The 60,948-nt window shown below is 37.9% G+C and overlaps 2 protein-coding genes and 2 non-coding genes across 4 annotated transcripts; all 4 read left to right on the forward strand.

The window, feature by feature from the left end:
* Nucleotides 1-2,311: 2,311 nt before the first annotated feature.
* LOC149847470 (putative pectinesterase/pectinesterase inhibitor 51) lies at nt 2,312-4,931 on the forward strand. The gene is made up of 2 exons (XM_089998433.1): nt 2,312-3,500; nt 3,956-4,931. Exons 1-2 carry the CDS (start codon nt 2,417-2,419, stop codon nt 4,636-4,638), a joined length of 1,767 nt encoding a protein of 588 aa, XP_089854559.1. The 5' UTR covers nt 2,312-2,416; the 3' UTR covers nt 4,639-4,931.
* A 29,699-nt stretch (nt 4,932-34,630) lies between these two features.
* Nucleotides 34,631-37,072, forward strand: LOC149847471 (zinc finger CCCH domain-containing protein 38-like). Its single transcript, XM_089998434.1, has 2 exons — nt 34,631-36,234; nt 36,672-37,072. Exons 1-2 carry the CDS (start codon nt 35,959-35,961, stop codon nt 36,708-36,710), a joined length of 315 nt encoding a protein of 104 aa, XP_089854560.1. The 5' UTR covers nt 34,631-35,958; the 3' UTR covers nt 36,711-37,072.
* A 2,692-nt stretch (nt 37,073-39,764) lies between these two features.
* TRNAA-UGC (transfer RNA alanine (anticodon UGC)) lies at nt 39,765-39,837 on the forward strand. The gene has a single exon. It is a non-coding gene; the product is annotated as a tRNA-Ala (tRNA).
* Nucleotides 39,838-58,797: 18,960 nt separating this feature from the next.
* On the forward strand, nt 58,798-58,870 carry TRNAA-UGC (transfer RNA alanine (anticodon UGC)). Its single transcript has one exon. It is a non-coding gene; the product is annotated as a tRNA-Ala (tRNA).
* Nucleotides 58,871-60,948: the final 2,078 nt, after the last annotated feature.

The raw sequence follows: 60,948 nt of genomic DNA on the forward strand, positions 1-60,948 counted from the left end.
AAAAATGAAAGCCTTCACGGGAAGAGACTGGAGTAGGTCCTCAGATATCGGCCTGGAGAAGTTTAAGTGGGAATGATGTAGAAGAAAAAGAGTGACCAAAAGAAAGTTTATGAGCTTTGCTAACAAGACAACTCTTACACACTTTTAGTTTGTTATTTTTATTAACAGAGATAGCATGACTAGAGTTTAAGTAAGAAATAATATTCTTATTTGCATGTCCGAGATGTTGATGCCATATATCAAAAGATGTCACTTTGCCTGCATATGTCACCACTTGCATATAATCATCAGATTTGATTGGGTAGAGTCTTGCATTGGATTTTGGTTTCCTGAGATGAATCTTGCCTGTTTGACGATTCTTGATAAGGAATTAAAAGAGAGTGAATTCAAAATTATAATCATTATCTTTAGTAAACTGACTCACGGATAAAAGGTTCTTCGTGATAGCAGAAACATAAAGAATATTTTTTAAATCAAAGGAAGCGCTATAAGATTTCATAATGAGATTACCAGTGTGGGATATGAGAAGCATCTTACCATTGCTAACCATGATTTGCTCACCCTCTTGATATTGTGATTTATTGGAGAATTGTTAGTCATCCATAGTTAGATGATTCGTAGCACCAATGTCAGAGTACCAATAGTCATCAGTGGATTGCTGAAGAGACATGATAGAGAAGGTTTTACGGATATTCTAATACGTTTTGACAATATATCCTCATTTTTCATAATATTGACAGGTGATTGTCCCATGACCACTTTGAGTTTGGGACATTGGGTTACTATTAGAGGTGTTTGGAGAGGAATTTCTTCCTTGTTCCCTATCACAATCGCGATAAAAGCTGCAGCCACAACCTCGACCCATGAAGGCAGTGAAGACAGTTTGTTGGGGTTCGGGCATTTCAGAAGGCTTGACATGAATTAGAAGCACACATTTTTTCTAGTTAAGAAGCAGATCATATAGATTTGTGAAGGTATACAGGGTCAAATTGGTGGTGATGGAGGTCACAAAACTTTCATACTCGAGAAGAAGACCATTCAAAATTATTTGAACTAGTTCTTCATCTTCTAAAAGGTGATTGACGATGGCAATAGAATTGGCTAAGAACTTTATACAGTCTAGATATGATAGCATATTCAAATTTTCTTTTTTAATGAAAATTAAATCTTTCTTTAAAATCATGAGTCTTAAATGAGATTGAGATCTATATGCTTTTTTCAGAACAAGCCAGGCTTCACGGGCTGTTTTTGTTCTCATGATTTAACCGAAAATAGTTTCAGAAATAGTAGCTTTGATCTAGTTGAGCGTCAGCTGATCAAAATAAACCCAAATAAAATAATCCAGTTTCTTTATTTTACCTCCATCAATCGCGATAATGAAGAGATTTGGTTGAGGAGAAGAGCTATTAACAAACTTGAGAAGATCCTGACTGATCATAATTGATTCGAGCTGAGATCTCCACGAGTAGTTGTTTCGATTTAATTTTATCGAAACAAGGTTGGCGATAGCATTTCACTGGGCCATAGGAGAGGGAAGAGATGACGATAGAGTTATTGAATATTCGTTTGAGATTGATAGCTCTGATACCATGCTAAAACAATGAACAAGATGATAAACTCGATTTTCACTCTCTTGTTCATCGAGATGATCAAGTATTCTATTTATAAACATAACATAGTTTACAATGTTTAGAATATACACTTCTAGAATATCAACTTACACGGTTAGATATGATAACAAAACAACTAACAAATGATATCAAATGATAGCAATTATGGTTTTTGATAACTATAAAAAATGATAATATCAGGTACATATCCAAAACTTATTTAGCGTATTTGGTTTGTGAGAAACCATTATCGTCAAGATATGTAACCTTAAGTGCATTATCCTTATCAGTAACCACCATCTCACAAGCCGACAGGGAAGTAGGAATGAAGTGGTTGAGAGACCATCATCTCTATTGTTTCCTCTGATTCTGAAGTTATTTTGGAATCAGGTAGACGATATTTGGTGGCAAGGTTAAAGAACTTTTTGGAAGGGAAAGACTTAGGGCGCTACGCAGGGCTCTCTATCCCTCACAATTTGTTTTTTTTTTTTTACAATTTTTATAGTTTAGTTATACAAAAGCCAATTCAATTCAAATTACATATCACCACCAGAAAAGGAGCTTACTAAATTAATGAATATGGTAGGGTCTGCCTTACAAAACAAAAGAGGAGGGGGGGCAAGAGAGGCTTTGCCTTAAGCCCCAGAAAGTAACGGTACTTTTTTTGACGTTGAGAAAGGTCGAAGTACGTTTTTTTCGACCGTATTTTTTTTACCTCCACTTTTCCTAGACGTTTTTCACACAAACATGCCTATGGAGAGAGAGAGAGAGACATTGATCAGAAGCCCAAGATCCGTCCAGAAGAGATGCCAAGGAAGCACCTCAGAAGCCCAAGATCCATCCTCCCTTTCCCCTCCTCCCTCTCCATCGTCTCCCTCTCCTCCCTCCTCCTCCTCATCCTCCTCCTCTTCCTCCTCTGCTCCATCTCCTTCCCGTCCTTCTCATCTCGACCCCCACAAGCACCACCATCGTCCCCAACTCTCCGCCGGACCGGCCACCCCCAAGACACCACCACCACCCTCCCTTCGTCCGCCATTCGGCAGGCGTGCTCCGCCACCCGGTTCCCCTCCACGTGCGAAGCGGCCCTCTCCCGCGCCGCTCTGAACCCTAACCCTACGGCGGCCGACCTCGTCCGTTCCGCCATCGCCGCCTCTGCCGCCTCCCTGACGACCTCCCGATCGACGGCCGAATCGATCCTCGCCTCTGCCGGCGGCGATCCCGACCTGACGAACGCCGCCAGCAACTGCATCGAGCTCCTCGCCCTCTCAGCGTACCGTCTCGGGATCTCCTCCGATGCCGAGACGATCGAGTCCCGGGTCGAGGACGCCCGCGCGTGGCTCAGCGCGGGCTTGACCTTCCAGTACGACTGCTGGTCATCTCTCAAGTACGTCAACAACACGGCACAGATCGGCTCGGCCATGGCCTTCCTCGACTCGCTGATGGCCCTCACCAGCAACGCCCTCTCCATGATCTTCGCGCTCGATCGGTTCGGCGACGACACCGGCTCGTGGTCTCCGCCGTGGACCGAGCGAGACGGACTCCTCGTCGTCGTCGGCGGTGGCGATCGGCATACCCGGAAGGGCGGAGTCTCCTCCCTCCCGCCTCGGCTCCGGCGCGGGTTCGACGGGTTGGAGCCCGACGTGGTGGTCTGCAAGGACCGAACAGGAGGGTGTCTCGGGTCGGTGCAGCAGGCAGTCGACTCGGCTCCGGAAAACGGTTCGGGGAATTTCGTCATTAGGATAAAGGAAGGGGTGTATGAGGAGATCGTGAGAGTGCCGGCGAGCAAACGGAACGTGGTCTTTTTGGGAGACGGCATGGGCAAAACGGTAATTACGGGCTCGGTGAACGCAAAGATGGTCGGCGTCTCGACTTACAACACCGCCACGGTTGGTACGTGTCCTCTCGCTTCCTTGAAAGAATTGGTACGAGTTTCTTTCAAAAGAAGAGTTTCTAAAATGTTGATATGAAGTATATGTTTTTATAAAGTCACCTATAAATTAAAATACTCAAACATAATATGCAAATAAATCATTATTGTATAATAAATTTCCATAATTTATAATATTTAAAATATTGACTACGTTATTGATAAATTTATTTATGTTCTTTTTCGGATGTATCGGCCCCTTTCCGAGATTTTCTCAGAATTGTTAGGATTCTGAGAAAAATATGAAAATTCTGAACAAAATGGTGAAAACATAATCTTCCAATGCACTTCCAAAGGGTTTTTGAAAACACAACCAATAAAAGTTAGGCGTGCTTTTGGAAATTTTCTCCGCCGAATGAGGTGGAGAAATAATTGTGGAAACTTTTTCCTGTGTAAATGAACTCTCCTTGTTTGGCAGGAGTTAGTGGTGATGGCTTCATGGCTAAGGAAATCACATTTCAGAACTCTGCCGGACCAGATAACCACCAAGCCGTGGCTTTCCGTTCAGACAGCGACCTCTCTTTGATTGAGAATTGCGAATTCCTTGGTAATCAAGACACACTCTACACCCACACTCTTCGACAGTTCTACAGATCATGCCGGATTCAGGGTACCGTCGACTTCATCTTTGGAAACTCGGCTGCAGTTTTCCACAACTGCACCATCCTCGTCGCCCCTCGACGGCTGTCTCGTGTCAAGGGCGAGAGCAATGCCGTCACTGCCCAGGGACGGACCGATCCGGCGCAGTCCACCGGGTTCGTATTCGAGAATTGCGTGGTAAATGGCACGGATGAATATATGGGCTACTTCTATTCAAAACCAGCGGTTCATCGGAACTATCTTGGTCGGCCATGGAAGGAGTATTCGCGAACGGTGTTCCTGCATTGTTGCCTGGAGGCACTTATACGGCCAGAAGGGTGGATGCCGTGGAGAGGTGATTTTGCACTGAAGACGCTGTACTATGGGGAGTTTGAAAATTTCGGGCGTGGAGCGAACATTTCGAGCAGGGTGCCTTGGAGCAGTCAGATTCCGACGCAAAATGTTCATATGTATTCTGTTGAGAGCTTCATACAAGGGAACGAATGGATTACAAGTTATTAGCTGTAATTTCCTGTGTTTGCATTTATAGTGTGTGAGTGTGTGGGGGAGAGGCGGGGACCACTTTCAATAGCTTGCAAGAAACAGCTTTATGGAGTGGCTTTTGAGAGGTATGTTGTGTAAGGAAGAGAAAGTGTCTCAAAATTTTCCTCATATCTGTTGTAACTAGGTAAAAAATAATTATTATCTTGGCATTAAAGATTCAATAGACAACTGGATTCATTTCATTGTTTCCTGTTAGAAAATATTCATTGTTATCTTGGTATTAAAGATTCAATTGATCAACTGGAGTTCATTCTGTTTTTGCTGTTCCTTGTTTATCCTCTTTGGTTTAAGGCAAGCAGCGCTGGGGATAGGAGGGAATCCCTTTTATTGTGCAAAAGCTACTTTTTAACTTTCTGTTATCTTCAATTGATATCTTTTTCAGGGCTATATTCAAATGCCTTGGACCTTATATATACATCTGCAGAGCTCAATATTAGAGGATTATTAGCCCAACCCTCTCTTCTGAGGCTGAAAAACTTTTTACTTTAGAAATATATATCTCTAGTAGCTGCCAACATATGATCTATATAACAAATATTGGCAATATTTCAAAAATATTGTGATTTTATCGTGATTTCAAAAGTTGATATCATGTTAAAAGCATGATGTTTTCAAAATATTTTTATTTTCTGAAAATATCATGTTTTTAACATGATATTTATGCAAAAACACTTCTTAATATTAGTGTTATTTATTTGTGACATTACATACAATTTGTTCAATCTAACACAATCTGGGCGACCCTGGCTGAGATTGGTGTAGTCTACTCGTATAGACCCTGACCAAACCTGTGACCAAGTTATGAGCCTAGGTCCAACACCTTAGTCTACTCGTATAGACCCTGACCAAACCTGTGACCAAGTTATGAGCCTAGGTCCAACACCTTATTCAAGTTTTGCACTTCAAAAGTTGATCCCCAGACTTGACTACAAAGTAGAGACCCACCAAACCAAACTCAAAACTCTGCTATAATCAAGTTGTTATCTTGAGCCTTCAATTGATGCGCAAAGAAGAGAGAGAGAGAGAGAGAGAGAGAGAGAGAGAGAGAGAGAGAGAGATTTTCTTGCGGTTCGAATTGGAAACCCTTTGTGTTGCTTCATCCTCTTCAATTCTTGAACACCCACTTTGATAGTCCCCTTTCCATTGCTATATCTTCAATTCACCTCTTTTAGATGTTTATTGCCTTACAAGTGAAAACCCTTTTTCTAATTTTATCATAATGATCTCCTGAAGATGTGTTTCTTGTGAGTTTAGTTGAGCTCTCATCTACACCATTCATTTTTGTTCTTTTTTCAATGGATATTTCCTTTCACTTTTGTGGGTTTGTTGTGCTTTATGGAAGATGGTTTTGTGTTCTACGTATGCTTCAGCTGTTTGTGTTGGATGTCAATTATTTTAAACTTGTTGATTGATTTTTGTTCTTGCTTAAAAACCATTGGTGTTCATTTTTATGTTTTTGAAGTAGCTCTCTTTTTTCTGTCAGTCTTCGTTTTGGGATTTTTATTATGTTGGTGGTGTTCAATTGAACAAAGATTGTTAGTAAAATTAAACATTGTGGATGGGTCGTGTATGTTTAAAGTTTAAACTCAAAACATATGCAAATCTATCTCCATGTTGTATTTAAAGTTGAAACTATAGAACTTAATTTTGGTGGCTTAGCTAGTCCAAGGCAATTAAAAAGCAATGTCACAGATCTCCTTCTTGGGAAAATCTTAGCATATATTAAAGTATAAAAACAAAAGAAATATATAGACATATAAAGTAAAATACAAATAATACAAAAATATTAAAATGTGTTTTATTGCATTGCTACCATGATAAAAATGTAATATTTTTAAGTGGAAAATGTTCAGAAAATGTTGCATTTCAACATTAAATTGGCTTTTGGAAACATCACCAATATTCCTTGCATAGATTAAATGCATTGTTGCTATTACTAAAATTGGCACTTAAGGGTAAGGTATTTGAGTACCTGAGGCTATTCTACTTATGATATTTTCAACATGGAAACCATTCTATACCCCATGATTCACATGCATCATCGCTCCCTCTCCACTGAATCTTTTAGCTTAACCTCCTCTAATTCAAAATTTTAAGCTTCTTCCAAGCTCTATTATGTTACATTTATATAATTTTCTCTTTGTTTACTAATAACTGAGATAAGATCGGCTGTATATTGTATTTGATCCATTACATTTTCCTAAATGTACATAATTTAAAATATTAATTTTCCTTTTCTACTAAACTAATCATTACTTGCTCAACTACAGTCCTTAATAGTGACTCCAAGGGGTTCCAACACTTGGAGTTGACACAATTTGGTTTGGATTTAAGCTTCACATAATTCCAAGAACTTGATTGGCCATTGGATCATAGATTAAGTTGATGTTGTATTCAACTCTCTCTCTCTCTCAGTATTATACATATATATATTAGTCAATCACTGAAACAACATAACGAACTGAGAGACAACTATTTAGATCCGTTGGTCGACAAGGCCTGTTACTAGCTTGTGTTCTCAGAACACATAGAACTGCAAAGGATGATGCCTCATCTTGGGCTATTTCAGTTCTCAGATCAGTGAATAAGCTTCCCCTTCAAGGAGAGGTCAATGCCTTTTGGAGATAACCTCTAATTCTAGACAAAGGCCAACCTTCTCCCTTTTTGGAGTACGAGGGGTCGGCTCAGCTTAAGCGAGGGAGATGATTATCAAGTAGGATTCGACCAGACTCCAAACCGAGCGAGAAAATAAAACCTTTTTGTTGCCACCTCGGGGTTTTATATATATATATATAAATATAAAGATCCGGGCGTAGAATATTCTATTGATTCGATACGGAATGCCTGGACCGAGTAGATTCTCTCTTCTCTTTTCCTTGTACCAGATTCATAATTAATTGATTCAATCTGTTGAATTTTGAGGAACCCTTACATTTACATATAACATAAGAAAACAACTCATTATAGGCTTGGGATCTGCCATATGACTATTGCCGGTAGCTCTGCCCAACCTCTTTTTTTTGCCAGCGTTCTTTCAAGGAGACTAATTGTTGTTCCAAAGACTTCACTGCTGGATTGAAAAAGTCTCTTTTACTGGATTTCAGAGTTATTGCCCCTTATACAAGAGAGGCTTACCTCTTTTATCCAACTAGATCGCTGGTAAGGGCTTATGCAATTGGATGGCCTGGAAAAGGATTATATATATATATATATATATATATATATATATATATATAGGGCTACTAGAATATGAGAGCTACAGTGTGAACTAGTCATTTCCAATGTTTTTTTTTTGCAAATCCAACCCTCCAGATGTGTTCAGCATGGTCCATTTGCTAGGAATCAACTCTTTGAACATGCTTTTTTGACAAAAAAATGTGATTTTTGAATGCTTGAATATTTACAAAAATCATGAGCCATTGATTTTCAAGCCTTAAAAAATCATGCTTATGCATCACAATCGGATGATTCAAGAGCCAGACCAAGCATGTAGATCACATATGTATGGTCAGATTTAAGGAAACAAAAAACAAAAACCCATAAAAAACTCGGTTCACACTCTAATTCTCATATTTTAGTGGCCCTATATTTATTCAATGAACCGGATTTGGGTCAAAGACTCACGTCAATCTAAAAAAAGAAAATAACTTTTGAAAGTTCTTTGACTTTGATTTTTATACATAGAACTATTTTGATAACCCATCTTAGATGGGATTTGGTATGACACTTATGAGATAGATGGGTGTATATAAATAAAATAATTGCAATCAACAAAAAATCAGCTTTTATGCCAGTTCATTATTGAGGAATCTGTGGATCTAGACAACTTTTTTCATTCCCTTTCAATGGGAAGCCTACTGAAGGAACCACAACATATATATTTGGGGCAGATTCCCATTTGAGAGATTTGAAAAGACACTATCTCATTGACACAATACTACATATGTACCTATATATATATAAATAAATATAAATTTGTAGCTTCCAGACCATTTATCTCACAGACCGTCTTAGATCCCTTTAAAAAGCATACTTGCATGTATGTTTTGCTTAATCTAAACCCAAAGATGTCATCTCTATGCTTTATTTAATAAAAAAACATGTGTTTCTTTAAACATTTTTCATGTTTAGATGTGTTTTTATCTCAACAAAAAAATCAACTGTTCATATTACACCAAAAACTTGATTAACTAAAAATCAAGAATTCTTGTTAAATTGATTTGATACAAAGCATGGCTTTTTAGTGAATAAGTAGTGATAAACACATCTACAGGTTTGGATTAAGCAAAAGATGCATGCAAGAACGTTTTTTAAAGGGGTTTGAGATGGTGTGGGAGATAAATGGTTTGAAATCTACACATTTCACTATATTTACATATATACACACATATAACTACAAATAAATTATATATATATATATATATATATATATGCAAGGGTGATATACAAGATTGCACAAACTATCGTGGTATAAAACTCATGAGTCATACTATGAAACTTTGGGAGAGGGTGATTGAGTCTAGGTTGAGGAAGGTTGTCATGATATCGGAGAATCAATTTGGTTTTATGCCTGGAAGATCAACTATGGAAGCTATACATCTTCTTAGACAACTTATTGAAAGATATAGAGAGAGGAACAAAGATTTGCATATGGTTTTTATTGATTTAGAGAAGGCATACGATAGAGTACCTAGGGACGTTCTCTGGTGGACAATGATGAAGAAAGGTGTTTCTCTCAAGTACATTAGTATAATTAAAGATATGTATGAAGGAGTAGTAACCAATGTCCGCACCTGTGGAGGGGTGACAACCAATTTTCCGATAACGGTTGGGTTACATCAAGGATCTGCTTTAAGCCCTTTCCTATTTGCGATAGTGATGGATGAGCTTACGAGATCAATTCAAGAAAATGTCCCGTGGTGTATGTTGTTTGCTGATGATATTGTTTTGATTGATGAGTCTAGAGCTGGGGTTAATGCTAAGTTAGAATTATGGAGACATACATTGGAAGCTAGAGGTTTTAAGTTGAGTAAGAGTAAGACTGAATATATGGAATGTCGGTTTAGTAAGCAACGAAGTAGTGATGGGAGTGTAGTGAAGCTTGGTGAGCAAGATATACCGGTGAATGATTATTTCAAATATTTGGGATCCATCATTCAAAAGTATGGAGAAATTGATGGAGATGTAAATCATAGGATAAAGGTTGGGTGGATGAAATGGAAAAGTGCTACTGGAGTGCTGTGCGATCGTAGAATGCCATTGCGGTTGAAGAGAAAGTTTTATAGGACGACTATTAGACCCGCTTTACTATATGGTACGGAATGTTGGGCTGCCAAGAGACATCATATTCAAAAAATGAGTGTAGCTGAGATGCGGATGCTTAGATAGATGTGTGGAAATACAATAAAAGATAAGATTCGGAACGAAGAGATACGTAAGAAGGTAGGTGTTGCACCCATTGAAAATAAGATGCGAGAGAATCGTTTACGGTGGTTTGGACATATTCGGCGAAGGCCTAATGATGCTCCAGTTAGAAGGTTGGAGAAATGGGAAAATATATTAGTTAAAAGAGGTCGGGGTAGGCCTAGGAAGACTTGGATGGAGATGATAGGAAAGGATATGAATGCTTTGAACCTCACCGAGGACATGGCGTTGGATAGAAATGATTGGAGGAAAAGGATTCATGTGGAAGACCCAAAATGAATTTCTTTTTTGGTTCATATCGCTGACCCCAATTGTTTTGGGATGAAGGCGTAGTTGTTGTTGTTGTTGTTGTTGTATATATATATATATATATATATATATATATATATATATATATATATATATATATATATGCACAAATATATTTGTGTATATGTAAATATATACATTTATAGGTATATACAATGTTGTGAAAAGCATTGAGTCATAGCAAAGCGCTCACCAAAATATGAAGCGAGGCGTAAACCTTACAAATACATTTTTAAAAACTTTAAAAAATATCTAAAAATACAAATAAATAAAAGAAATGCTTTATTGATGAAACAACAACCAATAAAAAATAAGAAATCTTAAATAAATACCGAAAATATCACATAAATTTTTACTTTCCATGATGTAACAGTCTAAGTACATGTACATACAGTCACCTGCATATTTGCAAATAATAACACAAACTGAAAGTAACAATAAACAATTTGAAAGATAAAGAAGAAGAAGAAGAAGAAGGAGAGAGAGAGAGAGAGAGAGAGAGAGAGAGAGAGAGAGAGAGAGAGAGAGAGAGAGAGGTACCTGGTGGTGGTGGGCTACCCTCCTTGTTCTTCTTCCTTTGGCAAGAGAGAGAGAAGAGAGAGAGGGGGGGGGAGTGCGCTAACCTATCGGGCACCTCTCCCATTCTTTTGTTTTTTTTACTATCAAATTTAGGTCAAATGAGGGCTTTGACCTCCATTTGATCCAAGTAGACTTAGGCGTGCACCTCATCCTAAGGAATGCCTCAGATACAAAAAGCACGCCTCAAGGCCTATGAGGCGCACGCCTCAGGCCTTTTGCGCTATGCATGTGCACCTCGAGGCACAAAGGCCCTCGCCTTGAGGCAAGGCATGTTTTTGCTCCTTAAGGTGCACTTTTCACAACACTAGGTATATATGTAGTATTGTGTGTGCGTATGTGTCCTTGACCTTAACTAGTTCACCACATTTTTATGCATGTTGACAAATCTAAAATTACCATGATGGTTTCATGAACATCAAAGGTACTTAACTAAGCTTTCAAGGACTAAGGGACACATTTATCAGTCTTACTTTGGGCATTCATGCATCTTTTCATGTGCTCCCTTTATAAGTTTATCAAAATTCTGTTGCTAAAATAATGTATGCCTGAAACAGTTATGGTATTTTTCCAATTTGTTAGAGGTAGAAAGAAGTGCTAAACTTGTCAAGATCCACGTGAAGCCATGGGCTTTTATGACACCCATGTGTGTGTGCATGTATGTGGCAAATATTCACCAGCTCAATAGTTCTGTACCTTCATTAGTACCTATATATATATATATATATATATATATATATATATATATATATATATATATATATATATATATATATATATATATATATATATATATATATGGGTAATGTATTGTTACAAACGTTTGTAGATACAAGCACTTTGGATCTCTTTTCAATCAGACGTCACAGATGGATTCAACATATCCAAAATAGTGGGGATTGGCTTTTGAATCGTGTTTTCTGATGAAAAAACACAATTTTATGACTTGGGAAAGCATCACACATTGTAAGCTGTTGATTTTTGAAGCCTTATAAAACCTGCCTACATGTTGTAGTCGGATGATCTAAGTGCCGATTCCCACTAAGAAAAACATGTAGGTCACATCTGTAAGGCTAATTTCATGAGACAGCAAAAAAAAGGACGATTGAAGCCTTTGTTCCTCCGACATCTGCCTCTCTTTCTAGGTGAAGTCTCCATATATTCATTCTCTCCAAGGGTGCACATGCAATAAACTGACTTTCTCGTTGCTACTTGTGTGGGAACTATAATCAGACGGCTCCCATTTTTCAATGTTTGAGCATTTCATCGATCAGACCTCATATATTTGTTTTTTATAATTTATTTAGTAAGAAATATGCTTTACACGAAGACTTTACGATATATAAACATGTTTTTTGAAACATGAAAAATCGACAACTCACAATGCATTTAAAACGTTACAATACAAAGTATTGTGGGCAATTGATTTTTAGCGCTTTAAAAAACACATCTAAACATTGAAAATTCATAATCCAAAACATGTCACTCACTAAATGAATGATAAAAATCCAATATGTAAAGTCCGATCGATGAAAAACTCGATCGTTAGAGAAGGAACGCCGTCGATTATCATTGGTTATGGATTTTGAACCTTCCTTTGGTTCGACGGCCCCCCTTCCCTATATATATATAGGGTGTATATATAGGGTGCATCTATTGTGGTACTCTTGATTTACATAGATCCTATTTCTAAAAGAAAAAACTAAACTTTGGATCATGTTTATCATGTTTTATTTACTGCTTCCATGTGTCGAAGTTGACTTTATGATGTTTTGGGATATTTTTAAACCACCCTCACCTTTATGTTTTGATTTTTCACCGTCTTGAAAACTGAATCTTACTGTATATTGAAGATGACGAAACATACTAACTAGTAAATAAACCATGCTAAACACATTTGTATGCTTAGATCCAATATTTGGTGGCTGGATCCGCGCAACCAATAGTGTACGACTTTTTATGGTATTGTGGTTCTATCTTGCCAATTTACTATATATATGTGGGTATGCTCTTGAGAATTTTTTCTCCAAAATCACATGGAACCAAGATATTTAGATGGTACCCATCATGATGCCAGAAAAAGAAACAAAGAAACAATGTAACCAAACACTACAAGAAGGTTCATTACATATCTACATTAGATTTGAAGTTGTCACATGGATACTCCCTTTTGGTCCCCCTATCTTGTTCCTTTATATACTAAGTCATATTGAGAATTTGATAAAAATAGCCGTATCCCCATATCCACAGCCGTATCCATGTGACGTAGATTTGAAGTCAGAAAACAAAATAAAGGGAAGCAGATCAGGTCATGCTAAAAATGAGTGTTTTTGCTCATGCGGACATTGTGGCCGTCTGTTTGCATTTTGGATGAATGCCACGTGGTTTTGTTGACTTTTGAGATTTTTAAAATGCAAATCGGATGGCCACGATGTCAGCATGAGCAAAAATGCTCATTTTCAGCATGACCTGATCTGCTTCCAAAATAAAGTGCCTGTCAGTCATATTTGAACCTAGACCTGGCTTATATCTTTGCTTATTGGTAGCATACCATCTTTGGAAGGCCTCATGAAAGTCTTGCCAAAAGTGCCTCATCTATGACCGATGGTCAATTGAGCAATTTGTGGTAGAGTTTGTTTTCTATTTCTCCAAAAGAAAAATGGAAAAGGGCTGGCACAAGTCTTATGTCTTTCTTGTTTCTCACAATACAGGAAAATATTTAGGACCTGCTACTTCTAAGGCAACCTGAGTAAGTTCTTTACATGGAATGAAGTCTTAATATTGTAATTCCTAACAACATAGCCAAGTCAAAGTTCAATTGCTATGCAGGAAAGTTTGGTTCATGCAGTCAATTGACTCTGTCCATTTGGTTTAATTCACATAATATTAGAAAGATTTATGCATTTGATGATTGAGTCACAAATACAAATATTGAGGTCATGACCAAGTTTTGAGTCTAAGCTTGAGCCAGTAACCAAGTCTTCACTATTCTAGGCTGACTGGAGACCCACCAGGCCAGTCTCAAAACCCACTTAGACTTTGTTATCAACCTGACAGTGCAGAAACGATAATAAAAGAGAGAAAGCGGTTCAGAGATAATTTTCTTATTAGTTTTCTGGAAGCCCCAAATGGCAAAAATCTTATGAAGGGTTTATATTTGAGAGCCTCTGTATGGCTTCCCTCCACATGTCAAATACCCAATTCAGTTGTTGCCTTTCTTTCCATCGCTATATTAAAACACCACCCGTTTCAGATGATTCTTTCTCTAAGGGATGGCATACTCGTTTTCATTTTCATATAAACCAACTCCATAGTGTGGGTTCTCTTCTCTTGAGGTAAAGTGGTTTTTTATTATCAACATTCTTTGTTACTCTTTGTAATGGTACCTTCCTTCCATTTTTGTGGTTTTCTTGTGTTCTGAGCAAAATGGTTTCATGCATGCTTGAATTCATTGTATATTGGATGGTGATTGTCTTGGACATGCTCGTTCAGTTTGTTCTTGCTTGCAGTTCATTGGTAAGGGCCTTCTTTTTAAGGAAATGGGTAGTTTCCTTTTTTCCTCTGTTTTTTTTTTTATCATCACTATTTGTTGGTACTCTTTGTCTAATGGTGGTTTCCTTTTTTTATTTGCTGGTTCTTGTTTTTTGGGGAAAATGGGTTTGTGGGTTGGGCTTTTTGTGCATTCACGCGTTGCTTTTATCTTGGATGGTGATTGTCTTGACCTGATTGTTGAGATTTTTCTTGCTTTCAAGTTTGCTGGTAAGGGCTTTTGTTCTTGCCTTTTCTAAAGAAATTAGGCAGTTTCCTTTTTCTTCTATTTTTCTTTTTGGCATTTGATTTGTTGGTATTTTAAATGTTTGTATTAAAACTACATAGTTTGAGCTGCTACCATCTACTGGACTGGATTTTTGGGAGGTTCCTGTAGATTTGAGTTCATTTTTCTTTTTTTAAACAATTTTACATATTCGAACAAAGGGTTACTAAAAGTATTCTGTTTAGCAGTATATACATGTATACACACGTACATGCATGCTGTAAGTTACATATTTTGGATAAAGAAATGGATGTTCATGTGTTTTTTTACTTGCGAAATATGTTCAGAAATATGGTGCTTTGTGATTTTTCCACTTGAAGTTGGTTGTAGAGTTTTACATTCATTTACCATTATATTGTTAATATTAGTCATGTTTTCTATTTAAAGAGGTCAGAATTTGATCATCTGTGATTCTTGTGATGCTTCTTGTTGCTTGAGCTTCAAGGACATTGTGCTATTTTTCTCTCAATATATCTTGAGTTCTTTTTCCTCATGCATTAGTTTAGATAGGTATACTCCTATGGTACCTATATTTCCCAGTCAAACCTTTTGTGGATGAGATTATATTTTGTGGATGATTTGTTATAGTCTCCGTCAAGATATTGACTCACACCACACACACAAAGTCACAAGCAAAAAGGGCAAACAACTGCCTGGTGCTTCCTTAACCTGTATAAGTTTGTGTATTCAGTCTACAAGTAATTCTGTTGATTCTTAACAAGTGAATGTGACCTTCTAATCACGTGTGCCTTTTCAAAGGGATTTTAGGGAATTGTTGTTGAGAAAGGCCTTTTTATTGTCAATTTAAAGTGGATTTTGAGTGTCACAATAATTTTGTTACCAAGAATACTTCTTTTCTTCCAAGCGCATGTAGATGTATTCTTTATAGCTAACTTAGTAGAAAACATGTATTAGATTAGGCATTTTTTGTGTTTAGATGTCTATTTAGAGCAATAAAGAAATGAGGGCTCATATTGCACCAAAACTTGGTGATATAGAAATCAAGGTTTCTCATTGAATCAATTCGATCCAAAGTATGGTTTTAGTGAATAAGCAATGAAGAATGAGTCTACATGTTAGGATTAAGCGAAAAGCATGTGCAACCTAAGTCACAAGGACTCGGCAAAAGGGCCCTCGCACCTGCGCCGCGTGCCGCACCCGGTGTGGCAAACACGTCACAAGAGAGAGAGAGAGACAGAGAGAGAGAGAGAGAGGAGAGAGAGAGAGAGAGAGGAGAGAGAGAGAGAGAGAGAGAGAGAGAGAGAGAGAGAGAGAGAGAGAGAGAGAGAGAGAGAGGGTTGCCTACCCATACACACAGAGAGAAGGCTGGGGTTGTCCTCCTCTTTCTTCATCTCACTGGAATAGAGAGAGAGAGAAAGTTATCTCAAATCTAAAAAAAAAGGTTGTATTGTCGCATCAACTATGACACTTGTCGTCCTCAACTAGCTGTAACCTGCTTGCCTTTAATGTTTTTTCTTTTTGAATTTTAAATCAATAACAGCTGGCACCTCAGATTTCTTTTTTCTTTAATAGTTTAGCTATGAAGGGCTGAAAAAGAATTCTCTTTTGTTGAAATTTACACCTTTTGCTTCTCCCGTATCTAGACCTGGGTCTGTTGGGTTTACTTTGTCTCAGTCAGATTCAGACCTGGGTCAAAGTAAACCTAGGTTTTATTTAGTCTGGGTATACAGAGCCAAGTCTGTCTGAGATTATATATATATATATATATACCTTCCCGTACCCAAGTTTTTTTAAAGTGCCGTATCGCTGCACCCGTACCCTCACCCGCACATATGTGACATAGTGTGCAACTATGCTTTTGAGAAGTGTTTAAGATATAAACCGGTTAGGAGCTACTCGTCTCTCTCTCTCTCTCTATATATATATATATATGACAAAATGCGTTTGCAATTATACAATTATAAAGCTTTTTTATTTTTAAACTTGGACAATTTTGGACCTATATCACATAGAAATGGGTGCTGGTGTGGATTAGACACCCGTGTTTTGGGGATGTAGAAGCACCCATTTTACATAGACTGCATCCTTTTTAATGAGAGAGAAGTATTACTAATGCTTCTAGAAGTTGGTCAACTGCATCTTAGAATCATCAAATATTTGAAACAACTTTTAGAATTGTTTTTTTCTAAAAATTCCATTTTGTATTCCTATTGTTCTATTATACTTATATTTCTATTGTTTCCTGTTATACTTAACTAAGTTCATTTGTGTTAATTTTGTTGAGGATTTTTAAATTTTATATTTGCAAAAGTAACATTTTGAATCTTTGAAGGAAATTTCTATGATAAGAGATTACATGGAAATTGTTCTCACATATACCTAGCAGCATATTGATGTGTATCATTGATATTTTTTAAAATAGTGGGATAATGTCATGATATTGAATCCTATCTGGGCTATCTTCTAGCTTGTCTTCAAAAGGTTAAAAAAGTGAAAATGTTGTGATAATATTGGTTAGACTATTAATCAGGATAATATCTTAATGTATTCGATGGTTTTTTTTTTTCTTTTTTTTTGCTATGTAAGCTATGAGATAACTTGCAGTGAGATCCAATAATCATAATCCAAGAGCCTTTGACTAAGATAGAGCTACTCTATCTATCCATCTATTGCATTCAAACCAAATAACATTTGTATTGTAATGCAGATAAATATAGTGTCACAGAAGCCTAGCACTACGCTGTGAATCAAATGGGTTATTACTTACATGTGTACTCTAATGTTGCTGCCAAATTTTGAAGATAACCTTTTTTGATACTACTTGGGAGCAACAATTTAGTAGCCACCTATGAAGGGAAGGAGGTACATGTAAGCCAAAGAAAGAAGAAACAAAGATCAGAAGAAGCGGAAGGTAATTGTTATTTGGGAAATTTTCAAATGCACACCTAATTTATTGTCATTAATTAAAAATGCACCCAAGTTTTTTAAATATTTAAAAAAGCACCTAAATTTTCTCATGGTTAATAAAAAACATTCAAGTGTTATCTTCTGTTAGATCATCATTAACTATACATTAGAATTACTTTTTTAGCCCCCCCACTCTATGTTCTCTTTCAACTCTTCTCCCTTTCTCATCCGCCCACCCCACTCCCAACTACTCTTCCCTTGCAGCTCACGCCACCACCAGCACTACCTCTTTTCCTTTCTTTAGCTACTATCACCACCACCATCACCACATCTTCTCCTTTCTTTGCCAATTACTGTCACCACCAGCACTACCATCTCTTCTTCCTTTAGCAACCACCACCTCTTTGCGTTTTTTTTTTATAACTATGACCATCACCCGGCCAAATCTTAAGTCCATCTTTTGCTGCCACCACAACCACCACTGTCATCACCCACCATTATACCATTCACTATACCACCGTTTTTCCAACCTTCTCTATGGCCATAATCTGTATTTTTTTTCTTTGGCAACAGAAAAACATGAGTTTTTCTGTCTTATGACTATGATGAGAAGGAGCTCTTGGTGAAGGACACATCTATCATAGAAATTTGGTGTGTTGCTGCAAAAGAACTATGGGTTAAGAGTAGGCTGAGAAACAACCAAGCAGCTCATGGTTCGGCTCGCCATGACATGTAGCTGGCAAGCTGAGCCACGAGCAGCTCGTCAACCAAAAACGAGCTGAGCACAAATAAAGGGTGCTCAGGTTGTTTTAGCTCGTAAGAATATAATTGTTGGTTAGAACACATGTAAAAGAGAGGTCTGTAGTTCAAATCCCATTGTTGTCAATGTGTCAAAATGCATGTAAATTTTTTTTAACGAGACAACTCGTGGCTCGGCTCATCTGACTTGAGTTCGTCTTGTCTAGTTACGAATATAAGCCGAGCCTGAGCTGAGTTAAATGAAAAATGAGCCGAGCTTGAACAAGATGGGCTCGACTCGTTCAGCTCGTTTACATCCCTAGTTAAGAGTGGAGAAGATTGGGGGGAGAGAGTGAGTGAGGACAAATCAGTAAATTTGATGTATTAACCCAGCTTGAATTAAAGTTAACCCAAGTTAGTTGGATGAGAATTTATTTTAATTATCAGAAAGAAAACTTAGGTGCATTTTTAACATTTTAAAAAATTTAGGTGCTTTTTTTATTATTTGCAAAAAGTTAGTTGTGCTTTTAAAAGTTTCCCTTGTTATTTTTCGGAAGATGAACATGCAAAAAACTATTTGGAGAATTATAATTTATTATTACAATTTTTCTTACAGATGCTTGATAGAATCATAAATATTTTGTTGTTTATCTCATTATTGTTTTTGATACATATTTTTTCCCCTTTTCTGATTTTCCCTATACTACTTGGATAAACTAGGAACACAAAATTTGGTTTCCTACAAGCAATGACCATTTAGAACTTTTATTGGAAAGCTTTTGCCTAATATGTTGTCATGGGAAATATGACCTGTCTTTACTTTTATACATGCTTACATACATGCATATATATATATATATATATATATATATATATATATATATATATATATATATGTGCATGTGTGTGTGTGCACATGCGTGTAAATATAAACCATAGCATGTATATTATCTTATAAGGAATGAGAAAGTGTTTTATCGGCGTAATCCCATCTAATGACAAATTTTAAATGTTCTAATGATTATTCATATCACAACATGTAGTGTTACAATTAAGCTAATTTTTCTGAGCCTGTCACATGGGTGCGGGTATGGGTACGGGTGCGACACGGGTGTGTAGCAATTTCAAAAATTTTGGACACGGGAACACGACTATATATATATAAATAACAATAATAAGATTGTAAATTTTAAAGCAAAAATAAAAAAGTAATTCTATTGAAGTAACTGTTGAGACATGCTATAAGGGCATTTTGGGTTTACGTGTTATTATATATTGTGTGAGGGTTATTTTTGTAATTTGGTGCTCTTGTTTAATCTCTATTTAAGTAGAGATTAAACCCTAATAGAAACATAGACTTTCTTTCCCTCTCTCGTTTTTTTTCTCTCTCTCTCTCTCTCTACCTTGGTTCCTGCGTACTCAATCGTGGTTTCAACATGGTATCAGAGCATGGTATATCTCTGGGTAGCTGAAGATCATCATGGGTGGCGTCTGGAGAACATCAAAGTTGCAACCGTCATTAATGCTGTGGACCTAATACAGATCTGGCTTGTCGCAGATCTGAAAGTTGTTGATGTTGTGGATGTGATTCAGATCTAACATCTAATCTGAATCTTGTGGTTGAGGTTGAAGTCGTGGATCTAGTCTCAGATCTGAGTGTAGTAGTCGTGAGTTGTGTGGTCGTGAAAAGGTCTTGTCGCAGATCTGACTTTGCAGTGGCATGACTCACATATGTCATTGATCTGAATGGGGTGTGGGTCTGATTGATTGGTAAGGTAGTTGTGGGCATAAGATCCACGCATATTTGTGTAAAGATGTGGATCGTCGTGATTTGGCAAGCTGGAGCAGCAGGTTGATATCTGTGTGTTGAAGTCGTGGCGTTGACGAGGTTGCAGTTGGTGGTGATTTTAAGTCTGTCGCATGGTGTGGACCAGATCGGTCTTCTTTGCAGGTGTGTTAAAGATGCTGTGATCAGATCTGATTTGGTGTGGTCGTGAGTTGCTGCTGTTAATATCGTTGTGGTGCTGGCGATCAGCGGTCTCTGAGTTGACGTGGGTTGCTGTTCATGTGGGTTGACGTGGTGATGTTAAGTCAGATCATATTCAGATCTGATATTTTTTTTTGGTGTAATTGAAGTCGTCTACTGCAGACCAACACCTAGGTTCCCAGCTTGATATGCTTGCTCAAATATTGATTTGCTGGAGTATAAGCATCTCAATAGTTTTGCTGAGATCATCCAGAAAGGGGTTTAGTTGTCTGTATCTTCTGATCATATCTATGGTGGTAGCGTGGATGTCGAACAAGTCTGCAAGTTTCGTCATGAACCAGTCGCATCACGGTCTTGGTATTGTCTATGGTAACAACTGTTGAGTAGATCAGTTCGGATTCGTATTATTCAGTTATGAAATGGGTCATGATATTCAGTCTGTTGTTGTGGATCTGATATGAGTTTATATCAGATTGACTGTTGTGGTGGAGAGTTGAGTCTACCATTGTCAGCTGGAAGTGTCGCAGTTTCAGGTATGAACCAAACACATCTTTATCATGTTGGATGTGTGGTATTGATATACATTCTATAGCAATCCTTTGTTGAGGTGGAAGGTTTTGGTCAAGTTCCTTTAAAATTATACTTGAAGTGTGGATCTAAACAGGCGGCAATCGTGTATCTCAGATTTCATTTGTAAAATCCAATCGAGATATAGTCGGTTTCATAGTTGGTTGTTGGTGTGCGCGTGTGATTGTACCTGTTCGTTTTTAACCCATTACTTTTCCTTATGGCTCAAGTGGTTAAATCAGATGCAGATTACTCCAATGATTATGTAACTCTTAGCCGGGCTGAATATAACAAGATTCATGCTTTATGCTCATCTTCTTCGAAGTCTTTTGTTGCGAAGGTTGCGTGCTTGGCAGGTGATGGCCTATCTGGCCAAGGTGGTAGGTGGATCATTGATTCTGGAGCATCCAGACACTTGTGCGTAAATTTGAGTAACTTTTTAAGTTTAAATCCTATGACTGATAAAAAAGGGGTAGTTCTTGCTGATGGGAGCTCTTCCCTAATTGTAGGGTAGGGAAACATATCTATTTCCCCTACCCTTCAATTGTCTCATGTTCTTCATGCTTCTTCGTTTCCACAGAATTTATTATTCGTCAGTCGAATGACAAAAGAGTTGAATTGTAGGATGATTTTTGATCCTATGAGGTGCACAGTTCAGGACTTGCTGACGGAGAAAAGCATTGATAGCGGCTATGAGGAAGGTGGTCTGTATTATCTACATCAACCAGAGGTTTCGTACTATTCTGCTGTGTCATCATCAACAAGTCCTTTATTGTGGCATTATCGTCTGGGTCACCTTCCAGTGACAAAACTTCGTCGAGTCATTCCTCATATACCTCCTTCAGTTTTCTTTCAGTGTGAAACATGTCAATTGGGAAAACATTGTCGAAGTTCTTTTCCCTCCAGTCAGAGTCCGTCAAGTCAAGGATTATTTGGTTTTCTTCATGTCGATGTGTGGGGTTCGAGTAGGATTCCGAGTAGAACTCAGTGTCGTTATTATCTAGTTATTGTTGATGACTTCTCAAGGTTATCGTGGGTGTTCCTGTTAAAAGATCGGTCTAAAGGTCCTGTCATTCTTAAATCTTTAATTGCTGAGATAAAAACTCAATTTGACGTGTGTGTTAAAATTGTTCGCACTGATAATGCTCTTGAGTTCAAATCCAAAGACTTGCTTCAATTCTATTCTGCTAATGGGATTCAACCTCAATTTACATGTCCCCATACCTCCCAGCAAAATGGTGTGACTGAGAGGAAACATAGACAAATCCTCAATGTTGCTCGGTGACTAATGATTCAATCCAATATGCCTGCTTCATATTGGGGCGATACAGTTTTGACTTCCGACTCTTATAAATCGCATGCCTTCAAGTTCTGTAGAAGACCAGATCCCAATTCAAATTCTTCATTCGGAGGCTCCTCTCTTTCCTATCCCCCCTAAAGTTTTTGGATGTGTGTGTTTTGTGCATAAGCTGGGTCCTGATCGAGATAAACTTGCTGCACAGTCTATTATATGTGTTTTCCTTGGGCATCCTAAAAACCAAAAAGGATATCGTTGCTATGACCCTATATCTCATAAAGAGTATGCCAGTGCGGACGTTACCTTCTCTGACTCTATTCCATACTTTTCGAGTACTACTCCAAGATTACAGGAGAGCCGTGGCGATTCCCTTCCTCTGCCAATTCCTCCCTTTCCATTAGAGTCGCTTCCTCCTCAGTCCTTGGCTCCACCGTATGGGATGTCTCGCTATCAAAACCCTCCCATAATATACTCTCACAGGGTACCACCTACCTCTATGCCTCTCTTATCTCCTTCTCCTGAGGTAAGTATTTCTGAGCATACTGCAGTTTCTGCTCCTGATGATGATCTTCCCATTGCTTTGCGCAAGGGAAAGAGACAATGCACTCTCCACCCCATCTCGCAATTTGTTTCAGAAGTTAACCTTGGTGCATCTATGAAGAATTTTATTTCAGCTCTATCTGCCTCCTCTGTTCTGCTTCATCACAGTCAAGCTCTACTCGACTCCAAATGGATGCAGGCTATGCGTGATGAGATGGATGCCCTATGGTCTCGAGGCACTTGGGACTTGGTTGATCCTCCCACTGATGTAGATATTGTAGGCTGCAAATGGGTATATAGCATTAAATATAACTCAGATGGGTCAATTGAACGGTACAAAACCCGATTGGTTGCAAAAGGCTATACTCAGACTTATGGGGTTGACTTTTTTGAAACTTTTTCCCCAGTTGCTCGTCTTGGCACTATTCATCTCGTTCTTTCTGTTGCTGTGCACCATGGATGGCCCCTGTTTCAGTTGGATTTTAAGAATGCCTTTTTGTATGGGGATTTGCATGAAACTGTCTACATGCAACAACCCCCAGGCTTCGAGATTCAGGGGGAGTGTCAGAAGGTGTGCAAGTTGAAGAAGGCTATTTATGGCCTGAAGCAGAGCCCTCGGGCATGGTTTCACAAATTATTTAAGGTAATGTCGAATTTTGGATTTGTCAGGTCAGCTTCAGATCACTCCTTGTTTATCAAGAAAACAAATGTTGGAATTGTTGTTATGGTGGTATATGTCAATGACATCATATTAACAGGGAGCAATGCCCAAGATATTTCTGCAACAAAGGATCATCTTCAGAAACACTTTGTTACTAAAGATCTTGGTCACCTTCGATATTTTCTGGGTATCAAGGTTGCAAGAAACAAAGAGGGCTTAGTTTTGTTGCAAAGAAAGTATGTGTTGGATTTATTAAAAGAGACTGGAATGCTAGGAGCTAAGCCAACTAACATTCCAATGGATCCCAAAACTCACATGATCGATGAGAAGTCTGACTATGTGGATAGTACCAACTTTAGATCCTTGGTGGGTAAGTTGTTATATGTGACTGTTACTAGACCTGACATTTCATTAGTCGTGAGTAAAATCAGTCAGTTCATGGACAAACCTACCAAAGTTCACTGGGATGCAACTATGATGGTTCTCTCCTGGTAAAGGTCTGTTGTTTAAACGAAATCCTTCCTTGGACGTTGTTGCTTACACTGATGCAGATTATGCGGGGTCTGTTGAAGATAAGAAGTCAACATCTGGATTTTGTGTGTTTGTGGGAGAAAATCTTGTTTCCTGGAGGAGTAAGAAACAAACCGTTGTAGCCAGGTCAAGTGCTGAATCTGAATACCAAGCGATGACTCAAACCGTAGCTGAGATTATGTGGGTAAAAGCAGTTTTGACTGAGCTTCAGGTAAAAGTATCCCTACCTATGTTGATGATGTGTGACAATAGGGCTGCTACATATATTGCCAACAACCCAGTGTTTCATGAAAGGACTAAACATATTGAAGTTGACTGTCACTATGTTCGCGACTTGGTTTAGGCTGGGTATATCTGCACCGATCATGTATCTTCCGAAGATCAAGTAGCTCATGTCTTTATCAAGGCTCTGGCGAGGCCGAGTTTCTCTCACTATTGTGACAAGCTGAGCATGATTGATATCTATGCTCCAGCTTGAGGGGGGAGAAGGCTCTGGCGAGGCCGAGTTTCTCTCACTATTGTGACAAGCTGAGCATGATTGATATCTATGCTCCAGCTTGAGGGGGAGTGTTGAGACATGCTATAAGGGCATTTTGGGTTTATGTGTTATTATATATTGTGTGAGGGTTATTTTTGTAATTTGGTGCTCTTGTTTAATCTCTATTTAAGTAGAGATTAAACCCTAATAGAAACATAGACTTTCCCTCTCTCTCTCTCTCTGCCTCGGTTCCTGCGTACTCAATCGTGGTTTCAACAGTAACAACACAAACTTACCAAAATATAACACATAAAAAAGGAGGAAGACGGCCCCGGTGCGTTGACCGAGTCCGACACTTAGTTGACCGTGTCCGTGCCGTGTCCGAAGCCGCATCCGTGTTGGGTACGGTCGACGCGGGTGCGTCAACCTTTTAGCCGAGTCCGTGTGACTTAGGTCTGAGCATTATCAGAATCTTAATAGTTGGTCATGGATGCTTTTGCCTAATATGTTGTCATGGGAAATATGACCTGTCTTTACATACATACATACATGCATGCATGCATATATATGTGTGTGTATGCGCGTGCGCACATGCGTGTAAATATAAACCATAGCATGTATATTATCTTATAAGGAATGAGAAAGTGGTTTATCGGCAAAATCCCATCTAATGACGGATTTTAAATGTTCTGATGATTATTTGTATCACAGCATGTAGTGTTACAATTAAGCTAATTTGTCTGAGCATTATCAGAATCTTAATAGTTGGTCATGGATGGCACTTGACCATGCAATACACCGAGTTGGATTGCTTTGATGAGCTAATGCAATATTCCTGTACCAATGTAAGTGTTATCTTATCATATGAAATAAAAATTATAATGAATTTATTGCACCACATTTTTTTTTAAGATCAATAACTTCTAAATTTCTTTTTATAATTTAAAATTTTAACCTGTACATGGTCTTTAGTGGAATATGCTCTTGCTATAGTAATAGACAATGAAAGAGAGGAACACAAATGAGTGAAATGCAAAAATAGAAAGAACAATGAAACACTTTGTTCAATTTGTTTTTAATATGTGGGAATTGGGAAGTGCAAATAATAGAAACATGCTAGTGAAGTAATAAGTAATGAACAATTGGAAAAAATTTCATGATCCATGTTAATTGGGGAATGTTGTTGTAAATTACAATTAGTAATTAGTTTGGGAAATCCAGTACTATATGCAAGAGAAGAAAAAAGAATTTAAAGCAGTCTTTTAGGTAAGAGAAAACATGACTAACCTGGGTGCAAAAGGTTGGTATGGTTACTGATTTGAATATAACAGATGCTAGCCTGTCTATTTTTACTTCTATGTCAGATACTCTTTGGTATCTTACTAAGTGTTACCCTTTTATGGAACTATCGTTTGATTGGATTAACAGCATATTGCATTTGAAGTGCTGGGCACAATGTAGAAATCAACATATATGACATAATATAACATGTAATAGGGCTGGTGTGGTTTCTCCTCTGTGGATAATTAATTCTTTCAAGGCATGTGCATAAAAGTAGATTTGTTTGGAATTGAAATGTACCGATAAGGTGTGGATATTTCTGATGAGTTGAGATCAAATGAGCAGCTAAGTGCCATGGCTATGTGACACTAGCCAATCACATGACAGCATTGCATGGGACCCACAGCTAGAGTGCAGGCCCCACATGAAATGCTGTCATGTGATTGGCTGTATCAAATAGCCATGGCACGTAGCCGCTCTCTGGATCCCTGCTTTATTTCTGATGGCCATATGGGGTTGCCTTATATTCTTTTTGGGTATATCTGAAATGATTCTCAGATTATCAAGGGACATTTCTCTTTTTGGATTTTTCTTTGGTTGTCATTTTGTATAATGTTTTGTGTTATCAATCCATCAAACAGTTGAAAATATAGTTTCCTAGCATATCTATACATCTTGTTCTTTGGAGTGTGAGTGTTGGACACCCTTTGTCCCTCTTTGACCAACAATATGCCTTCGTCTAGGTGAGTACACATGGGTTTCAACAGTTTTAGCATTTGCTATGTGCAATATCAATGTTCAGAAATTTGCTTATGGAATTTAGTATTTAAAGGTTATTCTTATGTGGCTGTGTTCGTTTCTTCGTGTAACAGTAATGTCTTGTTAGTGATGATGCCTCTTTCCTGCTGGTGGATCCACAGAATAGTGTATCTTTCATCCTTTTGTTTTTTGAAAATTTGATGAGTAAATTGAAAATGCTGGTTGTTTAGTTACCATTTGATCTTTAATCTCTGCCTTTTTTTTTGGTGTTATCTTTTTCTGAGATGTGCTTTTTCTAGTAATTACAAGCAAATGTAAGTCTTGACATGAGAGTTCAACTTTCTGCTGGATGGATTTTTTGACAAGTCATTTCACAGACTAGAAAAAAGAGGGTTTAGTTTCTGGATGCATGCTCTGCTGTCATAATGGAGGAATATTTATCATTTCTAGGTGGAAAAGATTCTATTCCCATGTTATATGAAGAAATTGGTAGACGATTTTTTTCATCTTTAATTGAAATAGGACTCTTTCATCTGAAGATTTCATCTTTCTTGGAAAATGATTGTTATGCATGGTGATATTGGGAGCAAAAAAGGTCCCATGATTTTTTCTGCTGCCTTGCGAGGAGTTGTGTGTCGTTCTCTGTCACCTTGTTACTGCTATTCCTATTTATTCTTATTTAGCAGGCTGATCGGTTAGTAGTATTTAAGGCCTTACTTGCTGGGAGATATTTAGGATTATATATATCTGCTAAATGCATATGTTCAGAATGAGTCAATAATTTATTCTGAATTGTTATTATAACATATTAAAATTACTTTGTACAATAATTTTGGCATTACTATCTAATCTAGATATTCCTTTGACAAAAGTTTGCATGTGGGCTAAATGCCCACAGCAAAAGATCTGCATGTCTGAAATCCACATCTAAGTGCTCACGATCATGATTAATATGAAACTGTTCCTAAAAAGTCAAGGGGTATGATCAGGAATGCTCCAAAATACCTGACATAATGAGTCAGCCTATCCCTGAGCATGTTTCTGTCACAGGCACAACCTGAATTAGTGGAGATTTGGCTGTTGCATCTGTGCAACCTCAGATCCTTCAGCTCTCAGCCTTGTTGAAGCCAAAATGCTTGCCTGAAGATTGTGTAGTTTGACCTCCCAGGCCTAACTCAAACCCTAATTCTCCCATACCTATTCAAAATCATGTCAAATCAGTCAAGGGTAATGCTAGAAACGGCAATAAAGAATCCCTCGGGATCAACGGCAGTGTGTGTGTGTCATGGCCCTCAGGAGAAGATAGTACCTGAACACAAGGATAAGATAGTATTTTTAGTAGAACATTTTCTTTTACCTCCAAATATGGTCAAGGTCCTGTTAGTTTTTTTTTATCCAAAAAAGGTTTATATTTAGTCCATTACTCGTTATGGGAATGTCCAACTTAGATAGGAATTGAGTAATTTAATACCTTATCCAGTTGAACACGGATACTTTGTCAGGTTGTTTACAGAAAATATGCATTGTCTTCTCAGTGATCCTGTTTTATGCGATGTTATCAGAGACTCAGGATCGTATCGGACCAATCGATTCAGGGAATCAGCCGATTCTGATTCTGAACCGAATTGAGCTGAATCAGCCAAATTTTAACCAGCAAATGACACATGGCAAGAAAATTATTAAAAACTATTTAAACCATTTTTAAAATTTATTTAAAAATAAATCAAATCAGCTCAGTTTCATATCGATTTTTGGCCGATACGATATGAATCGGCCGATTCATAACGATATTGACAACACTGGTTTTATGTATAACCCATTTTGCTTTGAATATTTGTTCCAATAGATAACATGTTAAAAAAATTTCGGCTTCATTGCATACATCTTTGTGTAATTTTAAGCTGTTCTTTTCTACATAAATCTTGGAGCAGGTGATATACCAGTTGATGCTTCTCTCAGAGAACCAGGACTGTGAGCGTCAGAAAGCAGGTTTCAAAGTGGCATTTGGCTTCTGAATCACCTGTTCAAGCTCAAATTGGGACAGATAAACCTGATGCAGGGATAATGAGTGACGCTTATCATCATAAAGGACCAATGATGGATGGGGATTCTTCAGTAACTGTAAGCACCCTTGCCAGAGGCTGGGGGAACATTGAAGATGCAACCAGAGTCCAGTGGATGGACAAGGACTGTGGAAATGGAGACACTGCTTACACCATATGGTATGGAGATCAATGTTATGCTACAAGGATGTCCCCAGGTCTGGATGAATGGAGGCCAGAATCTCAAGGTTCTGTTCCTCTGTTCTTAAGTTACAAGAGGGATCACTGCATGGGAGGAAGTGAGTGCAGATTCCTCCATGAGAATCATGACTGTGATAGCACAAAGTATGCCAACAATGGCCCAACAGAAAGGAATGGTAGTAGACAAGAGAGAGAAAGACTTTCAGGGCATTTGAATGGTGAAATGCATACTGATCCACATGAAAGACATCCTCAGTGGAAATTCCCTCAGAATGATAATCTTAACAAGCATGATGCAGAATGGGAAAAAATATCTGCTTCTTTCTGCTGCGATTTTAGGGCTGACAAGTGCTTCAGAGAATCAGGACATAGGTACATCCATTATGGAGTTAGGTTTGATGGAAATGAGGATTTGCCTATTAAGGAACAAATACAAGAAAGAAAAGATTTGGAGAGGAAGGAAGATTGTGAGCAGGGTTGTTGGTGTTAAAATGTAAACTGTAATATATATATATATATATTATTTAATATTATTATATTTTCTTTTATTATTTTTTTTCTATTTTTCTTTATTTTCTTTTTTAGCATCTAGTTCAATAGAAACTAGATATTTGATTCAGTCAAGTTCCTGTTGGAACTTGACTGTGCAAATAGCTGTTGGACTGTAGTCCAACAGCTATAATAAATGCTGTTGGACTATAGTCCAACAACTATAATAATAAATGTTGTTGGACTGTAGTCCAACAGCTATATTAAGAGACGTTGGAATCCAACGTCTCTTTTGGAGAGCTCAAAATGAGCTCTCCTCTCTCTTCCACTTTTTTGTATATATAGGGGTGAACCCCTTCAATGTAAATTATCCATGCTTCTTAAGCATTTTGTTCATGAATAAAGTATTATTTATTTTTCAAGTGTTCTTCCTTTTATACCCTTTCAAGGGTCATGCTTGTAGTGTCTCCAATAGACACTTGTTTGTGAGTTATTTGTGCATTTGTTGAAGACCACCATTTCATTACATGGTATCAGAGCTACGAAATCCTTAGATCTTGAAGTGCTTCCGCCTCGATTTCCGTGCCACATTTACAAAAGGTGTTTCATCACCTTGTTCTTGGCTCAAGAAGATTTGTTTGAAGAAAGGCGAACTTGTGCTACAAAAAATTTTGGTTTTGTATCCTCTCTTATTCCTTTGTCTACTCTTTTCCTTTTTTTTTTATTTTTCTCTCTCTCCTCCTATTTATTCCTCTCTTACCCTTGTAAAAGATGGATGACAATGATAAGATCACCATCATTCCTATGAAGCTAAATGATACTAACTATGTAACGTGGGCTTCGATTATGAAGCACCATATTTGGGGAAAAGGTTTATGGGGTATAGTTGATGGTTCTGATTTGGAACCTAAACTATCTCTTACCAAGAAAGAGGGTGATAAAGAGGTTCCTCTAACGGAAGAAGAGAAGAGTAAGGCGTTAGCCACTTATGAAAAGAAATGGAAAGAATGGAGGATAGGGCATGCAAAAATTATGTCATGGCTCATCAATAGCATAGACATTAAAAAATGCTCTAGTCTAGCTAAGTTTGAGCATGCCGATAAGGCTTGGGAATACCTCAAAAACATGTATTCCCTTAAAGATATTGCACATGTATGCAATTTACAAGATAAAGTTCGGACAATGACTCAAAAAGATAAAACTATTCGAGAATATTATAATGAGTTGTCCGAACTTTGGGAAGAGTTGGCTCTTCTTGAGCCCAAATGGCATTGTGCCGAAGACATCGAGCTTTGCCAAAAGCAACTCGATATGGAACATTTCTATCAATTTGTGAATGGTCTAAGGCCAGAGTTTGAATCCACCAAATCGGCCCTTTTACATCGTGGAAAAATTCCTTCTATTATTGATACTATAGAAGAGCTCACTATGGAGGAAAATAGACTTAGAAAAAGTACTCCAAAAGTTGATGATGACTTCGTTTTAGCTGTATCTAGACCGGGGAATCATACTCGTACTTACAAGCCGCCTCATTTTGGAAGGCAAAACGACGACTTTGATAAAATAAAAGTTATTTGTCATCATTGTCATGAACCGGGGAACTATAGGCCTCAATCTCCAAAGTTAAAAAGAAGAGAAGAAAAAAGAGTTGCATCTGTTGAATCTGAGTCAAAAGATCAAGATGCACCTGTGTCTATGGCTCAACTGATGGAAATCCTTCAACCTCTTCTCAAAGGGGTATCCTCCTCAACCGAAGCCTCAACTGGAGCGGCAGTTGCATCTTTTTCCGGTCCAGGTAACTTTCTTTGGCTTTTAGATTCTGGTGCTTCTTTTCATATGACCCCAAATGTTAATAGTCTATCCGAATGTCTTAAAAATAACTCAAGTGTGTCAAAGGTTTTTACAGCCGATGGCACATCTCTTGAAGTAAAAGGAATAGGATGTTTTGAAAATCTTCAAAAATCCAAAAGATTTTTTATCCCAGAAGTTAGATATATCCCTAAACTTAATTTGAATCTCTTATCTGTCTCGCAAATATCTGATTATGGATGTAATATCTCCTCTTCTCATGGTTGTTGGGTACAGGATCGCCAGTCAGGGAAGCTGATTGGGGAAGGCCATAGAGAAGGAGGACTTTATTACATGGACTTTTTGGAATTACCCAAGAATGCATTTTGTTATAATATTAAGAAATTAGAATTGGATTTATGGCACAAAAGGCTTGGCCATCCTCATATGTCTAAAATTCAATATTTTCCAAGTTTGGAAAAATTTTGTAATTCTGAAAATTTTTCTTGTAAAGACTGCATTCTTGGCAAAATGAAAAGGTTACCATTTCTTAGTAGAACTTTTGTTTCCTCACGACCACTTGAGTTAATACATTCAGATGTTTGGGGCCCCGCACCAGTTATTTCCAAAGGTGGTTATACATATTATGTCATTTTTGTTGATGACTTTTCTAGACATACTTGGATTTATTTTCTTAAACATAAATCTGATGTCTTTGCTAACTTCCAAATATTTCATAAAATGGTTAAAAATAAGTTTCAAAATGATATTTCTGTTTTTCGTACTGATTCAGGGGGAGAATTTATGTCTAACGAATTCAAAGACTATCTCAATTTACATGGTATTACACATCAAAGATCATGTCCACACACTCCACAACAGAATGGCCTAGCCGAACGCAAACATCGGCACATTATGGAAACTACTAGGACATTGCTAATTGCAAATCAAGTTCCAAAAAGTTTTTGGGCTGAAGCGGTCCTAACTGCCACCTACCTCATTAATAGGATGCCATCTTCCTCATTAAAGAATACAACTCCAATAGAAAAACTTGTTAATTTAACTCCAGATTATTCTAGATTAAGAGTCTTTGGATGCAAATGTTTTGTTTTCACCAACAGAAATGACAAACTCTCTCCTCGTGCAATCCCATGTGCCTTTTTAGGATATGCTGATAATAAAAAAGGCTACAGGTGTTTCGATTTTCAAAATGACAAATTATATGTGTCAAGAAATGTATCTTTTTTGGAAAAAGAAAGCTTCTTTGAATTTGAAAAATCCAAGGATGTCACCGAATACTCGTTTTTAATTGATCCAACTTCAAAATCCAATGAATGTGATGTTGGATGTGACATTGACAATGATCAAAGTCCTATTGTTGTTGAAAATGATGATAATGAAGAGCAAATCCATAGGGATGTTAGTCTACAATATTCAAGACGTAGAGAGCAAAATCTTCCATGTGCATTACAAAAATACTCTGAAGTCTCACCTAGAAGAACGTCTAGAATCTCTAAACCTCCAGAAAAATTTGTGTCTTATGAATCTTTTTCACCCACGTATAGGGCCGCCATTACATTAATACAATCATATGTTGAACCATCATCCTATTCTCAAGCAAAAAATCATATAGAATGGATAGAAGCCATGAAAATAGAATTGGATGCACTAGAAAAGGCCAATACTTGGACGATACAGGATATTCCTCCGGGTAAGAAACCTATAGGTTGTAGGTGGGTATACAAAGTCAAAACCAAAAGTGATGGGACCCTGGAAAGATATAAGGCTCGTTTAGTAGCAAAAGAATATGCCCAAGAGTATGACATCGATTATGAAGAAACATTTGCTCCTGTGGCCCGTATGACCACTGTTAGAACTTTAATAGCCTTGGCCTCCATTAGAACATGACCTATCTTTCAATTAGATGTCAAAAATGCTTTCCTGAATGAGAATCTCGTTAAAGAAGTATACATGGAAGCCCCACCTGGTATTAGTATCCCTAAGTGTAAAGCTCTTCGTCTAGAAAAAGCTCTTTATGGTCTTAAACAGACTCCAAAAGCCTGGTATGACCGATTTAGTCATATTATGCTTGATATTGGTTTTCAACCTTGTTTAACTGACACTGCTTTGTTTGTTAAGAAATCTGATGCAGGCATCATTATTCTTCTTCTTTATGTGGACGATATGATCATCACCGGAGGCGACAAACAGGGAGTTGCAAATATCAAATCTCTTCTTAAAACTCACTTTGAAATGACTGACTTAGGTTTATTAAGATATTTTTTAGGCATTGAAGTTGCTTATTCCCCTCGGGGGTATTTGATATCTCAATCTAAATTTGCTCTTGATATCGTTTCCAAGTCTGGAATTACAGATGATAAGAAAGTAGACACTCCAGAAGTTGTCAATGTTAAAATGAAAATTGATGATGGAGAACTTCTTGATGATCCTACTCCTTATAGACAGCTTGTTGGAGCTCTTTCTTATCTTTTCATTACTAGGCCAGATATAACTCATGCGGTTCATACAGTCAGTCAGTTTCAGCATGCTCCCACCTCCGTGCACATGGGAGCGATTTTGCGTATTATTAGATACTTAAAATCCTCTCTTTCACGAGGACTCTTTTTGTCTGCTTCATCTTCATTAAATTTAATTGCATATACTGATGCTGACTGGGGAGGTGATCCCAATAATAGACACTCAACTACTGGTTTTTGTGTGTTCCTAGGTGAAACCTTAATTTCGTGGAGGTGCAAGAAGCAGCAGAAAATCTCTCTTTCCTCCACCGAAGCTGAATACAGAGCCATGGCAACCACCACTATGGAGGTTGTTTGGCTCAGACGATTGCTAGCGGATATGGGAGCTAAATCAACGCAAGCTTCAAAGATGTGTTGTGACAACATAAGTGCGATCTACATTGCAAGCAACCGGACATTCCATGAGCGCACTAAACACATTGAGATGGACTGTCACTATGTCAGAGAGGAATACTTACATGGAACCATTGATCTGCCATATGTTACATCAGAATATCAATTAGCAGACTTCTTCACCAAGCCTCTCGCTGCTCCCAGATTTCACTTCCTCTTAGACAAACTTTCGCTCATTGTACCGTAAGTTTGAGGGGGAGTGTTAAAATGTAAACTGTAATATATATATATTATTTAATATTATTATATTTTCTTTTATTATTTTCTTTTTCTAGTTTTCTTTATTTTCTTTTTTAGCATCTAGTTCAATAGAAACTAGTGGAACTTGACTGTGCAAATAGCTGTTGGACTGTAGTCCAACAGCTATAATAAATGTTGTTGGACTATAGTCCAATAGCTATAATAATAAATGTTGTTGGTTCCAACGTCTCTTTTGGAGAGCTCAAAATGAGCTCTCCTCTCTCTTCCACTTTTTTGTATATATAGGGGTGAACCCCTTCAATGTAAATTATCCATGCTTCTTAAGCATTTTGTTCATGAATAAAGTATTATTTATTTTTCAAGTGTTCTTCCTTTTATACCCTTTCAAGGGTCATGCTTGTAGTGTCTCCAATAGACACTTGTTTGTGAGTTATTTGTGCATTTGTTGAAGACCACCATTTCATTACAGTTGGGACCTTGAGCAGAGAGGAGATAGAGAACCACTTATCATTTTTTTGCAAGTGGCTGTTGCCAAAAAGGATCATCTTGCAAGTATTCTCATCATGTTCCTACTCATGAAACTTCTGTTAAGAGGTCAATAGATGAAAGTTGAAGTATTAGGCTGGATGATCATCACAGATCTTCAGGAGAGTTTTATTCTAAATGGGGTGTCACATCAGAGAGTGATTCTCAGATCTCCTTACATTGGGTTCAAAGTAATAGTGGTGGGGGAGATGATATTGGTGACTCAAAGAGTGATGCTAAGTTATTTGATTGTCCAGATTCAGATAAGAGAGCCAATAGAAAATGGTACCATCATCGTCATGGAAGAGAAGAACATGGGCACCATCATGTTTTTACAGCAATCGGAATCCAAAAGAAGATATCAAGCATCAGATTTTGCCCAAGGAAACTTCAGTAGCCCCTCTAGTTAGAAGCAATCAGCATTTCAATGAAGTTATGTATTCATGTCATGACAGTGTACCTCATGAGACTGGTGTTCTACGACCAAATGTATCTGTTACTCCTTCCATGCATCAACATGCTGACAGCACATCGTTGCCTACAAGTAATTATGATATTCATGCTAGTGGTACCATTCTTAGTCAGGCAGACCTCCCTGCTGGTAATGCTCCCACAGTGTGTTGGCCTGGGGAAGGCATTAATCTGAACCAGACGCCACTCCGTAAAGGTCCTTTGGATCCACGTATTCGGGTTCAATTGTCTCAGGAGAATTTAGTTCAGAAATTTGCACCAAAAACAGATAATGTTGATTCCTCATCCAAACATATAATTCCTGCATCATTTCAAACAAAACCTAGTACAGCAAATCAGTTTGTTCAGCTATCAAACATCTCAGTGCCACTAGCCCAGATATTTGAAACTGTTAAGCAAAATCCCACAGCTATACAATTCTCTAAACTCTGCTGCTTCTGCTACTTTGGCACCTTCCCACCCATTCGCCTATTCGAATATCGTATTGCCTCCTGCAGAAGTCCCATTAGTTCAGCCTAATCACAGCCTACGGTCTCAAAGTAAGCACCCCATAGCAGATAGCATAACCCCCCTTAATCAATCAAAAACTAATATGCAGAAAGCTTTTGTGGGTGTTGTACTGGATGTGGATAAGCATCAGGCCGACAACAAGCTAAATGAACAGATTGTGATGGATGATAAGGGCCAAAAAGATGAAGGGTGGTAGGGCTCATTTCCCGAGCCAAACAAAGGTCTGGAGGGAAAAGAAGGGTGCAAAAAATGTCAAGAACATTGTGGGGAAGAAAAAGAAACTGAGAAATAATGGACACTCATGTTGATGCTGCCAATAAGGAAAAGAAAAGTAGGGAAGCAAAAGCACTGAGGATGTTTAAGTTTGCGCTAGCGGAGGTGGTGAAGGAGTTGCTGAAGCCAACATGGGAGGATGGCCACATGAGCAAGGAAGCCCACAAGACCATAGCAAAGAAAGTAGTTGATAAGGTGACAAGTACACTGCAAGGGCCTCAGATTCTTAATACCCAAGAGCAGATCCATCAATACCTTGAATTTTCAAGGCCAAAACTTGCTAAATTTTTACAGGTAAATCTCTGCAATTTACAATTTTGAATGGGACATTCTCTAATTTCTTGCTACTTGCAACTTGGAATCAAACACACGGGATTATAGTGTCTCTATATTGTGTCAAATGTATCTTCATCATCGTGATCATCATCATCACATCATGTCCCATCTGTATGGGGCCAGCCATGGCACAAAATACTGTTTATGTTTATTGTGGTGCATTGAAGTTCCAAAACAGATTTCTGTTGCATTATTTTTTTTTTCTCTCTCTCTCTCTCTCTCACACACACACCAAGAGTTGTTAATGTATAGCCTCCATAGGTAAAGTAAAATCCATGGCCTGTGCTGAATCAGATCCTGTAATGTCCTGGGGAGCTGTTTTTGGTTCTCGTTTGGTCAAGCTGTTAGGAATTTGAATAAGATGCTAACAGCATCCAGCTTTTGTTCATATGCAGGCATATGTTGACTTGTTAAAAAAAAACTTGAAGGCTTGAGATACATGGATCGTATCGTTGGCAGAAGAAATCTTTTGAAAGGCAAATCATTAGGTTAAGTTTTCCTAGTACTATCGTTGAAGTTTTTATACATCTTATATTGCTGTGGCAGATTAGGCTAGTGAAGCCTGCATTAGTCATTATATAGATAGAATCATAGTTTTGGTGTCATTTTGTTTATTTTTTTAATGCACATGTGCATGTCACATGAGAAAAATAGAAAAGGACACGCTCCATTGCATGCATGTGCAGAATGACTGAAAATGGCAATTTGAGCATGGTGACTCATGTATGTCACATTCTTCTTTCCATTGTTGTCAGTATTGCACTCTTTTCGTGTTTATTAAAAAGACAATTTTGAAGCAATTTTTTATTGGAATATGTTAATTGTTTCTGTTTGGTTAAATTTCTATTACAATTTCATAATTTCCGGTAATTATTCTCTAGTCTTAGAATGATAATGCTTCTAGGATTAGAAGTAAAGGTCAAGACTGGTAGATATCACCTGATAGCTTTGTCACGTGCTAAGATTAACCTCTCAACAAATATGCTTTTCTCATAGGATAAAAAATATCCAACACTCTTTTGTAGATGAAAAATAAAGGACCTGTAGGATCATGCCAAAAATTCATATTGCTTATTTACTAAAAAACATCTTCTTGATTTTGACGGATTTTTTTAAAATCTTTTTCATTAATTTGAACTTTTTAAAAATTTGATTTCTTTATTATTAAGTTTAGTGTGATATAGCGTTTAATTTATTATCTTTTTAAGAAACACAACTTAGGAAAAAAGCCACCTAATCTAATGTATGTTTTTTTTTCTATTCAAATCTAACGTATGTTTTTGCTGAATAAAAGATGATGAAATACATCTGTAGTCTCTAAGTTCAAATTAATTGAAAAACACATGCGAGTATGATTTTTGCACTGACCTAATGAAATAAATCTTGATGAATTTATTCCTCTTATTTAACAGTTGCATTTTAGTGCAATTTGAGCTATTTACATCTTATTTTTTCCCTCCGTGGATTCAAAAAGCGGATAAATGGACCTCTCTTTCTCTCTCTCTCTCTCTCTCTCTATATATATATATATATATATATATATATATATATATATATATATATATATATATATATATATATATATATATATATGTGTGTGTGTGTGTGTGTGTGTGTGTGCGCACGCGCGCGAATGAGCCCCTCATGGATGGGGTTTTGAAGAAATTTGGCTGGATCGCTCTCTAACTAAGCCCAGAGCCCTCATCTTAACTTTGAATAGCCTGTGTACGCTCATAGGTGACTGGTCACCTCAGAAAAAACCCTAAAAAAATTGTCCTTTACTCTTCTAGACAAGGCGTAGGCAACCCAATTACAGTTACCTTTCTTGTAGTGGAGCTCTAAGTCGTACCCTTGGATCTTGGCAATCCACGTTGGCTGTATGGGGTTCTGATGTGCTTTTCTATCAAGTATTTGAGAGCCTTGTGGTCGGTCCTAGCCACAATACGGGTGCCACTTCTCTGTGGACAGGGCCACGTGACATGCAATAGATGGTTAGAAATGCTTACAAATTGATCACATGTCCCCTTATAGAGTATATATTCCATCCTTGGTCAACCCTTGAGATTGTTTTTCTTTGAATGTTGTTGAGAATGAGAATCCAGTCCTGCAGGAGGCGCTTGAAAAAGGAAATTTTCTGAGACATCATTCGAGTTAGCATCAAAGACCATTTCCTACTAAGAGATTGGTCATCGTGCTTCCGAAAAAGCTTAAAAGCAACCAATTTCAACAACGCCCTAACACAAAGTTTTGTGAGTGCTTTGTACCTCGACATAGCACATGTCACAGTTGGAGGTGAGCCAATGTCGGTCATGCTTATCGATTAATAAAACATTGTTATAGGAGATGAAACTACCATACACTTACAACTCGCGCACTCCATTGGTAGCTTTGCTCCTTCTAAGCATCTCAACCAGCCATAACAGCAACATCCGCTTTAGCCGACCTTCAACTAGCTCACCTCACACACTTCAGTCGACATTGAACCAGCTCACCTCACACGCTAGGCCAACCATCACTCTTGATCCTAACATTTGGTATTGATGCTGTTATGTACAAACGCCTTTGGATCTCCATGGTGCTTATTTTTTTATCCAATCCTACCTTATGGATGAATTCAATATGTTCAAGATAGTGGGAACTGGATTTTGGATCATGTATCAATGAAAAAACATGATCTTATTTCCCAAAAAAGAATGGCACATTGTAGGCCATGATTTTTGAAACCTTATAAAAACCTACCTATGTGTCATGAGAGGATGATCTAAGAACCGATTGCTATTAACCTAAACATGTAGATCACATCTGTAAGGCTAGTTCATGAAAAAAAAAAGAGGGAAAAAAAGTTGTAGGAATTGTATATATATATATATATATATATATATATATATATATATATATATATATATATATATATATATATATATATATATATATATATATATAGAGAGAGAGAGAGAGAGAGAGAGAGAGAGAGAGAGAGAGAGAGTACAAAATTGATATGTGCTAAATGGGTTTTTGTGCCTTCTAGTGTTTTTTCGCCCATAAATGTGTTGGGCATGGTCAATTTATGAGGAATCCACACCTGGATCATGTGTTTTTGATGAAAAAAATGATATTTGGAGCCTTGAAATTTATAAAGAGTTTGGACCGTTGATTTTTTTAACCTTATAAAAATTCAGCTCATGTGTCAGAATCGAACACTCCAAGAGCTGAACCCTATAAAATAAAGTACATAGATCACATCTGTAATTCATAATTTAAAAAAAAAATAAAAAACCCTAAAAACTCATTCTTTATTTTGCACCTACCCATTACTCTCTCTCTCTCTCTGTATATATATATATATATATATATATGTGGAAGAGAGAGGCTTTCACAGTGCTAAGGTACGCCAGAGAAGAGGACAAATGCATCATGAAGTGGGGATATAATCAATCACAATAGTTAACATTTTTTATACTTTTGTACAACTTAATGGGCATACAAGTGGGGATGTAGCTCAAACGGTAGAGCGCTCGCTTTGCATGCGAGAGGCACGGGGTTCGATACCCCGCATCTCCACACTCATTAATTTCCTTTTTCTTCTATTCCTTCCCTTTCATGTCATTTCAGTATTTTTATATCCGAGTTTCTGAAGAGCTTCATCTCATGTGGCATATGCTCATTCGTCGTACCGATAACAAGGGAGCAAGATTGTTCCATTTTCAAGTCATTCCTTTTTTCCTCTTTAGTTTGAAATATATATTTTTTAATACTGATGCTCGAATTTGTTTAACGTCAACCAATCAGTAGAATCAGCAAGAAAAAAATTCTTTCGTTAAAAAAAAACTAAAATTGTCAAACAAATTTTCAAATATCTCAGCGTTAGTTTTTTTTCTTTTTTCTTTTTGATATCGAGGTTCTATTGGTAAGGGAAAAAATCCCACAATCAATTTAAAATATTTTGTTTTATGAAAGAATCAGCACACACACACACACACACACACACATATATATATATATATATATATATATATATATATATATATATATATATATATATAAGATACAGCTTTGTGAAATAAATTAGCATGACCAGTTCTGTTAAAAATATAAAAGAATTAAACAATGTATCAATGTTGCAATAATTTTCTTATAAGATTGTGATTTTTTTTTGTAATTTTCCAAATATGCAGTGATAAGAAAGATCACAATATTTTCGATAATTTTTTGGATAATATGGAGAAACCATGCCACATTAACAAGTCCAACTACAATTGCACCAACTTTTTTTTTGACAGAGAAAGCTGGGGTTAGGCAGACCCTTACCAGTTACACAATCATACCATTTGGGGGTTCAAACTTGCAATGTCCCAACACAAGGTGATGTGCACTAACTGCTGCTGCCAGGCAAGCGGACACCCCGTTGGTACAATTGCACCAGCTCACTGCAATACCAGTGGGGGTCGCCAGCGTGGCCAATGGGGTGGTTGTGAGGGTGCTGTGATAAAGGCCCCAGATCAAACCTCGATAGTGTAAGGGTGTGTCCGTAGCTTTTAGATGTAGATCATGGAAGGCATGGTGGTCGTGGGGCCCCACCTAGGGTTTTTGTCGCTTAGGTGAGGGTTTCTCATCACTAAAAAAAACTGCAATGCAAGATACTGAACCCAGTAAGCAGAAAAAAAACTTGTTGCAATGTAAGGTACTGGTACTGAACCGAGTCGAGCCAATGCCTTTTTCATACGTTGTTGGAAAATTCTGCAGGTTCCATTGCATGATGCAAACATGGGAGCCACTTTACTGTAGAAAAGCAGCCCCTAAAATCATGGCTTGTCATTTCGCAACAGATGAGCCTATTATTCTTCGGCATGACCGAGTCGTGCTAGGTCAATTTGGGTTGGGTCAGGTCTACCTAAACCCCACTTTCATCCCTACTCTGCAGTCTGGCACAAAATATGAATGAGACATATGCAAGCATTGTCTACCTAAACCCCACAAAATATGAATGAGACATATGTCTGCAGTCAGCCTATTATCTTAGGGCACGTTTGGAAGCTAGAAAAGTGTAGGAAAAGTGATGCAAACTGTTAAATCCCTAGGGATTTTCTCTTCCAAACAGAGACTTTCTTTGAGAGAGTTTTTCTAAAAAAGTACACTTTTTGATAGGAAATATTCCTCCATGGGAGGAGGTGGAGGAATGTTTTCTATCAAGAGAAAATTTATTTTTACACTCCCACCATCCATCTCACCATATCTTACCACCACCACCACCAGCACCCACCATCTCACCACCACCTACCACCATCCATCTCACCACCCTCCTCTCTCATTTTTCACATTTTTTCACTCTATTTTTCTCATGCTCACAAACAAGTGAAAAACTTTCTTTTGAAAAACTTCTCATGTAAAAAACTCTCTTAGGCAAAACTTTCTTTTTCTACGAGAGTTTTTGTTTCTTTCAAACATGCCCTTGGGGACGTTTGAAAGGGAGAAAGATGTAGGAAAGTGATGTAAAATGAAATATTTGTATGGATTTTTTTACCCTTTCAAACAAGAGAGACTTTTTTGCAGAGTTTTTCTAAAAATTTCATTTTTTATAGAAAACATTTCTCCATTGGGGTGAATAATGGAATTAAAAATATTAAAAAATAATAATTTGAAAAAGATTCTCATGATAATTCTAAAATGAGTCTTAAGTTGAAGATCACATTTGAAAGTTGATTATTATGGAGTTGAAAAGTAGAGACATGAATTTGTCCCACTTTCTCAGTTTTCAAACATGACCTTAGTGTCACACTGACAACACACATGTAGACACAAACATGCATGTGCAGGCACCCAAACACCACAAATCATTTAAAACCATTATATAGAAGGCAGGGATCAACCTGCAACCTTTTCGTTAGGTCACTTATTAGGACACTCTAAAAATCATAATTACAAGTACTTTTTGCTTTTCATGGTAAAATAGTACTTTTTGCTTGATTTGAAGTAATAGATGTGTTTATAGTTTATTTAGTAGAATGCCATGTATAAAAATCAATGGCTAATATCAAACTGAAATTTGATGATAAAATATTGAAACTTTTCATTAAACCAGTCGATGCAAAAGGTGGCAAGATTATGAAGATGATCCCTTTGTAGGTTGATTCAACCTAGCAAATGGTTGGAGCTCCTTTGTTTTTTCTTTCTCACATCTAACACCATATATGTAATTTACATGTCTTATTCAATGAGAATCAGTTTGTAGGTCGTCCAAGTCTGATCTGTATACAGATTTTTCATTAAAAAAACACGATACAAGAGTCAGATTCCTACTAAATTGAGCATGCTAAACACATTTATGAAGTTAGATTGTATCAAAACAACTAGCATCATGAGATTCAAACTCGATTGTAAGTACAATCGATTGTAGCAAATGTAAATCCTATGTGTGTGTGGAAGGGAGATCGTCCAACAAATTAAAAGACCAAAATCTACAACCAATGATAATTCCATGGCGTTCCATATCAAATAATCAAGTTTTTAGTGAAGGGACCCTATATATTGGATTTTTGTCATTTATTTAGTGAACACCATGTTTTAGATTATTATTTTTTAACATCTAGACATGTTTTTTGATGCATTAAAAATTAATGGCACATAATACTTTGTATTATAAAATTTTAAATGCATTGTGAGCTAATGTTTTTTCAAGCTTTTAAAATGTTGTAAAATCTTTATTTAAAGCATGATTCTTATTAAATAAATTACAAAGAACAAATATAATGTGATCGATAAAAGACTCAAAAGTTGAAAAAGAAAATCATCATTTATTGTAGATTTTGGATCTTCTTTTGGTATATATATATATATATATATATATATATATATATATATATATATATATATATATATATATTTGCTACTACCAATTAAGAATGTTTCCTACCAAGAGAAAATTTATTTTTATACTTCCACCACCCATCTCACCATCACCGCACCCTCCTCCTCTCTCTTATTTTTTCACATTTTTTTACTCTATTTTTCTCATGCTATACAAAATAGCAAAAAACTTTCTTTTGAAAAACCTTTCATATAAAAAACTCTCATAGGCAAAAATTTCTTTTCTTATGAGATTTTTTCTATCTTCTAAACATGCCCTTGGTAATGAGAGAGAGAGAGAGAGAGACGAATCAAAGATATCAACATTACGACAGGTTCAATAGACGTCAAAACTGGCAAACAAAACACACAAGACCCAGATCGACAAAGAACACATAAGCAAAAAAGACACCACAAGAAAATAGGTTATTAGCGACAAAATTTAGCGATGGAATAATTCCGTCGCTAGTTAGCGACAGATTAACGAGCGAAACACATCCGTCACTATAATCAATGAAATTTACGAAAATAGCGACAAAATATATCCCGTCACAACATCCATCGCTAATTAGCGACAGATTTTGCGACGAAATATTTTGTCGTAACAGACACAACATTTAGCGATGGCGGTTGCGACAGATAATCTTCCGACGGAATATATTCCGTTGCCATTTACGTGTTTTGATTTACGGTGGCTTAGCGACGGAATTAATTCGTCGCTAAGCCATCGCGAATTGTCACATAACCCTAATCCCAGCCCTCTTTTTCTTTTCTTCTTTCGCTGCTCCCACTCCTGCCAGCCTTCCGCCATTCACCGTTCACCGGCCCCACCGTCCACCGTTTGTCAGCCCCACCGCCCACCGTTCGCCGGCCTCACCGTTCGTCGTTCTCCGCCGCTCGGAGACAGGTAATTTCTAAAATACCTTAAGGGGGTCGGCCCCCCTGCGTTTTCCGCCAGGGGGTCGACCCCCTGCTGTTCCGGCAGGGGGGTTAACAATTGAGATTTCCAGATGGATATGTCTTTAACATTGCTCAGGCTGTGAAGATTGACGATGAACAATTATATGGGTTGAAGAGCTATTATTGTCATATCTTTATTCAATGATTGATACTCCTAGCATTCCATGATATGTTAGACAAACCTATATGGGGGGTATTGTCTGAGTTGAGTGAATTTTTTAAAACATTATGCGCATCGGAAGTCGTAGTATCTGATGTAAAGAATCTCGAGGACTCTATCATCACCACTGTTTGTCTTCAAGAAAAGATATTTTTGCCAGCATTTTTCGATGTTATGAAACATTTGATCATACATTTGCCATATGAACTAAGGGTTGGTAGCCCTGTGCAATATCGATGGATGTACAAATTTGAAAGGTATATGTTTTTTTATATTTGTCTCTTTAATGACAAATATTTCAAATTTGAAATGCATATTTTTGCCAGATGCATGTTTGACCTAAAAAAAAGGTTCGTAATAAAGCAAGAGTAGAAGGCTCTATTTGTGAGGCATACACTTTAGAAGAGATTTCAAATTTCTCATCTATGTACTTTGAACCTCACATTCCAACAAGTTACACATGCCCGCCTCGTAACGATGCTGAAAAACAAGTAACTATAGCTGACAAGCTGTCGATATTTCAACCACTTGGGCATGCATTTGGTAGTTGCCGATCAAGGCTCTTGACAGATCGAGAGCAAGACGCAACACACATCTATATTCTTTTTAATTTCTCAATGATCGACCCATACATCGAGTAAGTATATGTAGACGCAACATAATTATAAATCCTTTTATAATCTATACATGCATACATGGTTCGGTAATATAAGTATTTGTGGTTTGCAGACGATTTGATCTGGAGTTGCGAAGAGAAGTTTCACATCTCACTGATGCAGAAGTACAAAAAGAACGTGAAACTAAGTTTGTGAAGTTGTTGAAACAGTTGGTAAGGACGCTAACATAAATTTTTTACTTGTAAACAACACTAAGTTACTTAATTGGTTGTGATCACAATCATTGTTTATGTCTGTGCGTAGGTCCGCCATGGTGATGTTAAAGATAAAAAAATATGTGATTTAGAAAATGGTCCGACCAAAGTTGTGCAATGCTACAATGGGTATATCGTAAATGCTTATCAATTCCATACAAAAGATTACGGTATAAACAATTCAATGATGAATAGTGGCGTGTGTGTCAAGGGTAGCAACTACGGTGTTATAGAGAAAATAATGGAGTTGACTTATTTAGGCATAAATAATAGGGTAACTTTATTCAAGTGTCATTAGTTTGATCCAACTGCAACAAGACTCGACAAAGCTTCAGGCATTGTGGAGGTGAATCATAAATCATGGTTTGGAACATATGAACCATTCATATTAGCCTCGCAAGCTCAACAGGTTTATTATACTTCATATCCGAGTATAAAAAAGTCAAATAAAAATGAATGGTGGGCAGTTTGCAAGGTGAAGTCCAAACTATACCCTGAGTATGATCAGTTACATGAAGACAAGTTAACTGAAGACAATGATTACTATCAATCATATGATATCTATGACTTCGCTTAATTATGGTCGCGATGTTACGCATGATATGCATGTCATATCTCCATTGGCCGATGAAACATTCATAGAAAAATGTGATCTAAATGATATACCAAGTAGATGGGTAAACAATGAAGAAGAAGAAGAAGAAGAAGAAGAAGAAGAAGAAGAAGAAGAAGAATATGAAAGTCAAACAAGTGACAAGGAAGAATTCTCAAGCTAGTGAGCAAAATCTTGTTATACAAACCTCTATTTGAATGCATTGTAATACTTGATGTGAATGATTTGAATTATTTGAATGTATTGTAATACTTGATGTGAATGAATGAGTTGTATTGCAATACTTGATGTGAATGATTTGAATTATTTGAATGTATTATAATACTTGATACGAATAATTTGAATGCATTGCAATACTTGATGTGAATGATTTGAATTATTTGAATGTATTGTAATACTTGATGTGAATGATTTGAATGTATTGTAATACTTGATGCGGATGTTTTAAATGCATTGCAATACTTGATGTGAATGATTTGAATGCATTACAATACTTGATGTGAATGACTAGAATGCATTGTAATACTTGATGTGAATGACTTGAATGCATAGTAATACTTGATGTGAATGACTTGAATGTATTGTAATACTTGATGCAAATGAATGAGTTGTATTGCAATACTTGATGTGAATGATTTGAATTATTTGAATGCATTGCAATACCTAATGTGAATGATTTGAATGCATTGCAATACCTGATGTGAATGTTTTGAATGCATTGCAGTACCTGATGTGAATGATTTGAATGCATTGCAATACTTGATGTGAATGACTTGAATGTATTGTAATACTTGATGTGAATGACTTGAATGTATTGGAATACTTGATGTGAATGACTTGAATGTATTGCAATACTTGATGCGAATGAATGAGTTATATTGTACTTGATGTGAATGATTTGAATTAATTGAATGTATTGTAATACTTGTTGCGAATCATTTGAATGTATTGCAATACTTGATGTGAATGATTTGAATGTATTGTAATACTTGATGCGAATTATTTGAATGTATTGTATGACATTTGTTATTTGTTAGAATATGGTTCGTGGAGGTTACAGTGGTCGTTCATCCAGTAGTAGACAGACCCAGCCTTCTTCTTCACGGGCTCCTGTGATAGGTATATCATTTAACTAATTGGATGCTTGATTAGTTGAAATGCGCATTCTGAGAATTTCTAACGTATTTTTTTACAGATGACGTTTCGCTTGTACACGACCCACCTACACCAGTTGATCACACAAGTCAGGAGCCAACACAGGATGCAGGGTCTTTTCAGTCTGGCACAAGAAGACTGATTTGAATAGTGTATATCGATAATCGACCGTAAGTATTTTATTTTCAATTATTACATATCTTATATATATTTTATATTGATATTTACTGTGTACCAATTCATACACAGCACGAGGTTTGAGCCACAAGAAGTAGTACGCGAGATTAAGAATTCACTTCTTCAACATCTACCAGGACCAGTCGCTCAATAGAAAGAGTATCCAAAAGAGGTGATAGATAGATTGTGGTCCTCATTCACGGTATACAGTTGTTTCTCATAGTTAATGTGTTTCATATTTAAATTTTTTTAGTCATGTCTATTATCTTTCTGAAAATATTTGTAGGCTTTGAATCGCTTCGCGACTACGATGGAGGAACATGATGCAAAGAAGGTGTGGTAGAGGGTGACTGCCAATTGATTTGCAGACATGATGCACAATATGAAGACTGCAGCAAAAAAAGCATCTGGCGGAATAGATGATCCACTACAGTGGAATGGCCATGACCCTATTACTATCAGGAGAGATTATTGGGAGAGAATGTGGGACAAGTGGGCGAGAGATGCATTTCGAAATCGCTCTGCGAAGGCTGCACAAAATCGAGCAAAAATGCCCGAAGCCCATCTACACATAGGTGAATCTAAGACATTTGGGAGCCACCTAAAGAAAATGCTAACTCATCAATATATAATATTAATTTTATATATATTGTTGCAAACTTGTTAACTAAATCTTCTATCATTTAGCTTCACAGGAAGCAGAAAAAGGAGACATTGTACCATATAAGGATGTGTTTGTTGAACACATAAACGGAAGACCACGGGAGACTTCGTATCAGTGAAGGCGAGAACGACAACGATATGTATTTATTCTATTAATAATCATTGCAGTATGCAAGTTATCATAATGTTATAATTAATTATTAATGCATACTTTAAACATTATTTTGTAGGAGGCATATGAGCAACAAATGGTAGAGCGATATGGAGATGACACTACTCAGCATCCATCATTTGATCTTGCAACATGGGTGACTGCAACAGGTGAACCCAAAAAGGGTCGTGTGTTCGGGTTTGGGAGTAATATGAATACTTCACCTGTTATTGCTTCTTCCAGTTACGGCTCACAGACTTCTTCCATCGACATAAGCTCCAAGCAACAACCTATTCTTTTGGGTGATGATGTACGCCAGATCGTTAAGGACACAATGCTGACTACTTCCATGAAACCGTCGTTGACGTTCTCCGAGCTGAGTTCGACAGTTTTTTGCTGAACAGAGGAACTTTGATTGCAGGTCCCTCTCAGGTATGAAAGTTTCATGCAATATATTGCTTGTCGTTAGATTTCATGTAACTTTGATTGCCTTAACATATTCAGTTTTTTTTTACTACCTTAGAACACATATGACCATGCTATAATCACATATTCAGTTTTTTGACTGTCGTATAACACGTATAAGTATGCTAGAATCACATATACAACTTTTTAACTGCCTTAAAGCACATATGAGCATGGTAGAATCACATATAGAGTTTTTCTGACTGCCTTAGAACACATATGAGCATGCTATAATCACATATTCAGTTTTTTGACTGCCTTAGAACACATATGAGCATGATCGAATCACATATATAACTTTTTGCCTGCCTTAGAGCACATATGAGCATAGTAGAATCACATATAGAGTTTTTTGCTTGCCTTAAAGCACATATGAGCATGATATAATCACATATAAAGTTTTTTGTTTGCCTTAGAGCACATATGAGCATGATAGAATCACATATAAAGTTTTTTTGACTGCCTTAGAACATATATGAGCATGCTATAATCACATGTTCAGTTTTTTAACTGCCTTAAAACACATATGAGCATGCTATAATCACATATTCATTTTTTTGACTGCCTTAAAACACATATGAGCATGCTAGAATCACATATAGAGTTTTTTTACTGCCTTAGAACACATATCATTCATGATAGAATCACATATAAAGTTTTTTGCTTTGTCTGCCTTAGAGCACATATGAGCATGATAAAATCACATATAGAGTTTTTCTGACTGCCTTAGAACACATATGAGCATGTTATAATCACATATTCAATTTTTTGACTGCCTTAGAACACATATGAGCATGATCGAATCACATATATAGCTTTTTGCCTGCCTTAGAGCACATATGAGCATGGTAGAATCACATATAGAGTTTTTCTGGCTGCCTTAGAATACATATGTGCATGATATAATCACATATAGAGTTTTTTTACTGCCTTATAACACATATCATTCATGATAGAATCACATATAGAGTTTTTTGCCTGCCTTAAAGCACATATGAGCATGATAAAATCACATATAGAGTTTTTTTACTACCTTAGAACACATATGAGCACATGATAGAATCACATATAGTGTATAATTTATTTCAATATATTTTGTTTATCAATGCTGACTGTTGTTTTCTTGTGTAGGTTGCTAGCGATAATCAGCGTAGTGGAGCTGAAGGGACAGATCAAGGCAATGAATAAGAAGACGCAGAAAATCTTGGCGATGATTAGATTAATGTGTTAAATTTGTTCTATATTTTTTTTGTTTCGAAAATATAATTGTTGAATTGTAAATAATTAAACTTGTTAATTTTAAAGTGGAATGATTAATTGTTTTAGATTCCTTTTATATAAAATTTTATGTGTACTTTGTTTTTTATTTACAGAAAATATAAATTATACAAGAAATATAAATTATAGCATTCTCGATATTTAATTTTCAAATAATTTTTTTTTGCGATGGATTAGCGACAAATATATCTGTCGTTATACATATAATTTAACGACGGTTGTAAATTCGTCGCCAAGCCGAGGTCGCCGTTTAGTACCGACGAATTTACGACGGAATCCGTCGTTCGTTATTCCGTCACAATTAGCGACAGAACTGGCGACAGATTTATTCTGTTGCCAGTTAGTGTCAAAAAATTCGCGATCTAAGCTATCCGTCGCTACTTCATCGCTAATCCGTCGCTAAGCCGGTTAGAGACAAAATAACAATGGAATGAGGTTGTTGCTAATCCACTGCTTTGTTGTAGTGAGAGCACAAAATACAAATCAGAAACAGAGGCGATCAGTCCGGATCTGGGGAGGCCTTAGCAGCAAGTGACACTCAAGATCAGGAAGACAGATGCGTAATGAGGCGTATACATCCGCCAAAATATAATTTACTAACTTGTTGAAATTAACCAAGATCTGCTTGAAAAAAGCATTGTTGCGCAATATCCAAACATCCCACCAGGAAGAAAGCAACCAAGTTCTCCAGATGATCCGCCAACTTTTACATCTACGAACTGGTTGGGGCCCCCACAAGAGGTCCACAGTGAAAGACTCCTGGCGCACGCACACGACCGACTTATTCCAGGTAAGCTTAAAGATATTATGAAAGACCTGCCATTCCCAGAATAGGTGCAACGCAGATTCCTCGACCCCCTCGCAGAGAGCACATTTACTCACAATACAAAAACCTATAGACTTAAGGAAGCTATCCGTCTGCACCCGGTCTTGCAGAATAAGCCAAGCAAGGAAGCGCGCTCTTGTAGAAGGACCTTTGCCCCAGATAATTCTTGTAGGGAACCGATTCACACATGCCGGAAGGAGAGAAAGGTAGGTGTCTCTAGTACGAAAGGAGTCATTCGGGGTGATTGCTCTACAAAGGAATTGGCTCTGAGCGACGTCGTCGCCCTCACCACCCCACACAACAGACCAATCTTGAATCCACGATCTACGCAAATACGAAATTGGCAACTTAATCACGCGCTAACCCCCAAAAAAAGATTCTATCGATCCATATTTAGCCAGAAAGAAATTTACATAAGGGGACCCCGGTTGGTGCGCAAGCCAGCTTTGCTTAATAACCAGAACAATACTTCTTAACCTGGAGTCCGAAATCCCCAACCCCCTCTATTTTGCGGCAACCTTATAGTGTCCCAACCTACAAGGTGACGCTTTTTATTGTTACCTTGCCATACCACAAAAATCTGATCAATAACCCAGAGAGCTTCTTATTGATCCCCACAAACATAAGGGACATAAACATAAGAAATTCTGGCATCACATTTAAAACATGCTTAATGAGGGTAAGTCTGCCGACAATCGAAAGGTAGGAGGCTTGCCAGGTCGAAATCTTAGTCTGAACCTTTTGGAGAGTGACGTTCCAAGCAACTGATGGAATATGTGAGAGCTGAAGCGGCAGACCAATTTACTGAAATATGTGTTCTAAGGCAGTAAAAATATTATACTGAAATATTATATAAAAGGTCAGTATTGATAAACAAAATATACTGAAATAAATTATATGCAATGCACCTAAGTTAAGGCAATCAAAGTTATATGAAATCTAAGGACATGCAATACATCACATGAAACTTTCATACCTGAGAGGCACCTGCAAACAAAGCTCTCCTGTTCTGCAAAAAACTGTTGAACTCATTCCGGAGAACGTCGGCAATTGTTTCATGGAAGTAGTCACGCATTGTATCCATAACGATCTGGCGTACATCATCCCAAGAATCAGTCGGATGCTTGGAGCTGATGTTGACGGGAGAAGTCTCTGAGTCGTGACTAAAGAAAGCAACGACTGGTGAGGTGTTCATATTACTCTCAAACCCGAACACACGACCCTTTTTGGGTTCACCTACTGCAGTCACCCATGCTGCAGGATCAAATGATGGATGCTGAGTAGAGTCATCGCCATATCGCTTTACCATCTGTTGCTCATATGACTCCTACAAAATAATGTTTATAGTATAAATTAGTAATTAAGAATTATAATGTTTATGATAATTTGTATATTACAATGATTATTAATACAATAAATACATACCGTTGTCATTCTCGCCTTCTCCGATACGAAATCTTCCGTGGTCTTATGTTTATGTGTTTGAACAAACACATCCTTGTATAGCACAATGCCTCATTTTTCTGCTTCCTGCGAAGTGAAATGATAAAAGATTTAGTTAACAGGTTTGCAACAATACTTATAAAATTGATTTGTTTATATATTGATGAGTTACCATTTTCTTCAGGTGGCTCCCAAAAGTCCTAGATCCACCCGTGTGTAGATGGGCTTCGAGCATTTTCGCTCGATTTTGTGCAGCCTTCGTTGAGCGGTTTCAAAATGCATCCCCAACCCACTTGTCACACATTGCATCTCAAACAACTGACCTGATAGTAGGAGGTCCATGACTATTTCACTGCAGTGGAACATCTATCCTGCCAGATGCTTTTTTTGTTGCAGTCTTCATATTGTGCAGTATGTCTGCAAATCGATTGACAGTCACCTTCTGCCACACCTTTCTTGCACCATGTTCCTCCATTGTAGTCGCGAAGCAATTCGAAGCCTAGAAATATTTTTAGAAAGTTAGTAGACATGACTATAACAAATAATTAAATATGAAACACATTAATTATGACAAACAACTGTATACCGTGAATGCGGACCATAATATGTCTATCACCTCTTTTAGATACTTTTTTTATTGAGCGATTGGTCCTGATAGATCTTGAAGTAGTGAATTCCTAATATCGCATACTACTTCTTGTGGCTCGAACTTCGTGCTGCATATGAATTGATACACAGTAAATATCAATATACAATATTTATAAGATATGCAATAAGTGAAAACGAAATACTTATGATCGATTATCGATATACACTATTCGAATGAGTCTTCTTGTGCCAGATTGAGAAGACCCTGCATCCTGTGTTGGCTCTTGACTTGTATGATCAACTGATGTAGGTGGGTCATGTACAAGCGGAACATCATCTGTAAAAAAATATGTTAGAAATTTTCAGAATGCGCATTTCAACTAATCAAGCATCCAATTAGTTAAATGATATACCTATCAAAGGAGCCCGTGAAGATGAAGGTTGAGACTAACTACTACTGGATGAACGACCACTGTAAGCTCCACGAACCATATTCTAACAAATAAAAAATGTCATGCAATACATTCAAATTGTTTCAAATCATTCACATCAAGTATTTCAATACATTCAAATAATTCAAATCAAGTATTGCAATACATTCAAATCATTCAAATCATTGTCACACATTTCTATACATTCAAATAATTCAAATCATTCAAATAGAGGTTTGTATTACAAGATTTTGCTCACTAGCTCGAGAATTCTTCCTCATCACTTGTTTGTCTTTCATATTCTTCTTCTTCATCTTCTTCATCTCCTTCTTCATTGTCTGCCCATCCACTTGGTATATCATTTGGATCACATTCTTCTATGAATGTTTCATCGACCAATGAAGATATGACATGCATATCATGCGCAACATTGTGACCATAAGAGAAGTCATATATATCATCTGATTGATAGTAATCACTCTCTTCAGTTAACTTGTCTTCCTATAACTTATCATACTTAGGGTATAGTTTGGACTTCACCTTGCAAACTGCTCACCATTCATTTCTATCTGACTTTTTTGTACTCAGATATGAAATATAATAAACTTGTTGAGCTTGCGAGGCTAATATGAATGGTTCATATGTTCCAAACCTTGATTTATGATTCACGTCCTCAATGTCTGAGGCTTTGTCGACTCTTGTTGCAGTTGGATCAAACCAATGACACTTGAATAAAGTTACCTATTATTTATGCCTAAGTAAGTCAACTCCATTATTTCCTCTATAACATCGTAGTAATCATGTTCATTTTCACCGTAGCTGCTACCCTTGACACACACGCCACTATTCATCGTTGATTTGTTTATACCGTAATCTTTTGTATAGAATCGATAACCATTTACGATGTACCCGTTGTAACATTGCACAACTTTGGTTGGACCATTTTGTAAATCACATATTCCTTGATCTTTAACATCATCATGGCGGACCTACGCACAAACATAAACAATGATTGTGATCACTACCAATTAAGTAACTTGGTGTTGTTTACAGGTACAAAATTTATGTTAGCGTCCTTACCAACTGTTTCAACCACTCTACAAACTTAGTTTCACGTTCTTTTTATACTTCTGCATCAGTGAGATATGAAACTTCTCTTTGCAACTCCAGATCAAATCGTCTGCAAACCATAAATACTTATATTACCAAACCATGTATGCACGTATAAAACATAAAAAGATTTAGAATTGTGTTGCGTCTACATATACTTACTCGATGTATGGGTCGATCGCTGAGCAATTAAAAAGAATATATATGTGTGTTGCGTTTTGCTCTCGATCTGCCAAGAGTCTTGATCTGCAACTACCAAATACATGCCTAAGTGGTTGAAATATCAACATTTTGTCTGCTATAATTACTTGTTCTCTATCATCGTTACGAGACATCCTTGTCGAATACCACGCCCAACCTTGAACTGCTTACCATAGGCCCGTTAATCTGAATTTGGGATTGTGCATTAGTGACCAACTCACGCACCCAACTAGAAAAGCGTAGACCAAATCCAAAGTTCTCCAACATGTGAAAGAGGAAAAGCCAGTGCACCGAATCATAAGCTTTGTGGAAGTCAAGCTTAAGAGTAAAGAATGACCTCCCGCTGGACTTGAGAGAGTGAACCACCTCTGTGGCCAGAATAAATGAATGTTGGAGCCGTCTATGGGGAATGAAGGCAAATTGAGCATCTGAAAAAATCCGATTTGCGACAGAGTGCATCCTGGTAGCCAATACCCTGGCAATGATCCAGTAGATTCCCCCTAAGACAGAGATGGGACGGTACCACGCTATGTCCACCGACGTAGCGTCTTTCAGAATAAGAGATACAATGGCCAGGCGATAGATAGATGGTAACCGACTGTTGCGGTGGAACTCAATGAACATACTCAGAATATCACCTTAACACATGTCCAAAATGTGCGATAGAAGTTCACAGGATAACCATCAAAACCTGAGGCTTTCTAACCGGACAAAGCTGTTACTGCTGCAAAGATTTCCTTTTCAGAAAAGGACACCTGCAAAGACTTGGATAATGCATGGTCGATTCAACGAATGAAGTTCGTACCCATTGACCCACCGACCGAGGGATTTCCGGCATAAAGCTTGATGAAGAAATCAGTCACCGTTGGGAGAACCTGATCCCCAGAATGGTAGACACCTTCAATGAAGATGGAAGGAATGGCCTGCCTTCGATGCCTATGAGAGGCAAAAGAATGAAAAAAGCGAGTATTTCCGTCACCTGCTTTAAGCCAAATAGCACGAGACCGCTGCCTCCAGCGAATCTCCTTTTTCATGCGCCATAACCGTAATAGCAGAGTTAGTTCTACAGATCTAGCATTCAGGCTAGCAATACCGGAATTCGACAAGGAGGCAAAATCTGAGAGAGACTGATGGATCGATGATAGCTTGTGCTCCCAATCCTCTAGATGCTGAAATTTGCTGATATGCGTCGAGATAAGTCATAATTTAATTGCTCGAGACAAGCGACGATACTTAACCACACAACAAGTAGCCACCCTAGCTGTGGTGCAGGAGCCACCCCAAGATAAATGGACTACAGACTCAAAGTTTGGCTCTGTGATCCACCATTGCTCAAATCGAAACTTGATGTGGCAAGAAAATCCATGACCCCATCGGATAACCAACTAACTATGGTAAGAGACAGATGGAGGGAGAAGACAATATGAGAGGTCATTTAGCAAGACCAGTAGATCCGGGGAGACGAGCACAGGGTCAAGCAAGCGGTAGCATGAGCGAGAGCAACGATTGGACTAAGAGAAAGCTTCACCACGATGCAGAACAGAATACAACTGGTTTGATTGAATGAAATTTTGGAACCCAAGCATAGAAGCCGAGCAGGAGATAGGATTACTCGAGTCGGAGGAGGACAACAGGCAATTGAAATCGCCCATGATGAGGTGTTGGTACCCGAAAGACAGAAGAATCCTATTCAGATCCGCCCAAAATTCCTCCTGACGGCTCAGGCGGTGTGAATCGTATACTATGGTGACCATTGCTGGCACCGACTTAGCCGGAAGAGGAATGCCGACAGATAGGGAAAACGTGCCTTCATCAAGCGGGTAGACTCCAAGAGACGGCCTGCCAAGAACAAGGATACTGCCCGCAAAGCGCAACGATGGCTTGAAGAAAGAAACTGTGCCACACCAAATTTCAGAGACTACCGAGCAATGAACCTCTGCCATCTTGGTTTCACAAATAATGACAAGGTCAGGATTTTCCTGCCGGATCCAACTAGCAAGGAACATGCGCTTTTGAGAGCAGTTAAAGCCCCTGATATTTCAGCATAGAATCTTCATGTCAAGAAATCAGGAAAGCTCTGTGGAGAGCGGATCCACGCAGAACGCCTAGGAGATACCCCAAACTGAGATGCAGAGAACTTCGAAGACCGTCGCCTACCCCTAAGGAAAGCGCCCTTCTGCCCCGATGGAGAACTCCCTCCGGTCGTAGACGAGGACAACGAGGAGACTGAAGAAGGACCAGAGACACCAACGTCCCACCAAAGGCAAATCCTTGACGATATCAATGAATGACTCCCTCATTAAGATAGAGATGTTGTGTAACTGCGACTGAGAGAGCGAGAGATGAAGACGCCGAGCTGCTACGTCCACTGAACAACCCAAGAAGGAAGATAGATGGATGCACTGGGAATATGGATCAACCACCGAAGATGATGGCTGAACGGGAGAGACATCTTGGCTAACGAAACCTGACTCCCCGAATGGAAGCATCGTAGTAGAAGATGAGCGGGGCTCGACAATTGCGAAGAAAGGGGATGGAGGGATGAAACTGCATGAAATCCGACATAACGAAGAGGTGTAGCAACGATCACCGTTAGTTGACACCACGAACAAGGAACCCTCTTGGAGCAAGCAGCGTATACTAGGCGGTGCCAAATCACCAAGCAAACACAGATAAGATACCCCCGCAGATACTACACACGTCGAGAACTGAGTCAATGATCGAGGCAAGCACACCCGACCAAAGCAAACCTCGAGAATAGGAGAGACGCCAAAGCCCATAGCCCTAGAAGCCATCGAGACGCCAAAGCCCAGAGCCCTCGGCACCGCCGAGGTAGAGACCACTAAGACTAAAGGCAAGGATGCAACACACCAATCAAACAGTCTCTGAGCCCCTCAATACCAGTATGTGTGTCGGGGGAGGGGGGGGGGATCGAAGCATAACAGACCTGATAGCACTGCCAACCCCACCGCAATCTAGCCCGACGCCTCGGGAAAGGTCATCGAGGGGGGGGGGGGGGGGACAAAAGGAAGAGAGTCGCAAACACCCCCCCCCTAGACGAGCCCTAGCATCCCAAGCGACTCGGGGCGCCCCCCAAAGGCGACAATCAATATCGGCTATCGTGCTCATCAAATGGTAGGCGACGGTAGAGGAAAGCAACAAGGGAACTGATAGGGGCAGATAAAAGCTGCATGCAGGCCCCAAGATAGGCCGTATAATAAGATGCGACAGATAAGTCGGCACACGAAGCTGAGTACCACCATGGAAAACACGACCCACGGGTGATATAGCCTTGAAAGGCGAGTGGATCGCGGTGCACGACCCCTCAAAGATCTCAACTTGGCACGAGAACCTAGAAACGACTGAAAACAGCACCACCAAGGCCAAAGGCAACATCAAGCCTCGAGCAACGCTAAACCCACGCACCCTCCCAAGGCAAGATCAATGAGCACGAGGGCAAGGGAAAGCGAAGGGGCAGCCCGCCATTCCCCTGGCCTCAAACATGCCTCGGGAAGCAGAAAAAGGGTTAGGAGAGGATAATAAACGCATGCTAGGGGAAATCATAACACCCTCGAAACCCACCGAGCACCTGGACGACCTCCCAGACTTGCAATAAACACCGAAAGGAGACCCTGAACATCCGGCGGCATCACACGAGGGCGTTGGTACATGCAAGGTGTCGCGTGATCCAGGTGGGGCGAATTGATATATATATATATATATATATATATATATATATATATATATATATATATATATATATATATATATATATATATATATATATATATATATAGAGAGAGAGAGAGAGAGAGAGAGAGAGAGAGAGAGAGAGATGGATAAATTTCAGGGGTACCTGCGCATGTGATAGCCATAGCATTTTTCTTATGCACATTTTCTTCACAAAACTTGAAAAAAGGAAAAGTTCCATTTAAGGGCCAATCAGTTGGCCCCAAGGGGATTGGTACAGGACCCATCAGAGTGCACCCAAAGCAAATCAAATAATAAGCACCCACTTTTGGATTGCGTGGAGTCCAAAAAATAGACCCAGCACCCGGCTCACATAATTCAAAGCGCATTTTTTTATCTTTTAATATAAAAAATTATGTACGAAGACACTCAAGTAAGCCGGGTCAGGTCGGATATCCAATAAAAATTATAATGTAAACCTTGCCCAACATGTTGCTCGGGTTGTGTTTGGGTCGATCCAGATGACATTTGCTTTGGCATTGTTTTTTTGCAAAATTGGATATCTAGGCTCAAGCTGTGTCAAGGTACCTGAGACAAGCCCAATCCATTGACAGTCCTACAACTCACTTAAAGTGAGCCACTGACCCATGTTAAGCCAAGTCCCAGATTTTAATAAATTTGGATAAGGTTTGGCTAGGCTTAGGTCCGGTTCAGATCAGGTATGGGCCCCATTGGACCTGAATTGTCACCCTTAGAATGTGACGCAGAGACTGGACCCTGAACCAGCTCTACTAAAGCACTTTATGAATAGAGAGAGTATGGAAACACCTTCAGCTAACGGTAGAGGTTTTTTTTATTAGAGTTTGAAATTTGTTTACGCAGTATGGACATCCAATGGGGATGTAGCTCACATGGTAGAGCGCTCGCTTTGCATGCGAGAGGTACGGGGTTCGATACCCCGCATCTCCATTTTTTCCTTCATTATTTTTTGTTATTTAATCCGTTCAGTGTTCTTTTTGCAGGTAGAAGCTTAACTTGATCAAATTCCCTTGTTGTCTTACAACTTGAAAAATTTCTCCCTTTTCTACTTTTTCAAACTGCTAGACCCCTTTTATTTTGTTACCTTAATTTTTAATTTTGTGTTTTTATACAACGCAACATTTTCTGTATTTTCCTTCATTATTTTTTGTTATTTAATCCGTTCAGTGTTCTTTTTGCAGGTAGAAGCTTAACTTGATCAAATTCCCTTGTTCTCTTACACCTTGAAAAATTTCTCCCTTTTTCTACTTTTTCAAACTGCTAGACCCCTTTTATTTTGTTACCTTAATTTTTAATTTTGTGTTTTTATACAACGCAACATTTTCTGTATTTTTTCCCTTTGGGTGATCTTCTCGTAATAAGTGTATTCCACCGAGAACTGAAAATGGGTTGGATGTGGATCAGTTTGCAGCTCTCTCTCTCTCTCTCTCTCTCTCTCTATATATATATATATATATATATATATATATATATATATATATATATATATATATATATATATATATAAGGTACGTGCTAAATGACTTTTTTAGGTTATTTTATTTTATTTTTAAATTCTAACCATACAGATGTCATCTAGGTATCTTGATTTTATAAGGATCAGCCCTTGAAGTGTTTGATCCCTACACACGGGTGGGTTTTTATAACGTTCAAAAAATTAACAGTCTAAAATCTTTGTAAAAATTTTTTAGGCTTCAAATATCATTTTTTATTGAAAACACATGACCTAGGTGTGGATTCCTCGTAAAGAACCATGCCCAATACATTTATGGTGTCGAAACTGTGAAAAAAACACTGAAAGAGCAGGAAAACCTATTTAGCACGTACCCATTACTCTCTATATATATATCTACAGTAATGGATCCGTGCTAAATGAGTTTTGCAGGGTTTTTTTTGGTTTTTTTAAATTCTGACTTCATTTTATATGATCAGCTCTTGAAGTGTTTGATTCCAACACATGGGTGGGTTTTTATAACGTTCCAAAATCAACGATACAAAATCTTTATAAATTTTTTAGGCTCCAAATATAACTTTTTTCATCCAAAACACATAATCTAGGTTTGTATTCATTGTAAATCGACTATGTCCAACACATTTATGGCATCAAAACTGCAAAAAAAATACCAAAAAAAGGAGAAAAACCCATTTAGCAGGGAACCATTCTCTCTCTCTCGAGTTAGCACGGAACCCATTTAGAAGGTGGTAGCTAAAGGCGAAACAGTTAATTTTTTTTTTTTCAAAAGCCCAGTCCTAGCCCAGCCCTGATTCCATATGAAATAGATTTTTATCCATTTTTTAGCCCAGCCCTGACTGCAGCAAATAGTTTGATTTGTCCATATGAAATAGATTTTTATTAATAATTGTAGCCATTTTTTATTTTATCTCAAAAAAAAAATCTCGGGGGCGCTGCCCCCGAACACCCAACTATCACACATTTTTTTTCTACACCCCTATTTGCCCCCCCCCCTCGCATGAATCCTAGCTACGCCCCTGGTGGTAGCTGTCTATCACCTCTCGAGTTTGCGCCAAATGCACCTTTTTTAGTCGTTGGTTTGTATTTAAATCATAGTGAGTTGTAGCAAATGAGCTCATTATCGTGTTCTTGTGGCTTCTATTGGATGTTAACATGTTCGCTAGAATTTCTTCTCTTTGAAATGGTGCTTGAAATATCACGGACGTACTTGTTGGCAGTGATGGAAGTGGTAAATAACAAGTGATGTGGTGGTGAGATATAGACCTTATCAAATATTTTAGAGATTTTTTTTATCAAATATTTGATTGTCATTGTATGATCGAGATATGATTTTGGTTGTACTTTATATATATATGAAAGTCATGCTCAGGATCTTGGAGACTTTTCAATTCCTTTTCATGAGATGAATCGTGACTTTATGCGCAAGATTCAAAAGAAAGAAATTGCAGAGGCTTTGAAGAAAATGAAATCAATAAGGGCAGTTGGCCCAGATGGTATACCTATCGAGGCTTGGAAATGCTTGGGAGAGAAAGGT

This window comes from Nuphar pumila, chromosome 2, assembly GCF_984573655.1.
Source record: "Nuphar pumila chromosome 2, dmNupPumi1.hap1.1, whole genome shotgun sequence".
Lineage (NCBI taxonomy): Eukaryota > Viridiplantae > Streptophyta > Magnoliopsida > Nymphaeales > Nymphaeaceae > Nuphar > Nuphar pumila.

What these genes read in the sequence shown, in the direction of transcription:
- LOC149847471 (XM_089998434.1), top strand. Translation starts at nt 35,959, where the DNA reads ATGGACACTCATGTTGATGCTGCCAATAAGGAAAAGAAAAGTAGGGAA. An exon ending in AACTTGCTAAATTTTTACAG is followed by an intron (nt 36,235 to 36,671) that starts GTAAATCTCTGC and finishes GTTCATATGCAG; the next exon opens with GCATATGTTGACTTGTTAAA.
- LOC149847470 (XM_089998433.1), top strand. Translation starts at nt 2,417, where the DNA reads ATGCCAAGGAAGCACCTCAGAAGCCCAAGATCCATCCTCCCTTTCCCC. An exon ending in TTACAACACCGCCACGGTTG is followed by an intron (nt 3,501 to 3,955) that starts GTACGTGTCCTC and finishes CTTGTTTGGCAG; the next exon opens with GAGTTAGTGGTGATGGCTTC.